The sequence below is a fragment of the Manacus vitellinus genome, unplaced genomic scaffold (assembly GCF_001715985.3).
Source record: "Manacus vitellinus isolate BGI_N305 unplaced genomic scaffold, ASM171598v3 scaffold_16_pilon, whole genome shotgun sequence".
Taxonomy (NCBI): domain Eukaryota; kingdom Metazoa; phylum Chordata; class Aves; order Passeriformes; family Pipridae; genus Manacus; species Manacus vitellinus.
The window spans coordinates 8078900-8149453 of record NW_021939189.1 but is presented as its reverse complement, the minus strand read 5'-3'; the positions used below and the strand labels follow the sequence as shown (position 1 = coordinate 8149453).

General features: G+C 46.2%; 3 protein-coding genes across 3 annotated transcripts in view; 1 reads left to right on the top strand and 2 right to left on the bottom strand.

Annotated features, from left to right (window-relative positions):
* Positions 1–14448, bottom strand: part of FANCI (FA complementation group I) — a 24254-nt gene extending 9806 nt beyond the window's left edge. The window contains 24 exon segments of the mRNA XM_018069687.3: positions 225–404; positions 669–833; positions 1231–1352; positions 1447–1629; positions 2425–2526; positions 3766–3834; positions 4930–5052; positions 5438–5552; positions 6451–6521; positions 7163–7293; positions 8180–8267; positions 8794–8974; positions 9797–9933; positions 10431–10523; positions 10763–10895; positions 11076–11161; positions 12038–12161; positions 12445–12486; positions 12926–12983; positions 13063–13219; positions 13488–13618; positions 14220–14292; positions 14373–14406; positions 14408–14448. Of these exon segments, the coding sequence (XP_017925176.2) occupies positions 225–404; positions 669–833; positions 1231–1352; positions 1447–1629; positions 2425–2526; positions 3766–3834; positions 4930–5052; positions 5438–5552; positions 6451–6521; positions 7163–7293; positions 8180–8267; positions 8794–8974; positions 9797–9933; positions 10431–10523; positions 10763–10895; positions 11076–11161; positions 12038–12161; positions 12445–12486; positions 12926–12983; positions 13063–13219; positions 13488–13618; positions 14220–14292; positions 14373–14406; positions 14408–14448 (2639 nt within the window).
* Positions 14449–17730: 3282 nt separating this feature from the next.
* Positions 17731–21952, top strand: RLBP1 (retinaldehyde binding protein 1). The gene is made up of 7 exons (XM_008925381.3): positions 17731–17774; positions 18041–18169; positions 18451–18652; positions 19741–19919; positions 20602–20760; positions 21407–21517; positions 21622–21952. The coding sequence occupies exons 1-7, from the start codon at positions 17763–17765 to the stop codon at positions 21778–21780; spliced, it is 951 nt and encodes a 316-aa protein (XP_008923629.1). The 5' UTR covers positions 17731–17762; the 3' UTR covers positions 21781–21952.
* A 2222-nt stretch (positions 21953–24174) lies between these two features.
* On the bottom strand, positions 24175–62287 carry ABHD2 (abhydrolase domain containing 2). The gene is made up of 11 exons (XM_018069685.2): positions 62083–62287; positions 52821–52909; positions 51770–51970; positions 42013–42188; positions 40922–41089; positions 37971–38154; positions 34326–34418; positions 32592–32702; positions 31344–31413; positions 30490–30574; positions 24175–29622 (listed from the first exon to the last, which is right to left on the bottom strand). Exons 3-11 carry the CDS (start codon positions 51961–51963, stop codon positions 29426–29428), a joined length of 1278 nt encoding a protein of 425 aa, XP_017925174.1. The 5' UTR covers positions 51964–51970; positions 52821–52909; positions 62083–62287; the 3' UTR covers positions 24175–29425.
* Positions 62288–70554: the final 8267 nt, after the last annotated feature.

Sequence of the window (70554 nt, the reverse complement as noted above, 5' to 3'; positions counted from 1 at the left end):
GGTTCTTCCAGGCCAAGTACCATTATTAGAGCTGTATCACTCACTCTGGCACAGAAACCGTAGTGCCTCCACCTGATTTCTCAGGAGCAAAGAAAGGCAATGACCTCAACCCAGGAACAATAACTGTTTGAAACGGTTATGGACTGCATTCTTCTTTCAAAACCCTGAGAATCAAAAATCCCCAAAATGCATTGCTGATGTCTCCACCTGCCACAGCGACTCACTGCGTGATTTTGCAGAGGTTCTGAAACATCTTCTCCAGATTTTGTCCGTCTGGTCCATCAGTTTGTCCCGTCTCCTCCAGCTGCTGCACCTTCTGCAGAGCTACACTGACAGCATAGCGCAGGAACTCTGTGCTGGAGCGCAGAACTGCCAGGCTCTCCTCATGGCTTTGGGCATTGTCCCTGAGGAACCAAGAGCACTGTCAGAGAATTGAAGATGCACAATAAAAGCTCGGGAATGGCCTACGAGATTCAAAATCCAAATATTTGGATTTACAAATATTTACAAATAAAATCATTGGCTGAGCTCAGGGTGGAAGGTGTGCTTTGGTAGCTTGTAGTGAACACTTGGAGGGCACGGTTCCACCAGCCTTTCCAAATACACTAACAGACATGGTTTGAATTGATGTCTGGCTCTGCTCCACAGAGGGCTGGACACTTTCTCACCTGAATAGAGCTGTGAGCAGAGTGGATACAAAACCCATGGACAGAAAGCTCCGTGCCGTTTTGTTGCCCAAGGCAGATTTGTTCTTTCCAGCTTTCTCCTTCAGGATTTCAGAGAGTTTGTTGTAACACGTAAACAGGCCTAGGACATCCTCAAACTTGTTTTTACTGCAATGAAGTAGTAGAAAGCATTAATAGAGAAAATGCAGTCTTGGAGTTTCCCATTTGAAGCTTCAGTTGCCAAATTAAACAATGACACTCCCTAAATGATGAAACAATGACATATGACATCTTCCCACCTCCCTAACAGTGTATACCTCATCCATTCCTCCTCGACCTGTTCTTCTACAAAATGTCAGATCCCATCTCCCACATCACATGACATTCAAAAGGAAAACACTCCCCAAGGCTCTGTGAGTGGCTATGCCACAAGGCACTCACACTCAGAAAACATCACTGATTCTGTCTTTGCACTACCACCCTGTGCCTGCAATGAGGCTGTACTCCAAAGAGATGGGTAAACAGTAGCACAGCTAGTGCTGGAGGGTAAGACTTGATGTTTTACCTGAAATTCCCAATGTTGAAATTGTACTCAATCAGAACCTCACAAATTCCCATCACCTGAATAGCATAGATGTTGTTTTTCACACCAACACCAGAAGACAGAGAAAAATCTGCTGATTTATCCTAAGAGGCAAAGGAAACAAGTGAAAAATCTTTTCAAAACCTGACAAGAGCTCAGCATCTTCTTCCACTGAGTCAAACTGAAAATTTGATTTACCAGTTCAAAGTCTTCCAACTCGCTCTTGATCATTCGTCGTGTGACAGATTCGAGCATCTCTTCAAAGTTTTGCTCAAATCCCACATCCTCCTCCTCCTCATCGTCATCCTCAGATCCTTGGCACAGATTCACAGTGCTCTTATACCAGGCGAGACAGTGCTGGATACAGCAGAGCAGATGAGCCTGAAGGAAACAGCCACAGTCGCACTCAGCCTGCAAGCTGGAGGTCACTGGTAGAGGTGGACGTGGGCCAGACTATTATAGTTGGATGCAAAGAGCTGTAGCTGCCTTCAGAGCTGCCCTGAGTCTCAAGAATATGCCTCATTCCTAGACTGAGATGGTCACTAATCCTACACAGAACTACCCAGCTCTAGCTTCAATGTTCTTGCCTAGATGAGATGTATAAACTGAACTCCCACTGCTCCCTCCACCCAGCTACCTCAGCTGCTGAAGGAGATGCCAAAGGGACTCTCACTCTAGCTGAAGACTCTGCTCCATTCCTGCATGTGCTACTGCAGCACAGCACACAAGCTTCCTTAGGGGAAAACAAAGTGATTAACTTGAATTTGTTCTCTTGGAAGTCCAACGAGTTGTTGAGGTCTCATCTCCAACAATTTCAAAGGAGCAAAACCAAAGGGCAGATTCTTCCCCCTGCTACACACACACTGCACAACCATTTTATGTGGAATTAAGTTGAAGGAGGGAAAAAACCCCCGCAGGGTGAACTCAACAGTGGATAACAGAACTACACTATTCCTACAGCATTTTTCACACAGGTCCCCATAACCACTGTGCTAGTGGAGCTCTAATAAATAGCCTGAGGCAGGGGTGAGATGCCCAGCTCTGTTGTCATTTAAAGAATCGCTCCAGGCTAGAAGAAGCTGAAGAAGCACCAGGTATTCAGCTCATGTAGCAGGACAACTAAAATGCTATGTAACAGACGAGCTTGCAGCTGTAGCCTGGCAATATAGCTCTTACCAGTGGTTCTTGCAGAAAGATTTGATCTCCTTGAGCCATAATACATCCTTCCAGTTTCAGCGGAGGCAGGAGGTCTGGCTGGGGCAAGTAATATTGCTTTATCTGTCACAGAAAACCAGAAATAAAAATAACTAGTTACTTGGTAACTGAGCCTCTTAGGATGTTTGAAAATAGAATACAATAGTGTTTGTACCCCACTTTAAAGAGCGAAAGCTGGCACTGCAATAATGGGACAGTACAAATATGTGAGCCACGTCATCTGCTCTACTGGTGATTAAAATCCCTTCTTGAGTTCCTCATGTACCTCTCAGCCAGGACATGTCACTGCCCTAAAATAATCTGACCACTTGCTGGTGTGTTGCCCCAACATGTAACACCACTTGCACTCCACCTGCAGTGCTACCCATCCTTTTAACAGTGAGGATCAACAGCTGCTGCTGCTGCCCTGAGCACCTGAGTGCCCTGTCCTGGCACTCACCTTCCTGGCCTAAAGGTGCAGACAGCTCTGGAGGCTACACTTGGCATGAAAACAAACCCATGAGACCACGTTTGCACCAATTCCTGGCTGTTTGGCACCACAGGAAAGAGATATGCTCTGAGTACCGATACAGAACCGAATAGGGAAAGTTATAGATGTATAATGACGCCATAAAATTTATACATTTACACCAGCTTCCTGTTAAGTCCCCTCTGCTACCCAAAAGCTGTCTTAGCTCAGTTCATGTTCCTTTCCCAGACCCTGTACTGTCATGGGAAAGCTGGAATTAGTCAGCATGAACTCTATGGATGATTAAAGGGAAGAAAATTACTTGTCTCAAAGAAAGCACAGCCTGTCCAATGGACTGGGGAAATGTGATTGTCTTGTTGCCATGAGCAACACTGCTGGGGGATGAGTTAATCCTCCCAGATCCTACATGGACTTGGGTATTCTCCCCATGGGAGGACAGCAGTAATAATTACTGTGTCAGCACACATCCTTAGGGAAGTATGGGAGGGTAACTGCTGTGCACTGCTAAGGAACAGGGAGAGCACAAAGCACTTCTCCAGGCTCACACTTCCCACATGACCTAAGAACTGAAGGGTTGGAAAGGGCTCCAAGAGATCCTTCCTCTTCCACCCTGTGACAGGTTATGAACCAGTCTCCAGACGTTTACCTAGTCTGCTCTTTCAACATAGCAGGGATTTGAACACCTCCTTAGGGCAGTGTTGCAGCACTTAAACATGTTTCCAGTGTATGGGAGAACTACTTTCCCCAACATTTAACCCGAATTGTTTGCTGTGCTGGTTGCAGTGCAGAATTCTTAGAGTTCCTTACAGCCCCACCACGGAGCAGTACTTTACCTGGGACAAGAGTGTTTCCATTATGGAGCTGGCCAGCTGGGAGTTCCTGCGAAGGACATCATAAAAACCCTGTAGACAGGAAGGAAGGACAAGTGGGCTGACACAACACAGAAAATGAACCACAGGCACAATAAGTTGGCGTCATAAGACAGCAATGACACTTTGGCACTGCAAGGAACCATGAGGAAGTAACAATGTGCTCAGTGTACAACTCCATACCTGGCAAAGCAAAGGCACCGCAGAAAGAAGGTATGAATCAGAAAGAGTATGAATTTCCTCACAGGGGCCCTCTCACAAGCTGTATCTCCCTAGCAGCGGTGGCATCAAGCCCAGAGTGACTTTCACTGCTATTTAACAGTAGCACTAGATCCAACTTCAAACTGTGAAATCCTGCTTCAAAGGCAAAACAAGCCAGTGGGGAAACTGTAGGAGGCAACAAATCCTGCAGACTGAGAACACTCAGTGGATGGATAAAGCAAGCACTCAAGTTTTCTAGCAACAGTGACAAACACATCTAAAACTTGCAGCTCACCAAAGGTCAATCCAACCAAGTCAAGAAGGAAACAAAATCTCTCTGACCTGGACTGTTTTTTTTCCTCAAGGTAGTACCCCACAGTTATATCATATATCACAGTTATACACACTCAAGAATGGCCCCTTATAACAGGCCACTTGTCACAGGAGATCTAAGGGACACTCAAGTTTTTCTAGACACTTGGAAAGGAAGAGGAGAAAAGACAGTTTGTGAGGAAGTTTCTCCATACTCTACAGTCAGGGTTTTCTTTGGAGCCCATAATTAACTCTCAACAGCTCCACATCTATCCAATGCCTTTATACCACTCCTCCTCACTGGGCATCAAACATACCCCCCTTTTCCCAGGCCACACCACACAGGAAGACAGACTTTGACGCATTTTTGCTCTTAAGCAATGCATGAGCTGAGGAAGATACATCAACATGTCCTTGGGTTTATAATAGTCCAAAATAAAAAGAAGCAGAAGGATTGAGAAAAAAACCCAGTCTTTGGTACACGTGTCCCAAGAAGAACATAACTGAGCTGATAGGCTGTTTTCCACAACAATGTGATCATTATTTACCTGTGGCTGCAGCAGAACCTGACTTCAGAAAAGCTGTTTAAAAGGAGACTGAAAAAACTACATTTACCTCATATAACATGAGTCGAACATCCGCTTGCTGGCTCAAACATCGCCTCAGGCTGCCCAGGATTTCAAGGCAAAAGGCCTCATTAGCTGCAGAATTATAGCAGGCATGAACATCTGCCTGGATCTGAGAGGGAATATTAGTCACATTATACTGGGTATATTCTCAGATATCACAACACAGAAGCAAGGTGATAAAAAGGTCTGGCCCCTGAACAATCACTGAAATAGTCCTTAGTGTGCTTCCAGGCTCCTTATCATCCTCACGGAGCAGTGGGGATGCTCCCCAGAATATTTTGTGCTGTAAGAGAATGACTCTGAACAGCAACATCCCTAGACCAGCTTCTCTTTGCACATTGCACTTCCCAAAGCTTTCCTTCCAGGACTAATCCTTACTGAAGTTTTATTTCCATTTTGGGGAAACAGTCCCCTCTTGAGTTTTTTCAAACAGTGCATGTCAGACACGAGACTGTCTCCTATGTTCACAGCAAGAACTGCAGAACAGCACTTACCTGAGTGGCACCGATGGCCTGGCTGCATTGGGAAGAGGACAAGCTGCCCAGAACCTTAAAATTCCTTAAGAGAAGCAAAAATCCAGCGACTGCAGCTTTACGAGCATCGAGCTGCCTGGGAATTGGGGCACGAAAGAGAAACATAAGGGAACATGGAGGCAAGAAGCTCAGAAGTAAATACAAGATCAACTCAGCAATGAAAAAAAGACCACAAATATGGAGTGACTGGGCCCAGTAGAACTGTATTTCCCCAAAGGGCAGCACAGTCCCAAACAGCCAAGAGCTTGGCAATTTGTTGGGAACTCCCTTGCTTTACACTCCCACAATATTCAATTCCCTTTCTGTCCTTGCAATGCTCACACTGAGGGAGAGCCCCAGGCCAAGACCCAAGTATTAAATGTCCCTTGAAAGCTGGAATGGGGGAGTCTTACAGACCTCAGAGTAGAAAAACTCCTAACAAAAACCTGGTGTTTTGCTTTGCTCACAGAAATCCCAGGTCTTTCCCAAGACCAAGTCCCTTGCCTTGAATTATAATCCTAAATTCTGAATTCTGTATTCATAAACAAGCAGCCACTGTCCAAGAAAATCCACGATCACAGCAGGATGGTTTGCTCAAAGCATTCCCAAGATAACAAGGCTGCTTCTCTACCATCGTGTAAGGGGTCAGAGGGAAGGTGGCAGCTCAGCATTCTGATCAGTGGTTCCTTCCAGACTCTCCCTAGCACCTGGATGTACTCAGCTGTGTAGACACATGTTGGAATTGGTTTTAATTTTGCCTGCTTATTTGGAGCTTCCAACAGCTTTCTGAATTTGCAAAGCCCATGCAGCTGGGGCTTGGTTCAGTAGAGCTGTGACTGTATTACAGTCCTAGGATAAAGGGATAGGAGATGTCACCATCTAGTTATGGAAGAACACAGTAAGAAGACACTTAGCCAAAACAAAAAAAATATTTCTGCTCCAAAGCCATAAATGAGTTGTAGAAATTTTTTCAAAGCATCCCCTTCCCAGCTTACCTGGAAAAAATAGCTTTTTGGAGAACAAGTATCAGGGAGTCCCTCACTGACATGCTGACTTTGAGCAGAGGCTGGAAAGGAAAATAACCTTTGGAGAGAAAAGCACTAAGGCATGCCAAGACCTTGGGGCATATGAGCTCATCTTCCTCAGGCCCATCTGGCCCTGCATTTCCAACACTGTCGTCAGTACAGTAGGAGACCCAAAATGTTTTAAAATAGAAAAGGAAACCCATAGAGCTGTAGCAGTGAGACATCTTAGCAGGTGAGTGAGGACACAGTGCAAGGTTTAGGAAAAGGAATGTTATCCCCAGGTTGGACAAAGCAGGTAAAAGTTTAACACCAGGGCAATATCTCTGCCCAGTGAAAGAGAAATACTGACATGGAGCTTGGAAGAAGAAAAATCAACACGACAGCTACAGCTGTTCAGCTAAACACTGTATACTTAGTTTTCTACAGGGTGCAGCATCTGGGCATCTTCCAGATGAAAGGTCAGCACGGAGCGGTTTCGGTCCCACGCCAGACCACACCATATGCTTTTTGCCAGAGGGCACATGCAAATCCATGCTTGAAGAACAGCTCTGTGCTACACCACAGCACAGGATGAAGGCTTATTTTATAAGGAGGGTTATCAGATCATGCATATAATTGTGGCCCAGAGCTGTTGCTGAAACTGAACTAGCAAGGATATTCACGGAGGAACGCAAAGCTTTACCTGCACTGCCCGGAGGAGCCCTTGCACTGTGTCGATGGGCAGAAAGGACAAGTTGTCAAAGGTCTCTGTGACTTTGGAGGATGAAGTCTGAAGCACAAGAGGAGCTGACACAACAATATTGGACAGCAACTCTGAAAAATAAAAGGACAAAAGGAGCAGCTGATGCCAAGGGGCCAGAAAAGTCTGAGCAAAAGATGTCTGTAGAGCTAAGAATTACAGAGTAATTGAAGACCTTCCATTACACAGAGAGGTCGTGACAGGATGAGCTTCAAAAACCTGAGCTCTGCTGCAGGCACCAAGTGTAAAACTCTCCCAGCCTGGCTGAAGGGCCTCACCCCACCAGAGGGCACTGAGGTGTAAGAGAAAAGGTTGCAGCAAAGATATCTCAGCAGCCCCAGTGGCTCCCAAGCACTTGCCCAAGGACAAGGAGGAAGGCACGGCTAGGAATGTGGAACAGGTTACTGACTGATGGTACAGTTTCTGTGCGTCAGCTGTTCCATGGCAACTGCCTGCAAACGTGTTTTTCACCTGTGATGAATGCAAGGTAATCTGATGCAGCTGATACCTCAGAAAGAGGAGAAGGAACAACAGATTTTCTTGGCTTCAGGTCATTTCAGCAGGAGCTTCAGAAACCAAACCACATCCTGGGCTGCACCAAAAGCAGCACAGCCAGCAGAGTGAGGGAGGTGATTCTGCCCCTTCACTCCACTCTGGTAAGACCCTCCTGGAAGTACTGTGTCCAGCTCTAGGGTCCTCAACACAAGAAGGACATAGATGAGTGGGTCCAGAGCAGGGGCACAAAAGTGCTTAGAGGGCTGGAGCACCTCTGCTATGGAGACAGGCTGAGAGAGTTGGGGTTGTTCAGCCTAGAGAAGAAAAGGCTCTGTGGAGACCTTGTTGCAGCCTTTTGGTACTCAAATGGGGCTTGTAACCCAACATTGATTCCCTAACATGTTCTGAGGAGCTATGTTGTGACTGCCCACAGAGCACGGCACATTTTTCTCCCTTTCCTGTTACCTATGAAGTGGGTGACAGGAGATGCTGCTTTTGTGAGCACTCTGTTCAGGACCTGCTCAAGAATTTCACTTCTGATGGGCTCATGAACCTGAAATGAGAAAGAACGATAAATAAAAGTCAAAACTACATAAAGATATTCCCATACCTCACAAGACAGGTAAGCTGGGATGGTCACCAGAAGTCCCTTTCAGATAAATCCACACAGATCAACTCAGATTTCACCCCAGGACAATCAGAACCAGCACACCAGAGAGGCACAGTCAAAACATAATGGGGCAAATCGTCTGTGGAACGCAAATTTATCAACTCAGTGAAGAAGAATGGGTTTCAATCCCACCTTGTCAGATTTTATTTGCACCTCTGATTTTCTCTACTTTCTCCCTAGTTTCTTGGAAACTGTAATAGGGATTACACAAGTACCATAGTAGCTGGAACAGAGTAGGATTAGGTCTTTATGAGGATGGCCTCTTCCAGCTGAAGAGGGCCAAATAGGAGACTAATGTTTGCAAAACACTCATGATGGATACAGCAGGCAAGGTTTTGACACCATTTACCAAGGCAGAATAAGAATAGAGCTCCCTCCCTGCTCAAAACCTCTCCAAAACATACACTACCTTAAATGTTTCCAGCAGGATACTTGCTCCCAGTTTGCAAGCCTGCTGGGCTGGCATTTTTGAAAGGCCATAACTGGTATCAGCAGCTTTTCCTCCAAAGGGCTTTTTTGGTTCATATGATTCCATTAGGCTGAAGCCAAGATCCACCAGGCCCTGAGTAACGTGGTCCCAGCCAAATGCACTGAAGAAAACATTAAATGGACCAGGGAAGAAACAACTTAGTCACAGGAAAGTTTAGATTAGAGCAGTCTGAGGTAAAAATCTTCTGCAGTCTGTCCAGGTTGCAAAGCAGCAGTGAGAGACACGTGATGACAGCAGGGAGGATGACATCCCTCACAACTCTGTGACTGTCTTTAGGCTGAGGGACAGGTGCTCAGCACAACACCTTCTGCAGTCCTAGTTCTCCATCAGACTTCCTTTCCAGTTCAAAGGCTTCCTTGCTATGGGGAATGATGTGCACTCAGGTCTGATCTGAATATAACAGTATGTCACAGTCAGGGTGCACAAGTATCCTACTGATCACAAGATCTTCAAGTTGGAGAGAAAGACAGAAGAGGAATGCCTCCCATCAAACTAAAGGACAACTGGTGACAGACCAGAGCTATCCCACAGCATGTTTAAAGGACTAACCATGTGGGAGATGAAAACAGAGAACATATCCCTCATGCCTTGACTGGAACACAAACTACAGCCAGCAGCATGACTCACACTCTAAGTGTTTCAGTAAGAAAAACAGATCAGGTCCTGATTAGTTTAGTCCTTTGTACCACCAGATTCTGAGATTTGAGGTAAAAGGAGCAGATTTGTACAGCTATATTTTGTTGCCTTTTTTTTTTCTTTAATTCGCCAACATAAAACTGGGATAAAAACTTTGGATTTTGATACTGATCCCTGCCAGCACATGGCATTTGGTATTTAGCATCCCAGAGTATTTTAGCAAGGCTGAAACTCTCCCCCCTCCCAAAGCCCATTGAATGTTCTGCAGCACGTGGCAACAACTCACCTATTTTTCACCACTTCCAGAATTACAGCGCTTACATCATATTGTTGAGGAAACAAATCCTGCAGAAACTTGGAGGCCTGAAGGAACTGCAGGTCCTTGCAGCTTCTTGTGATTGATGTTTTCAAGAAATCAAATATCTGGAACATAAAATCATTAAGTGTGAGGAAATGATCTTTGAAATGGGACGTGTATAGTCTTGGGTACATTCCAGTAAGAGCACTGGCCAGGGCACAAGTTCCAGTACTGCCTGCCAAAAATCTCAACTCACTTCTTTTTCAGGACAAATACACTAGCCTCATTAAGTGCTTCAAGGAGGGTAACCTGCTGCCAGATGCTTTTCATGTGGCCAACACAGAGCCAAAACATTAGAAAAGGAAGACTGCTTTTCTTCTCATCCTACAATACCAACCCTCAGGAATCACAACTCCGGAAAACTGTGATATTGCTCTGGGGTCTTTTCTAGTGTTCAGTAAAGTACAGCATACCGATGATCTAACTGCCTCCCCACGAGCACCCTGAAACCATTTTAAGCCTAATTCTGATGGGACCACTACCTAACCAGGCTTCCTTTCCTTTACAAGGAGTGCAGAGTGTATCCCCATGGAAGTTCTCTGCAAGTTCATGACCCACATACCTGCTCCTGCAGTCTGTGTTTTACAGCAACCGACAGCAGAAGAGCCACGCTGAAGGGACACAGGGCTCTACCAGGGTCCTTCTGCTGCTCAGTCTAGAAAACAGTAAGGAACAGTCAGAAAGCTTGTTATCTTCAACTGAAGTGTCCTGAAAGTTCAGGAAGCCATTGGGTACATGTCTCTTCAAACATATCACAACACTTGTTAAAGAGAACGTGACTGTGATCATAAAAATTATTACATCCCTTCTCCAGGTAACCAACTAAGTTTTAAAAACCTTGCTTCAACATCTTCAAGAATAGTACCAATAGAAAATGGCTCCATCCTGCCATACCTTCAGATGTCTGATTAGTTCCTCGCCCAGGTCCTGGTCCAGGTTGATGACAGAAACAATATGGAGAATAACAGTGCCTTCCACGTGGCGGAGCTGGTCCAAGGGCATTGTGGCTACCTCAAGGTCTGCTGACCTGTAAGTTTTATCAGAAAAAAAAACCAAGCCATCCAAAGCCATAAATCATTTCTTATGGATCCAGGAGGACGTATTTGTACAAGCTTTAACAATTCAAATTCAAGGAACCTTGGACAGGACCAGGGTGACTACAAATATCCGGGTAGTAAAGAAAGGGGATAACAGTGCAGGAACTTACTGTGGTACCCTCTGTTCTTCCTTCTGTCTCTTATCCAGCTGATTGAAAAAACTGATGATTCCTTCCAAAACAGTCTTCTTACTGCCCTGCAAGACAGAACATTACATTAAGCCATTGCAGGGCCTGCAGTATCCCAGAGAATTACACTCTATTCCCACACCTATCACAAATATCATGGTATCCTTCATTTCCCTCCATAAATTGCTGAGGCAGGGAAGGACTCCTGTGTGGCTCATTTTCAGATTTCCAGTTTGCATATTTCTTTTGACTGCACTTATTGAAGAGCTGGAAGAAACTCAAGCTTTCAGATGCTCTGATTGCCTTTTTTTTTTTGAAGTTGTTACTAATTAGAAAGGATCCTTTATGTTTTAATCAATTGAGAAGGCTTTCAAACTCCTAACTTTAAATCTAACAATACATTTTGGCTAGGGGACCCAAATGACCTCCTATAACACACATATAATTTGTCTTTGACTGGATCACAAATGAAGTAAGCAAAAGAGGCACATCACCCTGTCAAAGGGCAGAGATGTGCTCTGCTCTGGAGGAAGAGCACAGTAGATGACACATTCCCTGTACAAGTCAGACAACAGCCCAGAAGACAGTCACACTGCATGAGCTATTATTATAGTGTGAAGATCACAGAGAGTGAGCAAAACCACACTTGAGAACAATAAAAAACCCAATCCTCTCTGCTGTCTGCTAGGTCTCTGCTCATCCCTTATTTCCCAAAGGTTTCCTTCTTTTCCCACAAGGAAGATCAAGGTTCTTTCTTTCTCTGAGCAGTCAGCTTCTTCAGGCTAGAGGCAGTTAGAGAAAACCTACTGATGTCCCATTGTGTCCCTACAGCATGGTTTGGGAACAATCAGAATCCCTGTCCAAATCCAGCCTATAGATTAGTCTGGACATTTTTTTTCTGATGGTATAAGCTTAGAGGAAATCCAGCTCCCATGAACTTTTACCTTTGCAGAAAGCAGCAGCAGCTGATAAACCAGAGGGGGAATTTCCTGCAGGTCTAATTTGGAGAACATCCTAAGGACCTTTTCAACCACAAACTGCAGCTCCTCTCCTGATAGTGGAATATCCCTGTTGAATCAAAGATTCTTATTCATTACTATATTAATTTCCAAGGCTCACTCACACATGGAAAAAAACCACAATGCCATGCCCAGCCCTTGGGACATGCCTGCACAGCTGTGTTTTGTATCCACACGGATCTGGTGTGGATGTTCATCGACCAACCACCCATGGGGCTGTACCTGCTATGGTCAGACCTCCTATTCCTACTTGCCCCAGACTACATGTTAAATAGGACATGGACATGATCACAGCATAAGGCAGTGTTGATGTTGAAGGGAAAAATAATTACCTGAACATGTTGGCAAGATGTATTACACACTGAGGATCCCACCTGGTGAAACAAAGATATGTTAGAAGACTGAGAGCAAGCAGGATTATCATCTATCTCTTCCCTCCTACACAATTATTCAGTGTCACCATTTCCCTGTTACATTCTGATACTAAGATTAGAAGCCAGATTTCCACCAGAACTCATCAGCACCACCCTAACCACCCACATTTACAATGGTTCTGAACCACCCCAGCCCTTACAATAACAAATACCAAGAAACGAATAAAAACAAGCACTTCCTGAGACCAGTTCATGCAATGGTCTCACCAGATCTGGGAACAGGGTGCTCCCTTGCCTTCCCACTCAGAGAAGACACTGTCACAGAGGGCACAGATTCAAAGATGACAGAACAGGACACACAGCTCATAGTGGATGTCTTTTTCAAAACAATGAAACACAATGTTTGGCCACGTGACTAAGAGCTGGCAGATGTACTTACTTGCTGGAACAGAGAGTATTTATCAGCTGCTTCTTAAACTCTTCCCCATTCAGTTCACCTGAAAAACCAAAAGTCTTAGCAGCTGGCTCCAGAGGAAGGGAGGAGAAGGTGCAGGAGAAGTAGCTGATGGGGGTTACCTTTCCCATAAGCCAGGCTCTCCTTTGAACTGGCCAGTACAGTGAGAACAGTGGAAAACAGCTCCAAGGATTTCCCGTTAGAGAGGCTGCCGCCTTTAATAACATCAACAAACAGGTTGGCAAGCTCAGCCAATGCGTGGCCTGGCAGCTGGCGGGCCTGGGAGGACATGCAACAGGAAAGAGCCTGAGGCTGTGCACAGAATTCCACACATACATCCAAACTGTCACCAAAAACCAGCTGAAGATAACATTTCTCACAGTGAAATTCACACACAAAGCAAATTCCAACGCCAGCTAACTTAGTCCACGGAAGATTTGTGGAAAGGACACAACTCATTTTCCTCAGTGGCTTAGTGAAGTATCTCAATCCACATATGAAATGACACCCAGCAGAGCCCAGGAAAGCCAGCCTAAAGGAGCTTTACCTCCAGCATCAGCAGTCCTATGATTTCAGACACTTTGCCCAAATGTAGGTCTCCTGACTCCACTAGTGGGACACAGTGCTTGTAAACCTGGAGTCTCCTGAGAACACCACTTCGCTGAGAGCAGGGGGAGCCTTATAGCAAGCAAATAATAGAGAGGAAAGAATAGGAAAAAAAAGTTATGCAAGTAACAACATGTTGCTAAACTACAGGAAATCAGCAGGGATAAACTGTCACCTGACTGCAACTCCCTATTTTATCTATCTGACAAAACAAATAAATAAAAACAATAAAAAAACCCCCAAAATAATAATAAAAAAAGAAAACTGAGCACAGAAAATGAGAATCTCTTGGATAAAGTAGTTGAAGCACTCAACATTGTTATCACACCCTGTGGTTCACCCAACCTGATGCCAGACATCAGGAACCGTCAAAATGTCAGGAAGAACCAGCCTGGTAATCTGTTTTTCAGCTGGCCAGCTCAGTCTTACTCCAAGGTGTCTAAGTGCTCCCAAAATAAATCCCACTTATCACAAGCTCATTACAACTCTATTAGTCCAGTCTGCTATCTGCTATGTTTTTTCGGGTGTCTTGTTTCCCTGCGACAGCCCTGACGAGTGGGTTTTTACAACAAAAGTGACACTTCCATGTGCTGTTCAGCACGGGCTGCACCCACCTGTGTTGTGAGCAGCACTGGGGCCGCAGCCCCCTGAGAGCAGCTCAGCCATCACCCACCTTTGAAGATCCCTCTCAGCAGAGCCGCCGTCTCCCTGCCCTTCAGCGCCTGCCTGGTCACCATCTCTCCCAGCTGCAAGAGAAGGGGACGCTGTGAGCCGCCCCCCGCCCGCGGGCGCTGCCCGGGCGGCGCATCCCCCGCTCCCCGCGCACCTCGGCCTCGCCCAGGCTCTGCAGGGCCTCCTGCAGGGCTCTCCTCGGCCGCCAGCGACAGGATGCGCTGGGCCATGGGGACAAGGGGCCGCCCGGGACCCCCGGGCCGCGCCTCCGTCACCCCGAAATTCCCGCCCGGAAGCGCCCGCGCGTCACCCGGGAAACAGCTCCCGCCCCCGGCGCGCGCTTCCCTTCCCGCCCGGGCCGCCCTCGGGGCCGCGGGTTCGAGTCCCGCGGGGCGCGGTGTCGCAGGATGGGTCAGGTGCGAAGGGACCACAGTGGGGTCACCTGGCCCAACCCCCTGCTCAGGCTGGATGGTCCCAGGGCACATGGCACAGGATTGTGTCCAGACGGTTCTGGAACATCTCCAGCGAGGGAGACTCCACAACCTCTCTGGGCAATCTGTTCCCAGTGCACGGTCACTCGCACAGCAAAGTTCATGGAGTTGAAGAAGTATGGAGTTGGGTGCAGGTACGTGGGGTGCAGAGTGGGATGCTGGGTGACATGGGGTGCAGGCACATGAGATAGGCAGTTTGGGAGGGGGCACTGAGGTGCTTGGCACAAAGTGCCCATTCAGGGCCACCCTGCATCAGCGGCACCCGGCCCCGCGAGTGCCACCCACGTGGCGTGAGGATACATTTGAGTAAAAGCCCCTTAATTCCGGGGGGTGTGAGGGGTGGCCTTGGGCGTACCAGGAGGTTTAGCCCGCCTTTAAGCAGTGGGATTTAGCCAAAAGATCCGGTGCCAGCACATCGTGGGAGCTTTCGCAAGCCCCGTGCTCACGTGGAGTGGGAGCTGATACTGCCGAGCAAGGGGAGCGGGTTTGCCCTGGGCCAGGGCCCGTGGGGAGGGGGATAACCAGACCTGAGAGAGAGATCCCTCCAGGATAGGTCCCCATTGGGGCTGCCACCCCTTTCCTTGAGACCCCTTTTCCCAGGAGAAAGCACTCATTTAGTGATGCCAGGGGCTCTACATGTGCCTGCAAAACTACTTCATCTGTGATGAACATGATGAACAGGGTGCCCAGGTGGCCCAAGGATCACTCTGGTGCTCTCTGCCACCCCAATAGAGCACTGTTTGGTCTGTTTGGGAACCCCTACACTCACAGTGTCCCCCCACTGTGCACTGTCTTGCCCGCTGGGCTGCAGACAGAGGTCCAACGAGCTGTAGGAGGGAGCTGAGCCTTGCACCAGGGCTGGTGTTGAAAGGGGGCAGGAGGGTTGAGGGTCTCCTCTGAAGGGCAGTGCCCAGTGCCTCTGGCTGTTGTGCCTCTGGCCAAGGCAGCATTGCTCAGGGGTTTGGCACAAGTCCCAGTTTTCCATCAGCAGCACCCTCGCCTTTCATCTGGAGTCTCGTGCCTTCCTCCTCCTCCCTCCCTCACACTGGGGTCTCAGCTCTGTTTGCAGGACATCCCTGTGTGGAACCCAAATCCGTAAATCCCAGAGGCATTACAAAACATGCCTTGTGTAAGCCACTTCAGCCCTGCTCTGGTGCTTAGCCCTGCCCTGCCACCTCCCCAAAATCCGCATCGCTGTAAGAGTGCAGCTGAGCTCCTCTCCTGGGCTTGAGCACAGCTCTATCCTCACCACATCCTCACCCAGCTCCCACAATCCTGGACCCAAAGAGTTAAGGCTACAAGGGCTCTCCTGCTCTATGCAGCTTCAGCGTACTGGGGCGTCCCAGAAAAACTCATTTTGCCATCCCGCTGCAACCACATGCGGACTCACTGTGGTCCCTACCACTTCCCAGGGCTCCCCTCCCTCACAGGTCTGTGGCATCACGCTGGAAATGAAATGGGTTCCAGTTCCCAAAGCTCCAAGCACTTGAGGATGTTGTAAAAATTCTGGCCATGTTTTTTTTACTGTAAAAGCTGAAAGGGGCCCCATATGGATGCTGGTTTGGATGGCCTCACTGGGGAGGAGTTGGAGAGCCCCGGGACAGACCAGTCCCAGGAGCGTCCTCTGCCACAGTCCTGTCCCTGCAGTCAGACTGCCCACACAGCCAAATCCACAGCAGGACCTTTCCAGAGCTTTTGGGGCAGAAGCTGGGGAAGAGACCTGTCCTGCTTTCCCCGGGGAGCAGGCTGAGATGGCAGGCTGCCCACCACCTGCCTCTACCCCTGCCCCGCGCTAATGAGCGAGTTACACAACAAGGAGCTTTTATACTTTGTTAATCGGGTCCGGCATCCCAGCCCGCCTCTCCACGCATGCTCCCGCTGGCCGGCCGAGCCCCAGCTCCCTCCTTCCTTCTCCTCAGCTGCCTTTTGTAATGTTTTAATGGGTTTTTTTGCCTGGGTTGTGCTGACTTAATTACAAAGCTGCAGTGAGTTGATGCCTTGTGACGGTCTAATCCCAACCCGGTGACTCTACAAAGCTTTCGCCCGGCTTTCTCACTGCTCCACTCTGGCCTCACCATCCCTGCGTCCACCTCGGCCCTGTGCACTGACCTTCTGTGGACAGTTCAGCTTTTCCTCTCCCTGGTGAGTATCCAGAACTCTTTCCACCAGGAAGGACTGCATTGAAGACTGTCATCCAGCCCTCACTTAACCTGGTACCTCTAGCGCTTGGATTGGTTTTACTGCCTGGAAAAAAGGGATGCCTGTCCCTTCCCCAGGAGTTGGAGGGAAAGAGAATGCTCTTGGGAGATGGTTGAGCCAAATGCTGGAGCCAAGCATCCCTCGCACAGCCTGAGCTCAGAGCTGGTCCTACAGCCCAGCACAGGCTGGGGGAGATGCTGGAGATAGGATGAAGGCAGTTTTCCTTCTCCTCCCGAGGGATGGGAACAAGGTGTTTCACCAAGACTGCGTTGGCAAGATGCCGAGAGGCTCATGGTCCAGCCTTGCAGCTGGTGGTGGGCTCTGGGCTGGAGCGGTTGGACTTGAGGGTGTGGGAAACTCTTTGGGGATAATTATTTATTTTGGGGATATTATTTATTTTGGTAGTAGAAACAAAAGGCAATAAAAGGATGAGTTGGCTGCCTGAACAAAGCTGGGTGCTCACCTCTGCTTGTGTGAAGGTGGTCTGAGACAGAACACTGCTGTGTGAGCTCAGGCTGTTGGGGGTTCCCATGAGATGTCCCCAGCCTCCAGAGGAAAGGCAGAGTGAGAAAAACATATGAAGGTATCAGATGATCAATGCACATATTTTCAAGCTGCTTTTTCAAACATCTGTGGTGTTTCTCCAGGCTGCTCAGTCTCTGCAGGCAGGCAGAGATACAGACAGTAGGTGATGGAGCTGAGGAGGGTTGGGGCACCCATCTCTACCCCTGTCTGAGCAAGAGGGGCAGGGGATGGGGCATAGGAGCACTGCAGAGATCGTTAGGATCACCAGCACTGCTGATTCCTCCTTCCCTCTCACAGTGTCCTGCAGCTGACAGAGGACAGAGGACAACATGTCTGCAGTTGTGAGTACTGCCCCCACACCACCCCATCCTTTAGGCTCTCAGCATCCCCTCCTTGCAGTGCTGGGATGGGGTTAACCCTGTGCACCCCCTGCCCCCTCAGCTGCTCTCAGCCTGCAGTGGGGAGCCTGGGCAGCACACAGTCCATCCCCATCCCATTGCATCTTCTTGGGTCATGCATGGAGGCTCTCCCTGCCCCAGGACACTTGCAGTGGGGCAGGGAGCTGGGGGCTGGCTGGGGAGACCCCACATGCTCTCCTCACCCCCAGACGGGCACGTTCCGGATCGTCTCGGAGGAGGAGCAGGCCCTGCGCACCAAGCTGGAGCGCCTCACCACCAAGGACCATGGCCCCGTCTTTGGGAAGTGCGAGAAGATCCCCCCACACACCCTGCAGAAGGTGAGGGTGGCTGTAGGGAGTGGGGGGGCAGTTGCAGCCCAAGGCTCCTGCTCCTTCTCAGGGGCCAGAGGAGACCCTTGACCAGCTCTTACATTTGGGGATGCGCTAACCCCAAAGCGACTCCAAGTAGGGGACTTGGGTGAGCCTGCCCTCCCTGTGCTGAGATGCCGCAAGGAGCTTGACTGTCCTCCCTTGTTTTTTGGGTGCCTAAATGACCTCCAGGGTGTTTCAGAACCTGTGTGGGGCATCACTGAGCTGGGTGCCCTCTCTGCTCCCCTCAGGCGAAGGATGAGCTGAACGAGACGGAGGAGCAGAGGGGGGTGGCGGTGAAGGCGCTGCGGGACCTGGTGCAGGAGCAGGCGAGCGGCGACGACGTTTGCAAGGCGGTGGCCGAGAAGGTGCAGGGGAAGGACGACTCCTTCCTGCTCCGCTTCATCCGCGCCCGCAAGTTCGATGTCCACAGGGCCTATGAGCTGCTGAAAGGTGGGGAGGGGTCCAGGGCTGTGATGTTGGGTGAGGGTGGGGTATGTCCACCAGCAGCCCCCCAGCTCTGTGCTGGTGCCTCCCAGGCCCCCAATCTGGGCTGGGCTGGCAGAGCAGGACCCTGGCACGGAAAGGGGATGAAGAGAGAGGATAAATAGAAAAAGACAGGGCTGGAGGGGCTCAGAAAGAGCTGGGATGGGGAAAGGAATAAGTGAGGGTGATGCCAGGTATCCTGCAACGCCAGGGCAATGCCATTCCTTGCCAATTTACCAAACAATGGAAAAAAAAATGCATTTGGTGGTGTCAGGATGTTTCATTTGTGCAGAAAACCCAGATGGTTTGGGCTGCATCCCCTTGAGATCCCTATGCCCTATACATGCCCTATACTCACCCCTCTGTACCCCTGTGAGGAGCCAGTCCGACACCCCACGATGCTTCTATGTGCAGTTCCTTGGGTAGTTTAGCATCCCTGGGACACCTCAAAGGCTGGGGGCAGGCTGGAGGGCTTGGGGCACCCCCTCGTCCATAGGGATGGATGGAGTGACCCATAGGGGTGGAGGAGAAGCGGGAGGGCAGCCTGGAGGCTGGCTGCCGACTGGGACCTGCCTGGCTCCAGCTCTGCTCTTCTTTGTGTCAGCTTGGGAGATAATGAGTTGTAATTATCAGTGCTGGCTCCCAAACCAGCTGTTTTGTTTGCCTGCATTTTCCCAGGACGAAATTCCTTATTTCGTGCCTGCAGAGTACCAAGAGAGGGGAGCTGGGGGATGTCACCCAAACAGAGAGGAAGGAGAGAAGGGAAATGGGGGGAAAAATTACTTTATCTGCTTGTTGAGGTGTTGAAGAGAAGGCAGGTATGGGAAGCTCCCAGCAAGGGGAGGATAACACCGGGCATGCTGGGGCTGGTCTGCTGCTGAGCTTCTTTCCCCCCCTTTGCTGGAGGAGTCCTGACCCATGTGGACCCCAGGCAGAGCTCTGGGGGTCAGGACTGACATCTCACTGTTGCCAGTCCATCCTATCTGTGGCAGCTCCCCCAGCTGCCTGAGGCTGGGCAAGCAGCCCTTGTCCTCTCAATTTCTGCCTCTCCCCAGGCTACGTGAACTTCCGCCAGCAGTACCCCGAGCTCTTTGAGAACCTGAGCCCCGAGGCCGTGCGCAGCACCATCGAGGCCGGGTATCCCGGCATCCTGGCCAGCAGGGACAAGCATGGGCGGGTGGTGATGCTTTTCAACATCGAGAACTGGGATTATGAGGAGATCACCTTCGATGAGGTCAGTTCACCTCAGACACCGCTCCCAGAGCAGGGTGGGGTCCCGCCCCAGGACTGTTCCTGCTGGCAGGTCTGAGCACAGCATCCTTACACACACACGCATGTCCACACACACATCCAGGTTGAAGCCAATCTGTAGCCCTCTGAATTTATCCTTTGAGGAAGCCTGGGAGAGCATGGCCCATCCGAAAGTGTTCCCCTTCCTTCCCCTCCAGTGCAGTGCAAGGTGCGGACCAATGTACACCATTCGGGGTGTACATCCCCCAGCCCAGGTAACATGGGGTGAAGAAAGGCACCACACCATTAAAACAAGGTCCTTTAGAAAGGAGGCATGTACAGGGCAGAGGAGGAAGCTGAGGGCACAGAAAGGGCTTCTTGGCAAAGAGGTCTCCAGGCACGTAACTCACAGCTTCTCTCAGCTCTGTTTTCTGCTTAGCTCTGAATTTGGTTGCAACATATCATTGATCCAGATCTGAGATGCTCCTGCCTTGAAAGGGAATATGGTGGTGGCTGAGCATCCCCTGAAATGCCCTCCCTCCTCTGAAGTCCTGGGGCTGGCTGTGACAAGCAGACCCTGCCTAACACTCTATGGGACTCTTCCTGGGAACCTCCTGATTCCTACAGCAGGTTCCTATTAGAGACGAGACCTCATACAAGACCCCACTGTCTCTCCTCTCCATTAGATCCTTCGTGCCTATTGTATTATCTTGGAGAAGCTGCTGGAAAACGAAGAGACCCAGATCAATGGGTTCTGCATTGTTGAGAACTTCAAGGGCTTCACCATGCAGCAGGCATCAGGGATCAAACCCTCTGAGCTCAAGAAGATGGTGGACATGCTGCAGGTGAGGTGGCCAAGTCTGCGCCCAGCAGCGGCAGAGAGGGCCCTGGTGGAGCAGAGAGCTTAGGGAAGGGAGGCAGGAGGGTTTGGGATTGCCACCACAATGGCACAATGAGAAGGCATCATGGAGAGGCTGTTTCCCATCACCCCCTCCTTGCCTTGCCTTGCCAGCTAATTGGCTTAATCCTTGCAAAATGGATCCTAATTTTCCCACCCCATCTCCCTGCCCTCTCAAAAGTCTGACCAGAAGTAGTACCATCACTTGCAACATCCTATGGCACAGCCTGGAGGTCTTTCCTCACCAACCTCTCAGCCCAGCCCTACCCAGGCTGGATGGAGACTTACAGGCACTTCAGGATTTCTGTCCTTGGACCAGAGGCCAAAGACTCAGCTCTCCCCAGGGAAGGAGGACAGCAGAGATGTGATCCTTCTCAGGGAGTGGGAGCAATGAGATATCTAGGAGGCTCTTCAGCTTCCTGGTGCTCCTGGGACTGGGATGGCTGATCCTCTGGGTCAGAACACAAAGGGGCCATCAAACAGAGAAGGGGAGATTGGGCAAGGAGAGCTGTGGCAATGCTGGGGTGACCACTGCTGCCTGCCCAGATCTGGGCATCATCTGTAACCATCTATGTCTCGGTTTGGGATCCTAGGACTCCTTCCCAGCACGGTTCAAGGCCGTCCACTTCATCCACCAGCCTTGGTACTTCACCACCACCTACAACGTGGTCAAACCATTCCTGAAGAGCAAACTGCTGGAGAGGGTGAGTGTGGGAAAGGGACCTGGAGGCACATCTCTGGGTGAAACAGAGCAGTTGGGAAGAATGGCTCCAGTCTCCTGCTGAGAGTCACTCCCATCTCCCTCCAGGTCTTTGTGCACGGGGAGGAGCTGGAGTCCTTCTACCAGGAGATCGATGCTGACATCTTGCCAGCAGACTTTGGTGGCAACCTGCCCAAGTACGACGGCAAAGCAACTGCAGAGAAGCTCTTTGGGCCCCGCATCGAGTCTGAAGACACAGCTCTCTAAAGCAGGGGCCTGCTCCCCCTGCCCTGTACAGTAGCATCAGAGGTGGCCCCCTAACCCCAGCCACCTCCTTTCTGTAGCATTGGTCGAGTGACTGCTCGTGACGAGGCGCTCTGGGCGCGTTGCTCCACGCCTGTCCCTCCCCTCCCCGCTCCAGGCAGCGGGGCTGCCCGGCAGCTCTGTCCCTCCCGGGCCCTTCCCTTGGGAGCCAGCAGAGAAAGGAGGCCACCAGCCCCCTCCCACAGCACTCCCTGGAGCTGTGGGGGGAGGACAGGAGAGTGTCTGCTCTGGGAAGGGAGGGCTACAGCGAGGGAGAAATAAAGTGTTTAACAACAGAGCTCTGGGGTCCCTCGTGGTAAGGAACAGGGACGCAGCTTTTGGGGCACTGGCTGTGTTGGTGGTTTTAAAGAGGCCAGGAGCATCAGTGTTTCGTAGGAGACCCCTGTCCCTCATCATTGACTACCCTTTGGCACAAGGATCAAGGAGCTGTCTGTCTCCATCCCCCCTGCATCCCAGATCAAGTCCCACCCCTGCCTGAGCAATGACCCCCAATTCTTAGTCACCTGCCCTAACCAGGAAGGAGAAAACAGCCCAAAAGATGCAAAGAAAAACCCAATTGGGGCAGAGCTGGCTCTGCCTAATTCCTACTCAGCCAGGCAGGCAGGGAGGAGGAATGGAGGCTGCAGCAGCCAGAGACTAGGAGATGGATTTCAAGCACAGAATAATGAAAGACAACCAGAATGTATGCTCCTAAATCCTTCAAAAGCTGTTTCTCCTAGCACTGCATTGTGAGAGGGAGCTTAGTCAGGGAAGCTCAACCAAAAGCCAGGGTGGAGGGCAGAGGAGGGTCCCGGCCCAGTAAACAAGCTGTGCCTGATGCTAATTTGACCTTGCTAATGTGGAGTCAGCAGAACCTGGGTGGGGAAGAGGGAGGCAGAAGTAGCTGTCCAGGCAAGGCAGTCTGTTCTGGTCCATGAACCAGGCACCTCCTCCAAGGAGCTGATCAGATACCCATTTCTAGACCACCTTCCCCCTTGGTCAGCAGCAGGGCTTGGGAGAGGAGCAAGTTACTCATCTTTGCCTGGGTTACCTCATCCCAGTCCTGCAGTGTGCTCTGTCCCCCCTCCCATCTTCATCTTTCATCAGCCAGAGCAGCCTTCCCCCCCAAAGCTGGCCGAGGTGGAGGGCACTGACAAGAGCCACATTCATCAGGGCACTGGCTCAGGCTCAAACCAAACAGGACGTGGGCTCTGAAGCCACAGGGAAGATGGGGCCTGTTTGGCCAGAGGCCACTGGGGTTAAATCTGTTTGCTCCAGCCCCAACAGCATGGTGAGGCCATGCATGGCAAGTCCCAGCCTGAGGCTGTGCCAACCTTGTGCAAGAGGCCAGAGGGAGAGCAAAAGGCACCTCTTGGCTTCATTTGGCTCCTTATTGCATCTGGAGCCATCCCAAGGAAACCACGTGTGACAACTCTGCAACCATCAGGCCAGTGCAAACACAACAGCACAGCTTGCCTGGGAGTCAGAGCAATTGCAGCTTGTGAAAACAGGAAAAGGAAACAAAAAACAAACAACCCAACAAAACCATACAGACAGAAGCACCACACTGCTGCCTCTGGGACTTGGAAAGTGACAGATTTTGTGAGGTCCCTGTGGCTGCTCACCACTGCTGGGACAGATTGTCAGCCAGTAGCTTGCTTTGACAGGGAGACAGAACAGCAGTGCAAACAGAGCAGGGAGCAGTGACTCTGACCAAGCCAGGAAGCAGGTTTAAAGCAGAACTAACAGCTAAATCTCAATGGCCAGTAAACTAGAGATGAAGCCCAAAGCAATTCCCACAAAGTAATTCCCATTACAGGGGAAGAGCAGCAACAGTGCTGTCCCAACCTTGCTGCCCCAAGGACTCACAAGTCCAAGCTACCCTCCACCTCTATCTCACTTGGTCTGTAGATAATGAACCACACATCAGTGAGCTCTTAAGTGTCAGGTGAGTAGTGCTTTTGTATACTCTGGGCTCAAAGGTGTCACTGTCCTGGCAGGAGGTGCTGTTGTTTTTTCTGCCAGCAGCTGAAAGGTTAGGAAATCCACTCCCTGTCAGGCAGGGTAAAATAACAGATGTTCTCCACTGGCAAAAATAACCCTTCTTCACTATTTTCAGGGCAGGCATGCAGTTTAAGCTGATGCCATGCCCATTCTCCACCAGAATGGCAAAGACCCCCTCTTGTCCAGAAGACAAAAGGCAACTGGGAAAGGCTCAAGCAGCACTAGTGCTTGCATTATGTAATGCAAGGGAGAAAGGGGGAGAAGATAAACTCACCCCTCCAGCCAGCTCCCCACACTGGGCCTCAGGGAAGACTGAGAGCCTCTGCCAACATATATAACTTCACACACAGTCACTAGATGTAGCACTGACTTCAATAAGTCCTTTATTTTTAAATAAAGAAATCCCACCAAATCAAAGATAACAAAATTACATTTTGTTTTGCAGTGACTTCCATTTTACACCACACAAGAACAAAAATTAATGAAAAAAATCAAAGACATTGTTTTATATATATTTATATATAATTTTAAAGGTAAACATCAGCAGATATAGAAAAATTGCATTGCTAGTTGCAAATCATCTCCCCTGAAGCTCTCAGCTCCAGAGAATTTGACTCAGAACATGGCAGCAGGGAGGGTGTCTCAATATACAAGTTTCTTCAGGGCAGCATTTAGAGATGGTTGCAGAATATAATTTTGCCAAATTGAAAATGTTTTTGTAGTCAACTGCTCACCAAGAACATTAGAAGTCACTCTGCCTGTTCTAATACAGCTGCACAAGCAAAACAAGAGCACAGGTCTCCTCTTCCCAAGCTCTTCACACACCTCTTTGGCCTGGAAGTTTCAGAGAAAAGAGGTTATGCTTTCTCAAGAAGAACATCTAGTGATTTGTCACTAGGAATTATGGTCAAGCTGTCACATAACATGAGAAAATATGCTTCTTTGGAAAGCTGTTGACTTGGGCTAAGCAGTAGGGTTTGGTTGTATCAAATACAAGTGGGTTTTGTTTGGCTTTTTGTTTATTTTAATGACTTCCCAGTTGTCAGGAGCCATGAGAAGGGTCAACATCCCAGTAGAACTATAGTGGAGATCCTAGAAGAAAGTTCTGTGTCTCATCTCTAGTCATGAAAGAGCTTTGACTACAATGCAATGTCATTCAGACAAAAGCAAAAAGGCTTTGTGCCACCTTGTACAGATGTTCAGGAGAACCCTAAGAACCCTTCCACACCACAGCATGGAAAGCAGACAAAGTCCAGGCCTGTGTAAAGCCTACTCCCAGTGAGAAGAGGGGACAGTTATAGGGCTCCCCCATCTTGGGCTGGTGCTGCTCTGAGGAAGTCTAAGCTTGGAGAAAACTCAAAGTCCTCACACCAAGAAGGGCTCTTTGCTTTTCACCTAGAAGCCATGAAGGAGACACTGCTTTGAGTCACTGTGGCTCCAGGACTTTCCCAATGAACAGACCCACCTAAGGAATAAGGACACAAGGAGTATGGCTCAAGCCAGAAACAAGATGCTCTTTACAACAAATGACTTCTACATGCAGCAGAAGGCTCAAGCCTTCTCTGGTCTCACAAAAAAAAAAAAAATTAAAAAAAAAAATTGAAGAGTTTCAATAAGCTCCAGACAAGCATAGTATTTCCAGGAAAAGCTGGAAGCAATCCAGGTGACTAAACTGTTTGGCAATTAAATCCTGAAGAAGTTACTCTCTGCTCTTTCTTTTCAGATGTAGTCACTTAATCTACCTCCAGCTATGCTGCTGGAGTGTTAATAGACACAAGAACTTTGGGATTGTAAGACAAACAAATCGCATACCAAGCAAAGCAAACCTTGCTTCTATGACTCAGTTCCAACTGCTAGAGGAGCAGAGAGCTGCAAATGATCCACTGCTTATATACATCGTTATTTTATGCCTTGAAATAGACTGTAGCTAATTGTAGGCTGCCCGCAAAGGTCCTTTAAGTCAGCACACACTTGTACAGTGTACACAAGGATGTGCCTTGATACCTAGTGTCTAAAAATTCATTTACCAAAAAGCAAAGCCCCAAAAGCTCTGACAGAGCTGTTACTGAAGTCTCTAGATATGCTGATGTGAAGGGAGGAGGAGAAAAAGGGCAAGGCACCACGTGTCAAAGGGCTGTGGGTCTAGGAACTTGTGGCAGACCCAGGACAGATGACACACAGAATAGCTTGGCTAAATTCAGTACTGGAGTTAATAGTTCCCAATATTTTTACTAAATATCCTCCCTTTGTAACCTGTATCTTCACAAACAGGAACTGCAGAAAAACACTCAGGAAAAAGACCATAGGGAAGTTCAAGTGTTTGCCTTTACAGTGCAACTACAACACTGCCAGTCCCATCTGAAAACACCTCCCTTTAGAAGCTAACAAAGGTACCACTAAAAAGGTGGTTCAGTAAGAGCAAGCTTGAGCTTCTTACCTATCATGTTCAGATCTCTCCAGAAAAATGGCAAAGGTGATGGTTGGACCAGCCTAACCATCAAAGAATAATAATTCTGCAACCTGCTGACTGATTGAGAAGGTCTTTAGGGTTTATGTTCAAATGCTACTTACATCCAGTGATGGGAAAGGTGTGTATACCATGAGACTATCTGTGGAGGAACTCTCCTAATGCTTTTTCTAATCCCAGTTTGAAACTAAGCAGAGCACATGTCAGATTTGTCATGCTGTGATCTTGAACTGCTCTATCAGACCATACTGCAATGATCTACAGGTGCACACCACAGCAGCTTCATGTGTCTTGAAGAGAGATGAAAGACAACCTCACCTTTAAGACTGAAAAATTCAGACTGCACTTAAGTTTGTGTTCACTGGGCAAATGAAGACCACCCGCCCACATAACAAGACTAGTACGGCCTTATTTTGGGAAGTAAGAGTATTTCAGAGGAGGACTGGCCAAAGTCCCATGTGTCTAGGGGCACTGGCACCAGATATCAGTTGTCAGTCATTGCTGGTAGCGAGATTTAATAGACAATTTTAAGATCTTCAGATAATATGCACTGCAGCTTAATTTTCTCCTCTCCCAGTTCCCCAAGATTTGACCCTGCATGTATGACCACAAATCTTGCTTTGAAAGAAGCATCAAGTTGGCTGAGACAGAGAGAATAGGTTTTTTTCCACTGCTTCCACACATAGGCTTAATAAGCTGAACTTCAGGCTCCAGAAACCTTTGCATGAACAAGCTACGACAAAAGCTCTTCTTCCTCAAAGAGGCCAGAATCAGTCAAGTCATAAGCCATTTGAACAGTTTTAGATGCAAGTGCAAAAACAGGGCAAAGGAGCAAGACAGTGACCCATATTACTTCTTGAGAGTTTCAAGAAGTGCACAGCACTGGCACTTCTGAATTATGAGGGCTTGGATTGTGGGACAGGAAGAAGTATTCCTCAGAAAGACCTTCTAACTTGAAAGAAAAATCTGTTTCATTAGACAAAGTTACAGCTCCTGCTGCTTTGAGAACTGCCCAGTTGCTCACCTCATTTTAGGAGACTGAGACACCTAAATTTATACTGTATCTATTTGATGTGTACAAGTGTTGTTTACACTCCACTTTGCTGAAGCGAGAAGATATTTAAGTCATAACCAATGAATATTGCATGAACACTACTTAAGCAAAAAACTGAAATGTCTTTTATGACATATTTTGGTGATGCAGTATGAACAAGAGGATAACACAGAGACAAGATATCCATCAGCTAAGAATATCCTTGCTAACTGATGCCCTAAAATAGTTCTTAAGGAACAGCCACAAGCATGGTCAAGTCTTGCTGTAGCTTTACTTGGTTTCATTTTTCTTTGAAGGAAAAAGGAAACCTGGATTTACTAACAAGGGGAATGTGCAGATATCCACAGTTCATTGTAACAGGCCAAGGTGTCTGGCCTAAGGCAAATGAAAGAAACTTCCTGATATGACAATGCACCTTTGCTACAATAGTTAATTATTGCTTTATTAAACCAAAAATCCACCTCTCCACCCTACTGAAGTTCAGGGACAGGGCAGTCCAGAAGGCTTGTTCCCCTGTATTATCAGACTGAAGTCCTGCTGCTTGTTTCACCCTTAAGTTATAAATTAAAGTGCCTGGAACACAGACCAAGGCTGAAGCAATAAAGTGCTGATGTGGGAATTGTGACAGGAAAAGAATTTCACTGACACTGTGATAAAGAAATCCTGAAGATGGATTAATGAAACTACAATATTGACAGAACAAACAGAAAAAAAGATTTTTTTTTTACCACAAAGTTTCAGTCTCCAGATTGTCTTGGGACAACTTTCCTTCCAGGAGATAGACTAGAGTCTTTAATAATCATCTTGGCACAGACCATAACAACCACTTGAAGGAAAAGCACAAGTGAGTAGGCATCTTTTCTGCAACCAGCTTTCACACCTCACTTTGCACATTAAAACTAGAAGGGGATGTCTGAGTGTGGAAAAGAAATTCAAGTGAGACAGAGCCCAGTGTCTTACTGGAGCCAGTAATCCTATAGCATTATACAGCTATAGAAGTAGTCAGCCATGCAAAGATGTCATTTCAGTTGCACAGAGCTAGACACATCCTGCTCCCCATCAACTGTAAGGTAAGTCATGTCTGAAAACCATTGAATGCTCTGAAAGTTAAGGGGAAGAACTTTGATATTATTTGCCATGACATAAGGTGAATAAATCTAAAGAGATACATCCCACCCCCCTGCCAATTAATCCCTAAGAGTCCATAGCTCTCCATGAAATATTCTTTCAAACAGATCAATCTCACAGAAAAATCCTGCAGATTTTTGATCACGGGTTTCCATTTGGAAGCCAGAGCCAGCCCTGGGTCAAACAAAGAATCCAGTACTGAAAAGATGACTGCATTTAAAGAGAGGCAAAAATGACAAAGTGACTGGATCAGGTCCTGAAGTGAGAAAATGTCTACACATAGAAACATTAACTGGCATTACCAGGCTGCAGCTCTTCTCTACTTGGAGTCCCAGTATAAAGCCACCCCAAACCACAGACAGCTGAAGCATAGAAAATTGAATATTTTTAAAGTGATTCACTTGTGCAAGTGCATTCCTAGGAACTACAAGGTTTCCCTTGAGATGGTGCAAAGCTGAAACTCCACTTGCAGTCAAGCATCTATTTTTCCAAGCCACATTTTAGTGGCTTACAGACTGAACATTTACTGGCTTGTGGCTTGGTACAGGTATTTTTCCAGCACCAGAACAGGGGACAGAACCATAGTTACCTGGTCATTTATACTTAAACAAATGCTGCAGATCAACTTTCTGACCAGCAGGTGAAGAGATTTCGACATTTGAAACTTCTGTTATATTAAAGCAAGCAATCTTTAGCTCAGTAGCCCTGTAACAAGCCACAGTCAGCAACTTAATTCTTCAAGCAGAGGAGTAAGTTACAAACCCAAGTGACTATACACCCAGAAGTGCTCTGACCAGATGTTAACCTCTGCTTTAACTCCACTTTGGAAGAAAATATTGTGATCAAACCCCAGCCATAGGATATCAAGGAGAATGGAAACCTGAAGCAGCAGGTGAGGGAACAAGATGTTCCCAAAGGGGGAGATATATTGAAGTGATCCAGAGTCTTTGGGTCAATTACTCCTGGGCAGACATGGCCTGCTCTGCATCCGAGCAGTGAGGCTTTGTCTTCTCCCACTGGCAGATGGCATTGGCATACTGCACCACGAGCTTATCCATCCAGGTAAGAGGTTCTGGGAACAGTACAGACCCCTCAAAGAATCCCAGGTGGCCTCCATGAAGGGGCAGCACATGCATGACATTTTCTTTTTTCTCTGTAAAACAAAAGGAGACAAAGTTCCAGAAGGTTAACATCTTTGAGCTGAGAATGAAACCATCTTAAGTTGACAGCACAAGGCTGCCCAAGAAATGCTGCTGGCCAGGCCCTTACAGCAATAGCTGTATTGCTCTAAGAATGCACCATCTTTAACAAATGAACATCTTTAACTCACATCCACTGGAACTAGGACTGTTGCACCATGTCAAGCTGCACTAAACTCTGACAGTGTCTCAGCCATTTTGTTTCATAGATACTGAAAAAAACCCTGTGCTTGCTCCTGTGGATAGATTCTCTGCTCACAGCCTTCAACCAGGAAAAGAATGGAGCCTGCTTCCTTCCCTGCCCACCCACTATTTGTGTGATGAAGCAGCAGCAGCTCCCCCTTCTGAGCTAATACAGATAATTTTCCTTTTTCCTTGTCTGAAGATAGCTCAACTCCTTTCAAGGGAGAGATCTCAGTCCAGTGCCAAGTGACACAGCCATTCACACACTCTCCCTCTTCCATCAAAGGGGGGTGTTTATCTGTGCTTCTTCCAGATTGTCACTAATACCCACCTTTCTATTAAATCCCAGTGAGGAATGAAGACATGAGGAATCATTTTTCCATCCAAGAATATAACCTGGATGTCACCTGCTGGCTATCAACACAAGCCAAAACAGCAGAGTGGACTAAAGTTCTTGCCTGCTCAAGGTTAGCCTTGCTAGTTCTAGCAACTGGTGGTTTAAAGAGGCTTAGCACACCTCCCACAGCATTAGAGACATAGGGAGGAAGTCCAGATGCTTTGAAATGGTGAATCATGATGCAATAAGCAAGCTGCAGGTGCACAAATATGCACAGCTGGAGGAGACTGCTTCAGCATACCTGAAAGAGCTCTTGGAATCGATAGAAGACTCTCATGGACAAGAGGGTCATCAGCAGCATTAACCAACAGAAGAGGAACATAGATCTGTATCAAAAATATGGCATAAAAGGAAAAAACCAAAAGTAAGGGGTTCATATTTGAATGTCAATCTACCAACTGTAAAAGTATCTTCATTTAATTCAATTAAGACTACTTATTGCAGAGTTAATTTATTGTTTCCCCCCAGCTCAATTTTAAGAAAGAGGCCAGGGTGTATCAGAGCAAACACAGATCAAGTTCCCATTCTCAGAACCCAAATAGTTACACCCTTTTTTTCCTCTGCTTTGCACATCAGGCAGCTAGTGCCAGCTCTGTTATGGACACCTTGGTTGAAGTCCAGGAAACTCCCTTGGAACATCTCCATCCTTTGGTTCAGCAGAAAAAGGAAGAATTAATCCCAGTTCCACTTCTGCAAAACTCTGCTCTATTAAGCATCTGCCTGCCAGATAGTGTCCCAAGTCTCTTCCACAGCCATCTAGTAAACCTTTCTTCCTGGAAACTGCAGGCTCTATGCCACCACCCATTTCCCACCTTGTCATGATGTACTCAGAGCAGCTCAGCTGAACACATGGCCTTATCCAGATCACTTGGGTGCTACCACCTGCCAGAATTATGACCTGGTTAGAGCTCAGAGCATTTACCCCCAGTATTAGAGGTAGCAAGAACTGAAATCCCACTCCAATATACTGTGCCTGATTATTTCTGAAAATCCTAGCTAAGACAGCTGGGTCAGGTATCAACAACAGAAGCCACAGAGTATTTTCTCTCCAGTAGGAAAATGAATGTACAAGAGCAGTCTATTGCAAGAGTTTACCATGTGCAAGTACTGCAGGCAACTTTCCTTTTCATAGTATTCCTTCAGTGAGCTGTAGCCATGGAACTTCCTGAAATAGAGCAGATTGTCATTGCAATCATCTGCTTCTAGTACCCATGTGACTGTTACTTTCAAGTGAGGACATATACGCAGAAACAGGAATGATGCCTCAATTTTCAAAGAATTTAATACCCAGTGTCTTTGCAAAACCCACCTTTGGCATTACATGCCTTTATGCTTTCTGTGCTTACTCAGACATTGTGAGAGCATGGGCAAGTTAAAAATACAAGTTGAAAACTAGCAGGCTTCAGGGCATTTCTTTTATAGTATCCCACTTCACTTAACTGTACATGTAGAAGAAAGAAAAAGTTATGATCTTGTTCATCTTTTCCTGAAAGCCTTTTCAAATACAACCTCACCACAGCTTATGAAGCTCAAACATACTTGATAAGCCCCTCAGAATTCAGTAAACCTATACTCAAGTGCCTTGTTTTTATCTAAGAGACAACATAGCTGGTATGTTGGGCCAAACAAGTAGGGAGATTTTCCTCTCAGGGAATAGTTTTTTTTTTTAATAAGCAGCCAACAATACTCCAAATTTGCCAGAAGTGTTATAGCTGAGACCTATATATAAGTTTACAGCTTCATTTTGCAAAGGTGCATTGCCTGACACAGAACATGCTGTGGTATGGACACTGCCACTTAAGGTGCTGTGGTGTTGTTAAGGACACAGGCAATAACAGGCTACTGCTTAATAAAGCAGAGAACTTAATTTAGGTGTTAGTATGACAACTAAGTTGTATTATTTCAACTAACCCTCATAGGTATTGAGAAAGCAGCAGTGTTTTTTGGGGAGAAGGTTCTTCACAAGATTCAAAGAGAGCTAAGGAAATCCATGAGCTGTTCTGAGATGCTTTTCACATTCCACTGTTTTTTGGTTGTTTTTTTTGTTTGTTTGTTTGTTGCTAGAGCTCACCAGCAGAGCAGGTTATTCCTACATTTTAAAGGCTGCAGGTTCAGGTGTTACTGATAAACACCTCCTCGATTATTTTAAAGAAGCTGTGACTGTCAATAGTAAGGTTTTTCCTGCTAAGTTTTCTTCAGAGTGGAGGTAAGTAAGAATTTGAAGTTGAGCTCACTGTATATCAGCAGATTCCTACAGGCACAGCAAGGGGCATGCAAGAGCAACACTGGGAAGAGTAGGTACTTTCAGAATTCTATAGAGGAGCGGAGAATTGTCCCTCATACCTCATCACATTATCATCAATCTGCATCAGGGATGTTGCTGTATAGAGCTTGCTCAGATCAGCATCTGACAGGCTTTGTGGCTTCTTCATGTTATCTCCAAAAAGAACTTGCCTGAAAGAGTAACATCAAGAATTACATCCACACAACAAAAGGGCAGCAGGACCTGTTTCAGGGACAAGTGAGTCTGCCAAATCTGACAAGACTAGAAGTGGGCTACATATACATGAGGTTTTCTTGGGAACTAGAACAGAATATTTGTCCACTTCCCCCTGCAGCATGACATAACAGAAACCCTAGCAGCTTCCTCAGAGAAAAATGTTGTCCTGATAAACTGAAAAACTGCATGATGGGGCCTCTAAAAACAATCTTCCCAGAACAGAGAGTACTAAAGGTATTTGCAATAGAGGCTGCATATTAGAGGGAGGGTTCTTTGGCTTCAGACCAATCCTGTGTGTGGTTTGGGTGAGAGCATGAGCAGTCCTGGGCACAGCATCTCCTCCACCATCTGGCCCTAAAGCCCCCCAGCACAGACATCAGCCTAGCTCACACAACAGAAATTACTTGGGGCATTACCTTAGCAGAAAGCTATTTACTATGGACACTTGTCATAACTAATTATTGCCCCCAGGAGAGAATGTTTCTTTACCAGAACAAACTTCTCCCCGAACAAACAGAAAAAAAAAGACACAAGTTGGAAAGGGATTTTTATTCCCTTTCAGAGGCAGCTGCAGGGCAGAGCTAGGTTTGATTTGGTGGAGCTGCCTAAGAGCACAAGTGATTATGGAAAAAGTTTACTTAACATACTTGCCTTCAAGCCAGCACTGGCTTTTTCTGGGTTACAAATTTAAGTACCTTTTAATGGGAGCTTACCTAACTTCAGATGTTAAATTTGGTCAAGTTGTCTAAATATTTGTAAATCTGGAATGAATTATGTGGATCATCCTACATCAGCTGCCCTAACTTCTACAAGTGTTTCATACTGCCCAAGAGTGTAAACAAAGAACCAAAAGTTTGAAGTAACACATGCTCTTAATTCAGTGGATCTTAGATATTCCTCTCCTTTTCTCTCCAGTCAGGCACGGATGAGGTACTTTCTTGCCCTAGAAAGTACCATCCAGAGAACTTTTAGTGAGAGAAAACAACAACATTGAGTATGTCATCTGTTTAGTACACACATTCCTTTGTTATGTGAGAGACACGGATCGCAACAGCAGCACTTGCACTCCAGGAACAGCAACAGTAAGTATTTTGCTGGCTACAGGCTTTTTCTAGAGGAACAGCTAGAAGCCAGAGCTACAGGTTTGACTATTTGCTTATTTGATAAGCAGCAGCTCCATACAGTAGATCTTGAAGATTAGTCCTACCTCAGGTAGGTGGCAGAACAAGAGGCTCCTTGAATAGGGAATTCTTTGGCTAGAAGTGAAACAGATGCAGAATACTCGACTTTGAAGTCTAATTGCAATGTTCTCCTGTGCATGTCTTGTTTATTCATTGAGTAAGCTTTCAGAGAAGACAGAAGGACAACAAAGCCTTTCTTTCAACAAGAGGACCAAAGCTTATTTGTATGTTTTACAGTACACTAATGAGGTTGACACAGGCTCCCCTTCTCTGTTGGTTCATCTAAAGACCAATCAAAGAACTTTCAGGAGTCCTGTTTTAAAGGACCGGGAAGATAAATCCAGTATAGCAATTGACCCAATCGATACCATCAGTGTAAGTGATGCACTGCAGTACCTGTGAGAAAGGATGATCTTTTTCATGTTGTCTGCCATGAGGAAGTTATAAAATCTTCTACAATGATCCCACTGCATGAAGGTTTCCTGTGCCCTAGAAAAAAAACACAGTGCAGAACAAACAAAGCTGTTAATGGAGATCTCGAAAGATCAGATTAATACACTGTTAACATCTCATGGCAGCTTCGAGGCTATGTAAACAAACCTCCAGGCCTTCCCCGCCACAGCTTAACCTTTTCCAGGAAACGACTTCCACTTTGATGAAGTTTGTAACTATCAGAAAACAGATCTGCAGTCTCATCTTGCACAACAAAATTAGAAGTTTTGATAAGAGCATTTAAGAGCCATCAATCAAGATCCAAAACACTGACAAAGTATCCCTTTGCAGAAGTTGAATGTAATTTACATTATGGCACTACCAAGGAAAGGGCCAAAACCCATTGCTGAACAGCGTTGCCTATTGTGCATATAGCTCTGCAGAGGAAATAATTTGTGCAGATGTTTCCAATATGTAGAGACACAGCTTCATTGGCAGGAACTGTAAGAATAAATACTAGTTGCAGCTGCAAGTATCATCTGAATTGTCTTTACCTTTTCTCAAAGCAGAATAGCACTTCACAGCTTATCTGTTGTTAAAACAGAATTAAAGCCATCCACAGTTCTGTGAGCTCTGCCAGATACCAGCACTCCTTTGCTATGCAGGGTCATGGGCAGGTTAGAGCTTTAGTCTTTGCAGGGTTTGCTGTTACTGAGGAAACACACTATCATTTACCCAGCGACTGAAGAATGCTGGGAGCAGTTTCAGCTACTGAAGCACTTTACCACTTAAACATTAACATACTATAAGAACTGCAGCAGATTTAGCATGACCTCCCAAGCCATAACCAGCAAATCCCCTACCAGAGTAAGAGCAAGCTGTTCTCTTGTAGTTAGCAATGCCTGAGCACAGAATTTCTTTTAAAAAAAAAACAACAAACCAACAAACAGACCACCAAACCTTCCAAAATCTTTTTGTTTAGCCAGATTATACCTACCACATTTATGCCAGGGCAGGGGAATGAAGGAAGATAGGACAATGCGCATTTCTTTCCTCACAAAAGATTTTCCAAACCTACTAAGTTATTACAAGATGTTTGATGTTAAAGCTACTACATTTCCCTGCAGTGTACAGCAGTGCTCCCAACATGAAGAGCTTGTAAGCATTGGAAAAAAGAAAAACAACAAAAAAAAACACACCACAGGCAGCTTCCCATATTTTGAGGGTTGCCCAGGTTTTAAAGCTGAGGTCTCTCCCCACAGCCTGTAGCTATGGAGATGATGCATTCCACAAGATCAAGAAGCAGAATCAAGCCTGTGCAGGCAGAGATTAAGGAATAAGGAGACCTGTCCCTGTTTAGCCTCAGGGAGCACATTCCCCAGATTCTGTTAATTCATTAAACTAAGAGTCTCATTCTTCTGGCAAATCCTAGTATTGCTCTTGCTCTGGAAATGCTTTCTTTCCTATTTGAGATCCCTTGCTCACCACCATTTTTTTTCCTTCACTTCCTAAAGTTATTTGGGGGATAAAGGCTGGACAAATCAATATTAAAAAATGGAATTGTAAACTAACTAGTCACATCTATCAGGGTATTCCACTTCCATGTAGCCCAGAAGGCTGAAGCCAGCTATTTTAATCTACCTGACCAAGCCTAGGAAGGCTAAGGCTTTAACCACTTACATGGAGGTGCTTTGTACCTCCTATCCTCCCACTTCTATAACCAGGGCACAAGGCCTTCTCTCTCCTGTCTTTCGCTCAGTAGATGTTGCTTTCCCCTAATTCTTCAGCTAATTAGCACTTAAAGCAGCAGCAGATATTAGGTAGGGAGACAAGACCTGAAAAGACTTCCTGCTGGCTAACCAGTAATAGAGAGCAGATGTTTTGTGACAGGAGGTTTGCTAGGAAGTGTTTACCCAGCAGGTGGAGGCAAGAGCTCAGTAATCCACACAACCCACCCAACACTTGCATTAAACTCAGGGAAAAAAAAAAAGCCAGTTGTTTTTCCACACAAATATCCAAGAGGAGTATTGTTAATCAGGTTGTCATTGCCCTGTAAGCATCACAGCATTACTCTAAACATAATTTTGGAGACCAGAAATACAGTATTGCGTAATTGAACAAGATGAAGCAAGTGGACCTCAGCCAGATGTTATTCCTGCAAACCCTGTCTGATGGCTGCAATTAAGGAGCTGGCTTCAAAAGGATGTTGTGTACTCTATGCCAGAACCCCAGGACAGCTAAGAACATTTTACTTGAAACAAAGCAGAACAGCTGTTCCTGCAGCATCTGTTCAGATTTTAAGGGTGTGAACTAGCAGGAGATTATATATATTTTAGCAGTATCACATCTGACCTCAAAAGGGACTAGGTATGCTGGAATATTACATGTATATTAAACTTATACTCTCATCTTAATGCTTCCAGAAAAGTTTTTTATTTTTACCTCTAAGAGCCTAATTCATAAAAGGCATCTTCAGACTGCTGAATATCAAACTGGTCCCTGTACAGGCAGAGCATCAGCAGCATCGAGAGTTCCAGCTACCCTGACTGGGCTGTGAGGCCAAATTCCATAGCAAGCTCCTCACAGGTCTGCCATAGATTTCACCATTTTTATCAGTCCTAAGTAACATGAACCAAGTACCTGAGTCTCAACAGCCCCTCTTCCCTTGTAAATAACCTCGTGGCTCAAAAACTGCAGTTAAATTACTGTAAAGTCAGATACATCTTAGTAGTTGTCCAAGTGTACAGAAAGTAAAAACTGAAAACAGCTGCTTAGCCAGTTACACTGGCTTCATTAACTGTGCATACATGGAGTAAAAAAGCACATTAGTTGAGGCACCAGTTTTCAAGCAGCAGCACTGTGCCTGGACCCTCCATCAGTACAGGCAAGTGGAGCCACCACAGCTCCTGAAGTGCCACAGCCTTGGCTTCCATGGTGGGGGAGACATGTTAAAATTTTCAGCAGACTCCAGGGCTATAAAAGCCTTCTCCTCCTCAACTTCCCACTTCTAGAACAGCTGCAAGTGCCCCTCCATCTCATCAGCCCACAGCACTGTTTCAGTGACACACACTAAGAGGGCAGCATGGACTGACGGTCTATGTGCTGTGTCTCTTTCCAGTCTCCCCGGGTAAAAGCCTCCAGATGGAACTAAACACTGAAGCCAAACAAGCTATTAGGAACCACGGGATACTTTTCAGAGTGATGAGACAGTGTAAACTATTGCTTGCAAACCTGGCATCAGCTCAGCAGCTGGTCACACTGCCCAGCCTGCCTGGTTAATTACACCAGGACTGCACGGGGGACGCCTCCTCTAGGGACACTGTAGCAATGAGACAGCATCACAAGCACAGCCCAGAAGCTGTCAGCATGTACCTGGCCAGGTACAGAAAACCTGTTTGCATTGCTGACAAGAAGCTTAAGTCTTTCCAATCAACAAAGCTTTAGCTACTCCTTCAGGAGGGTGGCATCCTGCACACTGCAGCCTGTCATGCCAGGTCAATACAAGAGAAACAACTGTCTTCACTTTGCCCTTCCACATGTACCCTGCCAAGGATCTGCCCCCACCTGCACTCCCAGAAGAGACCAGCATGGAGAAGCCTCCAGACCCACCTCAGTGCACTGTACCCCTGGCACACGCTGACACAGCACAGGACTCTCTCCTGGTTGGCCTGGCTCTCTCCCAGGTATTTGCACACTATGTTTCCACCCAGGCTGAAGCCCACGACAACCAGCTGGGTCTGAGGGTAGGTCTTCTTGATGTAATTCACCATGGCACCAAATTCCCAGGTGCAACCTAAAAAAAAAAAAAAAAAGGACAAAGTTAAAGAGTCATCTTCTTACATACTTAAATTCCCGCTTGAAGCTTCAGTTGCGTGCTTTGAGTTCAGCTTCTTACCCTTTCTGACTTTTCAATAGCCTTAAGGTTTTAAGAGCTCTGATTCACACATGTGTTCATACATCTGTTAAAGTCCTGGGGAGCTTAGCTCATGCTCAGTTCTGAGAGAGTGCCAAAGTAAGATGAAATTTATGCACTTAAAAATCACGGAAACAGCTGATGTGACAATTGTAACTCTTCTAAAACAGCCTAAAATGCAGAGTCCAGCAACTCCAGGCTTGACATTACAATGGAAGAGTACCACACCTCATTACCTTCCTGAGGCAGTTTGCCACTTCTGAAGTGGGCTGTCTGGAAAGCAGTTCCCTCCTTTGCTTTTCACAAGACTGTCACGGGTCCCCAAATCCCTACTGATGTGGGAAGGGGATGTGGTTTGTCAGGAAGAGCTCTCAGCAGACTCCTGCAGAGCCTGATTAAGCAGGATTCCCTCTGGAATCAGGGGGAAGGGTTTCAGCAGAGACAGACAGCCCTTTGCTACCACCAAAGAAGTAAAGATACTGCAGCTTTCTAAAGGACACATGGGTATCCTCACATCAAGGGAAGAGTCAGGTGTCTCTATATAGATCTATTCTGCTCTCAGCAAGCACCCATTTGGATCCCACAGGCTACTGGGACCAAGGGGTCCAGTTTCTGGCATCCTCCAATTGTTTGACAGACTTGAAGACCTCCACACCTGCAACATTTGAGTACTTTCAGCTATTTCTCCTGCCTTTGAGTATGGGAAAAGGAAACAGAGAAGCTGCTAAACTGATGGCATTAGTACACTGGTATCAACTATCTATGCACGTTGTTAACTTCCTCATTGGATTAAGACTGCAAACCACAGAAGGCATCACATGAATAACAGAAATAAAACTGCAGATGTTTCTTGCTGTTTAGAGTCAGAAATTCAGCTCTACCCTGTGGAATTTGTCCAGGATAAATTCTGAGAGTTGGGATTCTACCCTGTACCAACCCAGCTGTAGCATCCTAGACATCACTCTGGCTTTATCTACCTCAAGAGTAGACTCTGAACACCAGGGTTTGTATTTGTTTCAGTGGAACAGGAAGCTCCTGGCTGAGCAATCTAGCAGGGCTTGGGCACTCCCTTGTGAACAGTCTTAATGAGCAATTTTCCTCAAGACAACAAAAGCTGCCTTGCTCTGGTTTCCTCTGGAAGAAGCCAGAAGTCAAAACACTTTAGTGGCTGACCTTCATGATTTCAGGGCAGCTCAGAAATCCAAAGCTAGAATAGCAACAGGTCAAGCTTGATGATTCAGTGAATCCCAAATTTAGGCTGGAGGATTCAGCGAATCCCATATTCAGGCTACTTGCTCCTCAACAAATATGTCTGGAATACAGCAAAGCTAGAAGGACACTGTGTTATTTGGGTTGGAGGCAGAGTAAAGCCTGCTCTTTACTTAACAAGCAACTCTGCCAAGTGATTTACTCCGTTACTCAAAGGAAGTGCTATGCATTCCTTGCCTTTTCCAAGGTTATAAAAGACTCAGACAGGTATGCCTCAACAGATGCACTAGAGAGTAACTCCCTAAGGCCTAAAGCAAGCTCTCAACTTTTGTCAAAAAAAGCAAATGCTTTAATGAGGACAAGCTTAGTTTTGAAGACATGGTAGGTTTGCAGCCACTAACAGCCTAGGGCCTCAGTACAAATGAAGGTACTTCATATTCCTGAAGTGAATTTTCCAAAGAGGAGTAGATTTAATAACTCTAAAACAAGCAACAAAGCATTACAGCCTATTTGCCTGCCAGACTCAGAATCTCAAAGCACAATATTTCTATTTTGGCAATTTAACCACTCGAGATAACTATTCTAACTGTTAATCCAAACTCTAAGCAGTATCTGTCGCAGTCATCTTAAAACCTAGCACAAGTCTGGTAAACCCACAATTGACTCCTGACAGTGTTCCTATATATATTTACAGTAAAGAGGGACACAAAGGCTCAGGAGAGCTCAGGAACAAGCAGACTAGGTCACAGGCAAAAAGGCCACATTCTACAAAGATCCCATGACTCATTAATAGGGCAGTTGAGACTAGCTGGAGTCACCCTTAACGCTGTTCCAAATCCTTTACTTCTTCTCATTGCTAGCTCAAGGAAGACATCTTACTCAAGGTGAGAGCCCAAAATCATGGCAGTTAAGCACTACCACTTCTGTAGCTTTGCTGTCATACTCTAGAACTGTTGCTGTTTCTTTGCACTGTGTTACAGGCAGGGCTAATCCTCCTAGGATAGAAATGTATTTTCTGGATGAAGTGGTACAAACTCCTCTCGGGTCACATTTTACAAAGCCTCAGAAGTAGCGTTTATCCTTTAGAGACAGATTTGTTTCACATTCCACTAAACCGGCAATTTCAGCATCTCTAAAATCATTTGAGCAGGCTTGTGGTAGACCTATGAGTTCTTTTCCAGAAGTTTTCAAAAACATGCCTCCTTGATTAAAACACGTGTAAGAGCTGGCAGAAGAGCCAAGAAAAAGTGAATTCAGTATTATTAGCCTCTTCTCCTCCTCCTCCTCCCATGTAAGCTCAGTTTAGTTCCTAGGAAACAGTAAGAAACTATTACCCTCATTTGGGTGCAGCAGTTGTGTTATCCTGAAGGAGGCTGATCAATGCCTAGAAATTCCATAAGCTTGAAAATAAGTGCCCCAGGTGCCATGAAATACCTACCGTATGTGAACATTCGCGGAGAAGTGAGCTCGATGTTTGGTAAGGCTCCCAGGTGGTTCAGGACAGCACATCTGTACCCATTTTTTTGGGCATAGTCGACAAAGGTGCGGATATACTGCTTCTCACTGTGGTTGGCAATCCCCGGGCAGATCACCATCGTGACATCCTCTGTGCACAGAGAGAGGGGAGGAAGTTAAGTAAATGTCACTTCATGCAAATGAAGAGGCTCAGAAGGTTTCCATTCCAGATCCGTGGGAAACCATCTACCACAAGCAAGCTAAAATTCCTACTAGTCTGCCAAAAATCCTGTGCAGGACAGGAGACCAGCAGCTCCAGCGCTGCAGATGTGAAAAAGTAATTCATGTTGTGGGAGATGAACAGCTTTTAACTTCAGGGAAAGCTGTGCAAACAGTTCTACAGACACTGCCTAGAGACCAAGAGTATATTCTTCCCTTTGATGGACATTTTTGACATTACACATGTTCTGCCTTCTGACAGCCTGCTGTGACCGCGCTGTGTGTGGAAGCTGTGGAGCCCAGTGCTCATTCATGCACCAAGTAGACTGGTTATGCTATTTTCCCCTCATTTCCCATCCAGAGCTGGGTGTAATACAGATCTTTGAAATGAAGCTTTGCTAAGCACAGACATGCTGATCAGCTGACATTAACCATCATCTACTTTGTGGCTAATCTAATGATATTTGATCTGCTGACACTGCTCACTACTTTAACAAGATATCATTTCATCAATGAAGAAAGTAATTGTTGTAATTCAAGTAACCACAGTAAATTACATTCAGGATTAGCATATGCTCTTCAAATTAGCTATCACTCTCATGTGCAAAGCTCCAACATTACCAGCTCTAGCCACTGAATTTTTGCCTCATTAGAGAAGCATTGTTCAGATTCTCTTCAGCTACAAAGATAACAGTAACTGTTCTAGTGCAGCATTGTACCACGAGGATCTCAACACTGACAATTAAAAAAAGAAATCTGCTTTTTCTGAAGGCCAAATGGGAGTCATGGGCTCTATCTTCATCCGTCTCCCAGAGCACAGAATCAAGGTTAGCAGCCAGCAGCTGTTTGACTGACCTCCAATGCAGTGCTCAGACTGTGGCTCAAAGAGATCAAACGTGGCTGTCGCTCCATCTGGCATCGTGAGGTACTTGCGAAGTCCATATGGATGTGGTGATCTCACTCTCCCCATTTTCCCATAAAGGGCAGTCTGGATGTGTCCACTCTTTCCCCAGATCAGGGGTGGAATGTACCTGAAAGGCAGTAATTTAATTGCTTACCCTTGCTGTGTTAATGATCCTTTAAGAACAGATAAGCACTCCCATAACAAATCTCTCACCAGTTACCAAATATAGTAACAGATATGGAATTGTTTTTGCTATGACTGAACTGGCAGCAGTGATCTTTGCAGCCTTACACAAGAGGAGAGACCAAAATGCTCTCAAAGCTAAAAAACCAGCATCGATAGCAGCAGCAGCAGCCAAAACCCTGACATTCCTCTAGATTGAGATGTTATAGGCACAAATGCTCCTCAATAAATACACAGAGGCCTTGTGCCTCAGTGAGACTGGGACTCCATGTTGCCAGCCAACCAAAGTGACCTCTAGAACTGTAAAGTGTTGTAAATCTGTTTTAATTGAAACACTGAAGCCTTCTGGGTTGAGCCACATGACCTTGTGTAAGCACTTGCCCGTACAAGCTAGTAGCAGAAATGACAGGATCCACAGCAAGTTTTAGAAAACTGAAAGACTTGCTGGTTGGGACCATTTTACACAGAACTGCTTTACTAAGTTAAGCAAAGAGCACGGGACAGGTTGATTTTGCCTCTCAGAATTAGGTAAATTTGGGACAATTTTAAGAGACCCATTCAGAACTGGCCAAACTTTGCTGAATTATAAATCCCTCTCAATCAGAGGAGTGAGTCTACCAACTATTTTTGTTCATCAAGGGTATATTAAAGCTAGGTGACAAAGTAGATTGTCTTTTCCTGGCTTACTGGCCCTCAAAATAGATATGTGAGAAACATAGCTATATGCTGGAAAGCATTGAAGGCTTAGTTATCAGGTTTTTTTAGTACAAGCAGAGCTGCAAGTGGTGTAACAGGAAACATACTGTGCCCTACACCACCACCATGTGGGAAAGTCACCTGGCCACTCAGCAAAGGAGACTGAGCTGATGCCTTGAAAAAGACAGTTCTATCAGCTCTGAACAGGAAAGCATGAATGATTTATTGTTTAGAACAGCAGTCCCAGGGGACACGCTTCCAATCAAGAAACTGTGGTCTCTGCTACACGGAACAGGGTATCCAGAAGAAGCTTTAGAGCTGCTGACACCACCCTGGATCCTGAGAGATTAGCAACTCCCTCCCTGTTGTGTTTAGGGCTTCCTCTGGTTATTCCCTTTGAATTCTTGAGACCACATGAAGCAGAGATCATGTTCTTCCCTGTTCACAGAAAACTAGCATCTCAGGACTCAAATTTACTACTTAAGCCCATAATCCACAGTGTGACTGAAACCTTACCTCTGTGCTCTGACACTACCTACTCACACAGCTGGACCTTCCCCATGCCAGCTCCTATGTGCCATATCCGCAACTCCCTCTTCCCCCGCACACTCCTTAAAAAGACTTCCTACAAAATAAGAACTATTTAGGCTTGTTTAGCAAGATAAGAGTAGCAGTATGCTCCTTCTCCCTGTTCTCTTCCCTCATCTATGAGGGAGACTTCTTACAGTCAAAGCAACACAGCAGTTCACTGTAGTTTTGCTCAAATTTTTGCAAGTGCACTTCCCAAAGAAACCCAAAATAGATTCCTGTAGAAGCAGCTGCCACTTCAATAAAGGTGAGCATCAGCTGGCAGCTTTTGCAGCAGCCTCGTAAATTGGCCCTCAGTGCATCTTGGATTTGATCACTCAACTATAAAGCTTTTCAAAGGATCCATACAAGGCCAATAGCACTACCCCTCTTCTGTCAGCCCAGCACCTCTGCACTGGGTCTTGCCAGGTACCACGTGCAGCTGTGCAGATTCCTAATGATAGGGACTGTACAGGCTCATCCTCTGAAATAGCTGGTAGAGGTAGAAAGTAGTCAGTGGATCCATTCTCACGATTCAGAGTAGACATCCATTGGAATAATGCAGTCAAACTGAGCCAGACTGCACAAGAACCACAGATGGTTCTGCTCAAGTCACAAACAGCTCAGTGAAGAGGCTTTGAACACAACTATTATGCCAGATACACTGGCAGAGACACTGCTCTTCTAACATCAGGAAAAACAGTGGCTTCACCCCAGTCATTCCCTTTACCACCAGTTCAGGTCAGCAGCCATACTCCACACTACACTGTGCTTGACTGCAGTTGTATTTTTTCCCCACAGACACCCTTTACAGATGGGGTTTGTTGGCAGCTTTTGAGGGGAGCTGACAAATACAACCTATAATAAGAATTTGTAGCTCTTCTAGAAGAGACTCAGATGTCAACATTGTTTTATGGTTTCCAATTTTGGGTTAAGCATATGCATTAGAAAGTTTTGGCAATTCTGCTTCCATACAGTGCTTTTCAAATCAACATTTATCCCAAAATCTTACCCCGTGAGGCTAACAGGGAAGCAATACCTTCAGCTACAGCAGCTAAGCTATACAGCTGCCACTGATTACTGCTACCATCTTGATAGAAAAAGAAATATAAGCCAAAAATCAAGGATCTCTGCCAGCAAAAAACCTTTCCTCATGTTTAATCTACAGTTCAGTTTCCAGCTATAGGTTACAGTCATCCATTGGAAGAGATGCAGCAGCAGATACCACAGGGTGTTCCTAGAGAGGAAATTAGAAGAGTCTTCAAAGACTCACCACTACTGACAGAGTTTAAGACAAAAGGCTTCAAGCATACTACTTACCAGTCTGCCTCCACAGAGGGTTCCTCTTGGGAAAGAGGCCCCCAAACCTGATTTTGAATAACCCATCTGCAATAACTCAAACCTTTATGCTACTTTTACGGGCAAACAGCACATGCAGTTTCATTGATACATTCTTCATTTAAGGCAGGAATCCCTGTGAGTCTCCATAATGGACAAATGATACCTACAGTTTCCACATCTTCCTCAAAGCTTAAGCTCTGTGAAGCCCTATGGACAAGGGAACACTCACTGTTGCTCCTTTCAGAGTGAACAAGTGTTTGAGCATCCTATGGACCAAGTAAAATGTTCGGCTTATCTTTTATTATGCTAACTCCAGTCAGCTGCTTAAGCATCACACTGCCTGCAGCAAAGATGCCTTGTGTTAGTCATTCTGCATGAAAATGCACTCTCAAATAAATATTTAAAGGTCAAGACTCAGCATGAGTAATGTGCATAGTACTCTGATGCAGTTTTGTTACTCCAATTTAGTAATACTTAAGCATGTTTTAAAGTGTATTTCTACAGTTTGCACTTTATTTTAAAGCAGTTAAAGCTCTGAAATACATCCAAACATTCAAGCAGCAGCTGATCTCACCAATAGTTTTGTTTAGGTCCATCAACCTTTAAGGGACAGGCTTGTTGTGAGGCAAAACACATCAGTTAAGTATCCAGGCTCCAGGAGACTGAACACCAGGGAGATTGAACAGGGAGGGGGAAAGAAGTTGCCTAGATCGTACAGATCTTGCATTATCAGAGAAAAACTAAGACTGATTAAAATTTACCTTACCAGATTGATGCAAAAACAAGCAGCTATTAAAAAAATATTACTTTTGTTTACCAAGACAAGATGCCAATCTAACTACTGCAAAACCTAATAAATGCTTGACAGTGATTCCTCTCTATCACTGAATTCAGGTAAAGTCTGTCCTCAATTAAGGACAAGATCCTTATAATCTATAGCAGAATCAGACATGATCTGTCTATCATGCTCTCTGTTGCCCCTCCATTTTAGGAATGGATAAATCTATTTTTGAAATCTTCCTATAAGTGACTTCTATGCCTTTCAGTGAGATGAAGTCTACAAGAACTTCCAAGACCAAGTACTGAACCTGATAGTGCAAGACTGTACAGGATTGAGGGATTGGACATCTTTTTATACAGGGTTTGTGTGGACTTTCAGCTTGCATTTACTAAAATCATTCAAAGAGGAAAGCACAGAAAGAACTCTTCAGCCACGAAGGTGCACAATACCACACTGGTGAGGGAAAAGATTTGCCAGGAATTGTGCAAAAGCCTTCACCCCTCTGAAAGATAAAATTTATTTAAGCCTATTATGTGAGAAACAGTTCCAAAGACATTCCCATATTCAACCCAGCTGAAAAAACCCAGTGCTGTTAGCAATAGCTAGCACAGACTGTTCTGTAGTGAAGCCAACGTTCCTCATGGCAAACAGCTGAAAAAGATGCTCCTCCAAAACAACACCCTGCAGACAAGAAGAGCATGTACTCAGGGTATCCTTCTTGTGGCTTACCTTAACAAAACAAGCTCAACAGGATGCAACACAACCATGCAGGCTGAGCAACTAAGTAGTATTCAGTCTAAGGCACATTTGAGCATTGCCCTTCAGAATTTATGCTAAAACTATCACTACAGCTAAATTTAACCATGTCTTTCAAACAAGGGCCCTTCACTCAAAAGCAGTTGGCTTCCCTCCAGCATTGATAATCAGCAGAAACAGAGAAAGCCTTCAAAGACTTCAACTCCTCTATGTCTGCTATAAACCAAAGTGGTTTTGAAAAGCAGTGTATTGTAGAGATTATTACCCCAGCACAGCAAACTTCCCTGTATGGAGATGACTCACTATGTATTCCTCAGTATCCTGTTCCAGTGAAGCTGCTCACAGATGTACAAGAGCCCAGGCCCAAACAGTGCCTATAAGCAGCATTTTCACTGTTCTGCAATAGTGGCTTATGGCGACAGAAGCTGAGCAGACAGCTGGGTGGTGAACAGCACTCAGGAAGACCTCCTGCCAAGACCTCCACACAAGGACAAGAATAATGTACCACAGTAACACAGAGAAGCATGTACTGATAAAATCCAAAGGAAAAGTTGCATTGTGCTAGAAATAGATATTTTTATGTCTGTGAAACAAAAATGGTTTCCCAGTTTGCTCCAGACCCAAAGGCTTTTAACTGACTCATTTTCCTGTTTTGATTTGGTTGCAATAGACAGCAGGGACTCTGGGTAAAGATAAATATTTGAAGCAGTTATGTCTTCCAGTAACCAGCCCTATAACTTCCAGTAAGAGGATTCTGCAACAGAAGGCAGACACGAGAACAGGGCTGGGGATGCAAGTTACTTATTATGGAAGCTGACTTATATGGCACGAGAGTACAGAGTTCAGTTACATAAATCTGCTCACAAATGCTAATGTTTTAGCACCAAATTTGCATTTCAACTGTGCAGCACAGCCCCCCATCTTGATAGGTGGCTGCACACAACAGTGCCCAACAGCAAGAGAATTCCTAGGTTTTCCATAAATATTTCTCCTAGCATTTTAATATTTAAAACAATTCCAACGTGTGATTGTTGATTAAGTTTAGTGGCTCTCAGGCAGTAGATTATAATTTTAGAGCATGTACATCGCTCAGTATGCAGGAATTTAGGAAAGCAGCAGCTGTATAAGCAGCTCACACAAAGCACATAAAAACCGTGCTATTTTTATTAGCAAGCATCAGCATTCAGGTCCTCAAAGATCTGAAGTGGAAGTTCAGCAACAGGCTTATTTCTGGAGCATTACTTCATTTCATCCGAGGAGATTAACACTTTAAACTTTAACTCTTAAATGGCCTTTGATGTCCTGTAGTACCTTGGATATTGATGGTGAGAAAACAGAGCCTACAATTTGTCCATGTCAGGACACCCTGAGAACTGCTGCCAGCATTACAGCAGGTGACAGATTATTTTTTTCCCCCTTTATTGAGCAGTTTGGAAGTATTTAAAGAATGCTTTACAAAATCAAACTTACTTTGAACCTTGTCCTTTACTTGATGCGAGGGAATGCAATTTGAATTCTGATCAAGAAAACTCATCTAGAAGTCTGCAGGGTTCAACCCCCTACCACAAATATATAGAAAGCAGCTTTTTCTGCATCAGCTCATCTAGGCTGCTCAGTATGATGAAAACAGAGCAAATATGTAACAAAAAAAATTTAAGCAGCTTAAGGAGCTTCCATGTCCCCTGAGCTTAACAACTGGAGTAGAAGTGTTTGCTGCCCATAGAAACTGTATGAAGTTAAAACTATTTAAAAGAACAGACTGGCCTCCTTGGCTAAACCACCTCCTTCACCATTTAGGCAGTTTTTACTTAGTAAAGTGCCCAACACACCCCTCCCTCAACCTTCACTGACTACAAAGAAGTATTTTAGTGGAAACAAGGCATGAGGATTACAGCACTTACAGTCTTCCTTCAGAGGGTGAAGGCTTTTTGATGATAAGAACTGGAGAACAAGGCTGCTGCCAATGCCACAGCACCCAGCAAGAACTCAAAACCCCAAGGCTGCTTCTCTCCCCAAGGTTAACACTTCGACTTACCAATAGGGAGCTGCCATTCTCCTCTACCTCTCAGCATGTTCACCTGCCAAAGCTTCAGGGGTAACACTGTTGTTCTAGTTTATTATTCTCCTGGAAGTGTTCCTCCCAGGGTAAAACACTAAGGAGTTGACAGGAATCAAACACTGCTTGCTATTAGGAGGAAGAAAAGAACACTGAAAAGCTTGAAGACAGCTTTTCTGACTACTTGTCTCCTTGCATCCAGGAGAAACGCAGTGACAGTGCAAAGGAGTCTTCTAGTACCAGGCAGCCTACTTATCCAGTATAGGTTAGTGTGCAAACAAAGGATAAGAAGGATCTAGGCTGGATCTTTGACAGTGTTTACTAACAGGCTTGACAGTCATTTGCTTCAATCTTTGAGGAGCTTGCCTTTATTGATGATAAAAAGTGTGCAGACAGCAAGGATAATTATTTTCGATAGGGATGACACGTGCCACATCTCTACAGAAATAAAGATACATACACTTGATGATAGAATAAATTGTAAACAGCCAAAAAAAGTCTAGTCTACTACAGCAAGCACTGGCCAAATTTATCTTCATGAATCAAAGAGCCAACGCTGCATTTCTATGGGAGTAAGAGCAGATGAAGGACTTTCTGCACCCATTTGAAAGACAGGAAAAGGAGACAGCTGCAGCCAGGGATTAGGCCCAAGGGCTCGAGAGCACCAATAGTTGGGCTGATTTGCAAGAGCTTCCATGCAAGCAGCAGCAATTTGAATGGAAAAGGGGTCTGATTGTACTACTCCACTTGGCAAGCCAAAGTACAAAGCTGGACAGAGCAGAGGAAGGGAGACAGAGGTAAGAAAACACGAGTTCTAAGAAGACATTCTTTTGCTTACCAGTGTTTGCTAGATAAGTAGAAAGCTTCTAGCAATTTAGAGAACTGTAAAAAGCAGTACTAACATCAGTGAGTACAAGGTACCTGGCATGCAGCCATCTCAGGCAGTTTTACAATTCAAAGTTCCTAAATTATTCATCTACCACCACTTGGCTTACTGAACAACACCACAGTTACAATGGGTAAGTTCATAGGTGAGGATGGTGCCACAAAGGGAAAATAAAGTCCAAAAGTGTTTTCTCCAAGTACTTTTGAACACCTGCACAGATAGAATAACTTTGCTTATTTCTGCTTTCTCCCTGCCACCCTGTTTTTCCCAGCAGTACCCTCACCCCTTCCTCCCTGAAGTGTAAGGGAGCTGAACAAACCAGGTCTGAAAGCCAGTTCACAGCTGTGAACATTCTTCTGTAGAGAAGAATTGGTCATATAACAGATCTGACAACAAACCCAGTACTGATATAACAAAAGGGATTGCTGGGCTACTTATTTTGCTTTCATGGTAGAATTTGAAAAGAGCTGCTTAATCAGCTTTCCTAACACTCTGAATAATTAGCAAGTAATCAAAGCCTTGCAAGATTTTTCAGTGGAGTATGGCACAAGCTGTTTTCACACAGCTTTTTGCTAATTAGTCCTGCAAACTATTTCATGCATAATTGCAGGAATTTAAATATATTTGTTCCACTTTAGTCCCCAGGTGACTTTCATGCCTAAAGACAGGATTTCTTTGATTTTTTTTTAATTTCTGTATTGAAAAAAGTCCATGATAACATCAATAGTAAGAAAAAAACCCACATATACATCATCTTAAAGCTGTCTGTCCTATAAGTCCTTTCAATCCCCAACAGCAATTATATTCCTGTCTTCCTTAACAGAGGTACAGTGGTAAGAGGACTGAACAACTACCTATTGACACGTTGTTCTGACTTGTTTCAGCTGAGTTTGCTTCCTGGGGTAATGGAAACCTTTCAGGTAGTATTCTACCCAAGAACCATGTATTGGAGATCACTGTTGCAGCTTTCAGAGAAGTTGGCAAGCCTGAGTTCAGCTGATCCAGAGAAAACAACCCAAAACTGCACACTATTAACACAACACCAGGGTTCTGCAAGCAGCTCTTCACACCTGCAATTAATGCACAACAGATGTCTAAAAATTGCAGTACATGTTCTGCATTTTCACTCTTTAGGGTATGGTTTGTTCTCCAACTGAAAGTCAAAAACATGGCTGTAATACAGTAGTGCTAAGAGCCTGTGCTGTGAGAAGAGCTGAAATAGGGGTAATATGGACTCTGAATTAGCTTCCAATCCATTTCCAAAGATTAGCTGATACTAATATGCCTTCAAGACTGGTAATCAGCACACCTTCATGCTTTCTCCTTCAGTGACTATGTCAATCTGGACTGCTACACTGAGATGGCAAGTGTCTAAGGTACCAAGTAACTTGAACCTCCTTAATGTATTTTTTAGGTATGTAATTGTTTTGCAGTTGAGGCAGTGGACATAATCAAGAATCCAAACACACACTACTACCGAACCTGGAGTGCATCACAGAACCCTCTTTGGGTTCCAATTTAAAAACAGATAATGCTTTGTTTCCTCTAAAAGTTTACAGACCTCACGGTCTCATATCTTACACCTTATGTAATCAAGGCACCCAACACAGCACTGCTAAAAGCCTCTCATCTCCCCTAGAATGACTATCCTTAAGTCAGTTTGACTTTTGAGATCCAAAAGGAAAGTTCATGCAGCTGCACTGAGCACTTACTAGATAATTGATGTATTTAGGGCTTCTAAATAGGACTTGCAAGTTTTCAAAGTGATTGCAGAAGATAAATACTGTAATCAAAGTCCTTGTCCCTCCAAATGCTCATGAAATTGTACTAAATGCTTCCTATTATTGGTGAAGGTTACTGGTGAAGATAAAAGCTGCTGCACTGATTCTGAAAGTCCTAGAATGGAGGGTCAAGGATCAGCCTGCTCAAATACACAGCTGACATAAGGTCAATCTGAAGTGAATGCAACAGCCTTAGAGCTGGTCAGTATGTCATCACTTTATTAAACTAGTTATGATGTGCTCTACCCAGTAATACATTTAATTAGTTTTCAATCAACTTAAGGCACTTCAAATACGAGTAGGCACTTTAAAACTAATAGCCACCCCTGTGTTCATTATAAGCACACTGACACAGCATAAAAACCATTTCCTCCCTGTGACCCCCAACAGATTTCCTCTCTAAGAGAAAGGAGTACAAGAACACGAACAAGTGCTGACTGAATCCGTGGAGAGCCCTGCACAACAAGGGTTGGCCCTAACTCCAGCTACCTGGGACACTAGCAATAATGAAATGCTTGACTTGGAACAGGTTTATTTTATCAAGATTGCACCCTGCACCAATTTATTTGCACCCAGGTTTAAGAAACACACTAGGCAGAAGAAGAGGTAAGTGCAGCTCTTATTCCTATAATACAGGTCAACATGGAAAAAATGTACTTACTCTTTGGTCAGAAGTGGGCATGATTTGAGTAGAAAGCGGGCCAAGGCAGAGTCCTGGTAAATGAGTTCAGGAGGGGCAGTTGGGCTTTTTAAATTCAAGCAGCGAACAATAACATACAGCACAGCAGCAACTGCAGCCAGCTTCACCCCATCAAACACTGCTGGCAGCTCAGAGGTTTCCAATATTGCACTCATTTTGAGCCTGGAGATTAAAAAAAAAAAATAAATAAAAGCTTTTAGAAATATACCTTTGGATGTATCAACTGTCATGTAAAATACACAACTGTGCTAACCAACTAAATTTGTTAGTCAACACTGCTAAGAAATCCTAGCATATCAACTCAGACTAGCAACTTTCAAGATGAAGGGAAATTTATTTGGTACTGGTCTAAGCACCCTGACCAACAGAAGAAATAGAAACTGGGTGATCAGCTGGGAAGGAGATTGATTCCTAATCAGTGCTGCATTACAATTGCACCAGTGTCTCAGGTGTCAAGCCCTGGTCTGCAGCCAGTCAATGCATTCAGGATCTTGCACAAGACTACCCACAGCTCAAACAGAAGCCAGGTGAAAAGTCAGTCTATAAAGACACCTTAGCAGCTTTGGATGTGTGTTTCCTCACAAATGTACAAGACAGACTTGAAAATGAGAACCTGAAAGAACTACTGTGTTAGTTCCTCAGCCTGAGTTTTACAATTCCATGAGAATACTGGTACTAAATCCTGCCTCTGTTTAAGGTGGTCACTTTATGTACTGGCAATTTCAGCATTTCTTTTAGTTCACTGCAGTTCTGCAGCCGAAGGACTAGATTAATATATAGTTTTTCAAGGGCTTCAGAGTAAAGGAACAGAGGTAGGGAAAAGAACTAAAAAAAAAAAAAAAAAAATACATCCTTCTGGCTTGAAATCAAGTTCTTAAACTGATCCAGCTTTCTTTGAACACACAGTTCAAATAGCTGGCTGCAGTTGTTGAAGGGGTAGGTTTTTCCCTCAGTCTTTCCTCAGTCATATGGGTAACCCAAGTAAGATATCAACCAACAAGCCAAGTCTTACCAATTTCAGTTTTTCCTCAAGCTAGAAAAAAAACTGCCAGTCCTCAGTAGACTTGTCACCTTCTGGATCCACGTGCTACAGGAGTTACCCTGTGAAGGGAAGAAAAGCAAACTGATTATTACTGATAAAGCTGCATCTCTCAGCTGGAGATAAACACGAATTTATACAAAAGTCCCACCACAGACATTGCTAGTGATTTGTGTAGTCAGTCATAACCACTTCAACTCTGATCCATCTGCATCAGAAATCTCTTGCCCGTGAACAGATTCCAGACTAGATCACTTGCCTACAGCATATTAATGCATCTGCAGTATGTAAATACACATTCATGAGCAGAGACAGACCCCATCTCTGCAAGACAGTGCAGCACTGTACCAAATTAGAAGAACTATCCTAATCCCTTTGTATTTAAAAGACCAGAATTAACAGGATGCTGTTTTACTCAACTTCCTGCAATATCTACACTGTTACTGAAGTGTGAAGCCAGACTGAAAGAAGTTTCCTGCTACTTTTATTCAGGCTTAGCAAGGCATCTCACTCCTACAGATGGAAGCTTGTAAACAGTCTCTGCTTGTTCCCACACTTGCTTTTTGAGATGTTACAACATATCACACTTCAAGACCGTGAGAGCCACAGGAGGCTCAGACACAGCCACCTAATTAATACTAGTGCACATGCAAGAAGGCTTGTTACAAGAATTTGATGATGCCAATAAAGGACAGAGCTTTCAGTCTGTGACCATAAAAGCGTAAGTGATATTTACAATTAGAATTGGCTTCCTACAGGCACAACAAATCGATGGGGAATCAGAGCTTCCAGGAAAAGCTCCAGAACTGTCTGCTCCCTACCACAGCTGCTGCTTCCAAATGGAAAACATACCACCAGGACAGATCATATCAAAGCTTTATTCTTCCTAGCAGGAATGAAGAGCATCAGAAGTACTTTCTGTACTCAGTGCAGCTACACCAAAATCCCTTGGAAGAAAACACAAATGACATCAGCTATTGATTAACAGTGTGCTGAAAAGCTGCAAGTTTCTGCCACCATAACCATATGCATCACAGAACAGAAGGTGAGGAAAGAAGAGACATTTAATTTTGGACAGCTCTGAAGCTTTTATTTTCCAATTCTGAGCTTCACAGTAGAAGGGAGTAGAGTGGGCCACAAAAAGACATCTTCTACTCAGAAGATTACATTGGCATCACATATCTCAATGAAGAGTTCAAGTAAAATGTTCAGCTGTATCATGTCCATACTTAGTATATTTTCACCAACCCCACCATCAGTTGTGTAGGAGACAACAGGCAAACTACAGAAATGGCTTCCCCAGAGAAGGCACAAGTGGCAGAAGAGCAGACCAAGTTCCTGAACTCCAGGACAACCAGGTGCTTGAGCAAGTCTTCCACAGCTGAAACTCCCTGGAGTTCTGTTAACATATTCCTTTTATTGTTTTATTTAAAAAATTGAGACACTAATACAAGACTTATCCCAGACCTTCCTGCCACCTGGATTTTAAGATAGTTTGTCATTTACAGCTTTCACCTTAGTGAATTTGTTAAAAATAAACCTGGGCACAATTAGTCATTAGGATTTTGTACTAGTGATTCAGTGTAACTGATCCAGCTAAGCCCTATCTCCCTGAGAGTGCTCTCTCCCATATCATCTTCAGATTACAAACACACCACGTCTTTTCTGATACTTTTAGATCTCATTTTAGCCTGTCACTCCCTTAAAACAGCTTGATATTACTTACAGAAAAATCAGCTGTTGGTAGGCAGGATTATGCTTTGACACTTGTGAACTAGTACTTTTCCATTTTAAGACAGTCTAAACACACATTCACTGAATTTACACACCTCAAACATGTGCTAAAGGATCATGTACTTGTCAGGATCTTCACCCAAAAGCTCAGATCAGTCTGTAGATGTAACACAAAGCTGGCACTGCTGCTGCAGTTGCACAGGTATCTGCAGTGATTATTTAAGCAATGGATCTAAGTCCATGAAGATTAGATTGGTAAACTCCAAGCCCTATGGATCCAGCTGTGGCACTTCAGGTACCTCCTCTACAGTCTGGTATTTCTGAAGTCCTAAACAGACCCATCTCAGCCAGGGCAGATTTGCAGGGGCTGAGTCAAGGCACTCTGCTCTAAAATTTCAAGGGTTTAGCCTAATAAAATGAATTTGAGCTCTGCCTCTAATCACATAGGACAAATGCCTCCCTCTTTACCAGCTGGGATAAGGTCACCTTGCTTCTGTTTTGTTAAACCCTTTTTGCATTGACCCAATAAACTTGTCTGTTTACGAAAAAGGACAGATAACCACAGTGTTGAGCCAGACAAATTTTAATCTAGAATATCCTCTAACAGGGTCAGCACTAATTTAAATGGACAAACATTTGGTCCTTTCTGTATGCAGAACACTGGATTCACTTCTGGCAGGTTAGACAAAACTAGCAAGAGGCAGTAAGTGTACCACTGGAAGCAATCAAGCCTGCCTGTACATCCATCACAGGGTTTGAGATCCACATTGAGGAACACAAAGAATTTGAAACTCTTGGCCCCAGGGATGTTATTTTGAAGAACCTTAATTAATATTTTTTTTTAAGAATCACAGGCATGACAGCCTCCAAGACCTACAGCCCTTTTAAGTAATGTTCTTAAGTCCCAATTGTGACTGAGAGCTAAGTTTAAAATCAATCACTGGAAAGCAAGTGCTGAATTTGTGGTCTTTTCATTTCCCCTTTCATCACAAAAAGCTGAAAATCATGTTGCAGGAAACATTTCAGCGCTATTTGCTAGAGTGCAATTCACCTGTACAAGTACAATGAGAAAAAAAACCCCCATGTCTCCCCTTTCCAGACAGGAACAGAAACAAGTACAACAAAAGCCAGGAGAGCTACAGCAAATTCCTTACTATCCTTTTAAAGACACTAAGTTTTGGAAAAGCCATCAAAATATTTACTTGTATAGTAAGTGAATACACAACTGTCAACAAATCCAGGACTTGTACACGTTTCAGTTACAGGCTTCCTGTGGAAAGGAAACTCTTCCAGGGACAGAAGTCACTTCATGCTGTGACTCAATGCAGCACAATCAGGATTTGTTAACTACCAAGCATTACAGCTCCTCCACCCATGGAAGCAGAGTCTGACTGTGCATACTGGAAAGCCAACATTAAAAAAAAGCAAAGACATTAAAGGAAGCCATTCCCACAGGGTCCTTCCTTCAGGCCTTTTAATGAGCCACTGAAAGCCTCATTTCACTAGAAACGCTTCTGGCTAAAGCAAAGATGCAGCTACATGGAACAGACACGAGCAAAGGCCTCTTTGAAAGGGACTCCACTAGCAAGATATTTTATGCTCCATTACATTGACTGAAGAATCTTGAAGGAATGCCATTTCCAGCAATGGCAGCTCAGTACAAAAGCCTCATAGCTGCCCTCCCACCAGTCAGCACTCTGGCTCACTGGTGCTCTCATTGCTCAGCTGGACACCAAAGTGAAGCATGCCTGGCCAACACTGAAAGTCTTTAAAAATCCCCTTTCTTATGCTTTTACAGCTTCCACCAAGTAGTGTGATACTCTCTTACCCACAAAGATTCAGAAGAGTCAAAGAAGTTGCTTCTGACAGACTAAGCAGACAGACTTTGTTAACTAATGCACCACACATTTCTTGGACTGGTTTAATATATTTTTAGTGTCCACTTGGGGAATAAAACTCAAAGTAAGTACGTTAGACAAGAGAAAAGCAAACTCACTCTACTTTAAGAGTTGTTCCTAGGCAGATCAGAAGTAAGTTTTTTTTTACCACCTCTTTGAAGGGCAAAGAAGGATGGCTGTTTCACTGAAATTAGTTCTTTGGGAAATGTTTCTAGGAAATTAATTGTCTTTAATATCAACCAAACCTAATGCCTCTTCTGAAAGATACACTGCAAAACCAGAAATTACAGGCCTGTCACTGCCAGGTAAGATATTCAGAACCGTGTTATGGAGAAGGGAACTTTATTTAAGCAAGGTTTGAAAGCCAGAGCAGTGCATAGTTTTTTAAATAAAGGCAAGTTTTATGCATATTACTCAAATCTCACTCCAGGAAGCATACAGAAATGTCACATTACTGAGCATTCAAGGGTTTCAATGCAGAGGAAGATATTTTGAGACCATCCAGATGAAGATGAATATACCTTGGAAAGGCTCTGAAGCATGTGTCCTCATGGGAAAGGCTGCCAGACTTTTTGTAAAGCACTGGAGGGCAGTCTGAAGGCACACAATCCACACAACTATAGGAACCTGTTCAAGAGTAATCATGAAGAAAGCCTCAAGCTTTATTGCCCAGTCCCATATCCTACCTTTTACCCAGCACTTGTATAAAAAAAATGATTTCCTTTCGAGGGAAAAGTGTCAAGTCTAAACTGCTACTCTGTTTCAAGAAAATTAAATAGATACAAGTATTTTAGGACCACACCAGCACCATACCTCATCAGCTTAAGCACACAAAGCAAGTCACAACACCACTTATCTTGAGACTGGCATGTACCCAGCCCAAGCTTATCCAGAGCAAAACCTCCCATAACCTTTGGCGGTGGCTTAAAGAAAAACATGTGAAACAAGTGCTGAGATCATCTTGATGCATCACTCGGTACTTCTGGCCATTTCAAAGAGCCAACTAAGTCTCAGACCTCAGAGCACAGAGGGTATAATTAAGAATTAGCTGAGCACTTCAAGAACTTAAGCTTAGGGTTAGATGTGGCCACGAGAGATAAAGCGAAGTCCTCAGGAGTCCAGCAAAGCCCCCCATGGTTTTGTTGTCCTATATCTGACAGATTTTATCTCCAAACACAGAGGGCACACTGACATGTCCCCTCACAAGGATGGTTAAAAAAACCACTACTTGGACAGCACATGGAAGTCCTTGGTGCAAATCCCTCCACCTCGTGCCAGAGCCTGCACCCAGGCCAGGATTTGGCCGGCTGGCAAGTACAGACACCAGCAAGTATTGTTTACACCCTGTTCCAAAAAGAATTTCTTGGCTGGTGCCTTCACTGGAATTTGACCTTTTCATGAATTACAATACTTGGCTCATACTAAGTTTAGAGGTACTGTGAGGTTACAGGGATAAAGTTCCCAGCACAAGGCACCATCAGAGCAGAAAGACAGGTGTGTTTAACTGGAGCTTTTTCCTTCTTGACTTTGAGGAATCCTACATCTTCAGAGCAGAAATCAACCACCTAAGAAGGCTGGGTGTATATCCCAAGGCAACTCGCCTAAGAAGCACCTGAGAATAATTCTACAGCCAACAGGGCCGAAGGCTCTTTAGGTCCTTCAGGTCTCCAAAAAGGGCAATTTACGGTCAAATGAGCCTTGAATTTCACTTCCTTCCAACTACAGGAACTGCCTTTGTTTCTTTACAATATCATTTTAGCTGATCAAAAATAGTTCAACTGCCCCACAGGCAGCTTTTGTGTATTGCCCAAAGAGGTTGCTATGTAGACTCCGTGTATGTTGCCTTATCTGGTTCCTCTGTCTCAGACGGATTGAAAACCACTGCATTAGCTTTTATTGCACACACCTGATGAACATGATTAAACTAACACAGAACAAGGCTCTGACTTCACAGAAATCGATTAATTGCAGTAGTCAAATAACTATGTTTGCTTAGATAACATAAGCCTTTCCTTTATGATAAGATACAGGATACTTGGGACCATCACACCCTGACCACTGCCTTATGGAACTACAGGGCAAAGCTTCAGCTTCTTGTACAAGAGGTCAAGCTTACTTCTACATACAGAGAGAAATACTGGGTAACACCTTTCCACAGCCTTACAGCATTAGCTGCTTATCACACAACCCTGTGCCAGCGAGCAGCATCAAGCTCAAGGGAAGAAGTGGAGTAAACAGGCTGTAGAGAACCTGGCAATCCATGCTCAGTAGTTGAGGGAATGATCCCAGCATCAAGCCATAGAGCTGGGAGAGCTAATAAAAACTACATTACAGACCAACATCCCCAAGGAGTCTGCTCTATTCCCTCACTATATTTTGAAGCACAGCATCATATTGTTAAAGCCTCATTTACCCTCCAACTCCAACCCCTCCATCCCCAGTTGCAGAGCTCAGCTGTTCATACTGGAGGAGCAGCTCAAAGTCCAAGCACATCACAGCTGTTTGCTCAGCCACAGGGTGCACAGACAAGCAAGTAGGGAACATGCTCCACACCAGACCAGCTGCAGAGCAAGGAAAGACCACCTATCCCAAAGCACAACACAGGTAAGAGAACTTTATTCAAGACTGGTCCAGTTCAAGTAGTCTGAAAACACCTATATCTGAACATGATCCAAAGCTGAGGTGCCACTTGACTGAGGCCTTCAAACACCTTATTTTTTTTCCCCAGTGAGCAGCTCCTCTCCACCGGGGAACAGAAGATTTGCAGAGTCATTCTCTCAGAGTCTGTCCATGACTGATAGAAGGCTCACACTAGAGAAGTCCAATTCATGTAATAACATTGAAAACGAAGCAATAACATTTCAGGACAGAAGAATTACATACAAAGAGACAGGACCTGACCAACACACAATTACCACCACTGCTACATTGCCCTCTCTCCTGCTGAATTCCAAGTGAGAGGCTAGAGATATTATAGGCATACATCTTATGACATTTTGTCCTTACCTCTTACAAGGACGTTCACTGTAAGTGACTGTGCATCTGCTTATTTCACTTAGTGCAACCTTTCATAGTCACATATGCCCAACCTTCACAGAACTGGGTGCTCCAGTTAAGGGACAGCCAGGCTTGAACACCTTCAGCGTAACCTTTCTGGAACCTGCAGCTCTATGCAAAAGCATCTTTGAAGATTTAAGTTTAGAAGCAGGACAAATTATTGAAGAGTGACCCTCTCAACAGCAGTCTTTTGTCCCCTTTTGAGGAGTCTGTACTACGCTTTTTGAGGACGGAATGTCCTGAATAGGGCTGTATCTCAGTTACTTGAAATTAATACGTAAGACATTTTGGAATGGTCTTTGCAAGGGCTCAGTCCATATTAGTAGAAGAAGTTGTCACTCTCATTTATTTTAGTCAGATCAAACCCACGATGAAAGGAAACAAGTATTTCTCAACAGAAGAGTAAGTGTGAGGCAACCGCACTTCTTGGTCAACCCAGAGGTACAGATAAAAATCTGTACCCTGGCAAGTGTGACACCTCCTTCCACCGCCAGTTACCTCTAACAGAGCACAGGCACAAAGGTGCTTCAAGCATATGGTTTGTACAGAACTGCTTTGCAAAGCATTTTCAATTATTGCTGCCTGATATCAGCAAAGCGAGGTTGGCAGTCAGAGACAATCTTTATTATTAAGTCAACTGATACAGCTGAAGAAAAGACAAGCCCTTGGGCGTACAAGCCTTCCCAGAGCCAGAAGAGGCCGAGTTAGCTGCCTGACTGGGTTAGCATCACTGCCACCCACATATGTTGGGCAAGCGGGACTTTGCTTCTCCACAAGAAGGACAATGTGCCCTTGCACACGGAAATTAAATCAACTGTTTGGTACTGCAGTCAGTCAGCTGAGTTTGATCAGTTGTTTAACTGTATATAAATTTAAACTCTGCAAGATATTTAGGCTGAAGAAGGGCAAATATTTGCACAGAAGATCAATTGTTCTATAGCACCGTAAGAATAGCAATTCAGAGCTATAACACCTCATGAAACACTGTTTCAGAGAAACTCAAAAGCAAAGATGAAGACTCCAATAAACTAGCAAAACTGTGGTTATTTAGGCTTTTGCTGGAAAGTCCAAACCACCAGTTTCAGGCTATACCTTGCAATAGGAATTATAAGCACCCAGCTTATTATAAGATCCCAGCACTTAAACCCCTACCAGAGACTTTGCTAAACCCTGTTCTTTGTTAACTTATTCCAAGTTCTGGTACTGCCAGAGCCGGCAGTGTGAAAGTAGAGATGAGGAGGCAAGAGATACAGAGCAAAAAAAGGGAATAACAGGACAATGTGAATCCAGCAGCACCCAGGCCATTTCCACTATTGAACGAGGTTAAACTACAGAAGGTTTGAATCACTGCTCTAAAGCCACCATTTCCTGTTGTGCACCAAATCACACCTAGAAGTACAATTGGAACTTAGTAGATTCGGACAACATGTGTCAAGGACAGAGGATGTTATTCAGCCATCTTTCTTTCCCAGTGCCACATCCCAGAACAACTATTTCAACGTGTTAATCTCTGTGTTTTCCCATGACAAGTTTAATAAAGCAGATTTATGAAACACTAAGAGCTTAAGCTGCTATTCATTCCCTGAATAGAAAAATATAGCTTTTACAAGAGTAGAATAAATTAATTTTCAAGTTTAACTTCTTCAGAAACAGTTGTGCACGATGGAAGGACTTATCCCCAAACTCCCCATCTTCTCCACCCCTAAAAACAATAGTTTGGCACAATCTTAGATCAGCCCCATCTTCTGTGCAGCTAATTCACTCAGTAACACAGAGGACCTCCTGTGCAAAATCAACTGTTTTTAAGAATAAGGCAAGAGAATAGAAGAACCCAAACATTAGCTCTGATTTCCCTTTTAATAACCTTACTGTTCTTACTCTTGACTTTGAGACCAAAATAAGCCATGCCTCAAATAAGAACAGCTGCACGTCCACTGATCCAAGAGACAGGAGAATCCATTGAAACTCCTCTTGTGAAATGAGAACTAAGCAAGCACCTAAGAGAGGACAGAGACAAACCAAGAAAAGATAACACAACAACCAGAGACGAGTTGTCAATAACAAAACTCCCTGTAGAGGAAATAAATGTTATCGAAGGAAGCCTGAAGATGAGATATCACAAATGCAAACAGCTGAACTGAGTGTCTTAAGAACACCATATCAGCAGGGACTAGAACATGTCAACCTGAGCAATATCACAAACGTGGCTGAGTGTGATAAATAAGGCCTGTAAGATGAATATACTGTACCAGTTAGCTGACTAACAAGCCACTAACATTTGTCACAGAATGAGGCACCAGTGCTGTGGAAGCCAAGCAGCAACCTGCAAGAGGCAGACAGGAATCTTTAGTGCTTGCCAGGCCACTGACAATTGTACATCAACAATAAGAGGAAGCTGTTATGAATTCTCTGAGGAGACCTGCATGAAAATGCAGAATGCAATCCCTCCAGCCATAACTGTGTGAATAAAGCTACTGCTGACAAACCTCTCCAAAGAAGTTAAGTGTCAGGTGAGGGATTTCATCAGCTGTAACAGATGCACCTACCCACCGTGAGCTGGAGGAAGTCACAAGTTACACGCGAAGGTGCAGAAAGGAGCAATCCCATCACACAGGCTGACAAGCAGGTACATAGTATCTAACAAAAGGGAGTCTGAAGCTGATGCGAGATGCTCCTTGCGGGGTCAGGACCTTGGAGCACCAGAGAAGAAGCCGTTTGGGAGAACAGTGTGACTTGGCAGCCGGAGGCACAGCTGCCCTGGCTCTAACCCACACGAGGGCCACCCTCTGCTCTGCACTGAGCTCCCGATAGCATCCCACCCCGGCCTTCCCTCCCTGCGAGCACAGGGATGTGCAGCTCCCGGCCCAGCTTCACATCCCCAGGGAGGGCAGGGGGCGGCTGTCACCGTACCGCCAGTCCCAGAGCTTCCAGCCCTGGGGAGAACCCAACGCCGAGGGACACCCCACCTCCGCCCCGGGCAATAGACACGCGAGGACAACGCACGGCGGCTGGGCAGGGCGAGACCCGGCCGCGGGGCAGCCCCCTGCGGCCACGCACCGCCGGGAGAAGAACGGGAGGGAGACCGGCCAACTCCCGCAGCCCATGGGAAGGTTTGCTCCCCGCCGTTCACTGCAGGCCTGCCGGGCTCACAGCCCCTCCACTCCTCCCGCCGCCGGGCTCCCGGCCCGTCTGGGCGTGGCCGCCGCCCGCCGCCTTTTAGCAGCCGCCTCGCGGCCTCCGATTGGCCCCGGCCCGTGTCGCTTCCGCGTAGGACCGCGGGGCGGACTTGGTCGAGGAAAGCGGAAAGCTGAGGGCGGGTAGGGCGCGCCGCCAGCGGGAGGAGCGGGGTGCCACTGGCTGGAGAAGGGCTCGGCGGGCCGGGAGCGTCCGTGGTATCATTGGCTTCGAGGCGCCATGCTCAGTCAAGGCGCGGAGAGCGGTTGATTGGCGGCCAGAGGGGTTTGCACGGGGGCGGGGCTGCCCGTGCCGGAGGGGGGCCGGGAGCGTCGGCGCCATGACAGAGTCTGAGAGAGCCACAGCTCCATCCTCAGCCTCGCCGCTCCCTGCCGCCGGAGCCAACGCCCGTGGTGCAGGGGAGGCTGCGTGGGGAGCGGCTCCAGATGAGGGACACGTTCACCCCTCAGTGATGCGGAGCTCCGTAGTCCTGAGGGCCAAAGCCCCGTCTAGGCTACTTATGAGCTGGTGCTGGATGCTGGTCATGTAATAACGTGTTGCAACTAAAAGTCATTCAGGAACAATACTTTAGGGCCTTAAAAATGGTGTCAGGGCCTTCACCACGCTGGGTTTGGTTGCCATGGGCCCACAGGCCACCTGTGTGTGGCAAACACCGGGACCACCCTTGGGCTGTGCCAGCGGCAGGGAAGGGCTTTCCCTGGTCCCTCAGAGGCACAGGAATGCCCAGCGTCCTCCTCACAAGTGGGGGGTGTGACAGGGACAGCGAAATCCACTTGAAGGTGGATGGACCCCACCATGGCAGGGAGGCACTGGAGGGAAACAAATTATAAGATAACAAACTGTCCATAGTGTGATGTTTATAAACCTGCTTTTCTTGTGTTATCCCAAAAGAGCCATGCATTACGTTGCTGGTAACATCAACTGTTCCGAGCTGTGCTCATGGTTGCTTTATATAACTGGGTGGAAAAATCCTTCCTCTCATTTCAGACATTTTGGTTCCTCTGTTTACTGGGAGTTGGAGCTTCCTACGTAGAGAAAGCTCTCAAGGAACAAGTCACATTTTCCAGGGCGCTGTGCATGTGGAGAGATGAGTAACTGCTGTAGCCTGAGTCACAGGGAAGGGGAGAGAGGGAACTGCTGGAGTGACGGTGGCAGAACAAACAGCGGCATCCTCTCCTCCTCGATTACTCCAGTTGTGATCCTGCACCACTCAGTCAAACAGCAGTATTCCTTATCATTTAATTAACCTTGCGGGATTGCCCAGGGTTTATGGTTGCTAAATTTGTCAGCAACTCAGCTGGGCTGAGGTTTGGTGTGTCTCAAGGCAGCTGAGTTATGCTTGTGATCAGGCTACCAGATAGGCTCAGCAGATAAACATCCGGTATCAGGCTTAACTAAGTATTTCAGGAATGTGTTTGAGTTTGATTACACAAAATTGCAGTCCAATTGACTCCGGGTGTACCTTAGCTCCTTCGCCATCTGATCCAGGCAGGAAAAAACAGATCCAGGCAGGAAAACATGCCACAGACCAGAGCTGAGCCTCTGGGTAAGGCTTTTATTTTAAATCCTTGAGGCTGTTGGAGATTTCTCTGACCTGAGAGAAGCTCAGCTGTTAGAAGACAGCTTTGTTATGGACCCTGCCACAAAGCAGAGCAAACCAAACTCTCAGCTGCCCGCTTCTTGCTGAGGAGAAATGAAACGTAGGATGGTCTTTTACACCAGGGTTGCTCAGATGCACCAGTGAGGAATGAGAGCCAAGAACTGGAGGGGACTTAACACTGGAGAGGTGGCAGCACAAATTCCCAGGTGGCTGTGGCAGCAGTAGCCAAAATCCTGAGTTTTGTTTATTGCAGTAAGAAGGGAAGTGATGGAAAAGGTACCGTGTCTCCAGGAAGGGGAAGAAGAATCGGTGTGAATCATTGGCATTTCACTCTGAGTGACCTTGGGGGGTTCCAGCTGTACCTTGTGGTGTGGGAGCAGGGGTATCTGGGAGGGAGCAAGAGCATTTTGGGAATACAAAGGGCTTGTGAAGGGAGCTGCCCTCTCTCAGAGCGTGCAGGGAGTTGCTCTGGCCGGCCCGCTCCATAGGGCTGGTGCTGGGAACAGCAGCGTTACCGTAGGTGGAGTGCTCCGGCCCTGAGCCAGCAGAGAGGCTGTGCCACTCACAGCAAACAGCTCATGCTCAGGAAATGCCATCTGAGCAGGAGCCTGAACCATCCCAAAAGGAAGGGTGCTGGGAAGGGCCGAGCTTCATTCCCAGTCTTGTGGGAAGGATTTGGCAGCACCAGCCCAGCAGATGTTTCTACCTGATGTTAGTGCAGGGAAGTGGGATGGGGGTGTCCATGAACACCCTAATGCTCTAGAGACAGGAGTATCCTTCTCTGAGTAGTGTGGATACTGTCAAAGGGGCCAAATGTGTGTACAGGGAACTGCAGGCACGGGGAAAAATGCAGCTTTGCCTTGTGCTTTGGGCAGGCAATTACCTCTGTACAGAGGCCAAAAAAAGACTGATGATAATTCCACCTTTTTAAACGCAGCAATTGGAAAGGTACCAGGCAGAGAGAACTCCACGTGCTGCTGAGCCAGCCTGAAGACACCCCCGTGCAACACCGTGGTGACAGTCACCTTTTGTTCTTCACATCCCTCTCACTTTTTGGCTGTTGCTGCCACAAGGAACTCAAACTCTTTTTCTGCTTCGTTTCCCCTGGCCCAGCTTTTCTCCTGCTCAGCAAACCCCCCGTGTGCTGAAGGACTCCCGTGGACTTTGCACCCCCGAGGGAACCTTTTTGCTGGAGGAAACATCAGGGTGTTCATCTCTGCCAGTGGTGTAGCAGAGAGAAAAAAGGAAAACATCTCTTAGGCAGGGCTTGATTGCCAGCTGAAAATAAGCAAAGTGCCTGTCAGTGACATGTGAGCACAAAAAAAGCTTTGCAGATGGAAATAAAGGCAATGCTTTTTTCCTCTTCTCCCGCTCTGCCTTCCCTGCAGTGCCAGCGAGGCTTTGGCTCGTGGGCTGCAGAGCCGTGCTGTTCCGGAGCCTGTTGGATCTGGAGGCACAGTGCTCTTTGCACTCTTACGTGTTTTCTGAAAATGGTGTCTAAAAGCGTAATGGGCACTTTGCAGAGCTCTAAATAGCCCAGCCTCTGTCCTGAGGAGCTGGCAACGCACGGAGGCAAGTGCCTGGGATGGGAGAACGGCTGCATCATACAAACCAGTCAGGGAGGTGGCACGTGGCCCACCTGCTCAGTATTTTTCCATCACATTCTCATTCAGCTGCTCCTTTCCAACTTCCAGCTCTGTCACGCTCCTCAAAAGCTTCTACTCTGGGTTTATTTAGCATGGTATTTATTTCCTAATTATAGAACTGAAGTGACTGACCTCAGTCAGCCCTGCTGGTTACTGCTGTCCACCTTTTTGTCCCCTGTAGACCACAGGGTCTGGTCTCTAATGGCTGAAAGCCATTGCTAGAGACTTTTTGACTCCTTTTTTGTTTTTCTACCAAACCCAAGAGGGCTCTGACTGCTAACACAGGGAGCTTCACTAATCATCTCAGAGCAGATGGGCTATTGCATTCCCAAATTCTTTAGGCTGAAAGAGAAATGCCACTTAGCTGAGCACTTTACCAGGCTGCGCTCCGCTGCTCTGTCCACAAATTCCAAATAGCCAGCTCACAGCTTTTACCCCACATCCAGCCACAGCTGCTGGATGGAGAAAAAGGTTTTGAAAATCACTCCCCAGCAACAGCAGTGCTGCTGGTCCTGCTTCTGGATGCTCCATGGCACTTGAATCCTGCCTGGCTCCACAAGCAGTCTCGGTGCTCTAGGAGAAGAATCCATCTGTATTTCCCTCAGATGAATCTGTGCCACAACACCCCTGAATTTTCCAGGGGGTCTGGTTAGGTAAAATTCCTACCTTCTTCACCAAAAGCTGCCAGGCTGAGCAGACCTGTCCCCGCAGCCACTTCTTATGCCACCTCTTATTTGCTCTCACCCACTTCCGCCCCTTTATCACACATTTTGGTGAAGCGAGACACAGCTGCAGGAGCCAAGTGGTGCTTTGGTGTGGCACCTGTTCCTAAAGCCACTGGCACAAGCAGAGGGGTTCCGTGCAGGGTAGGTGGCATCAGAGCAGCAGGTGTCTGGCAGGCCTGGAGAGCAGGGAGAGGAGGCATCTCTGGTGGAAAGCAGGATGGACTTGAACAAATTGATGTAGTAGAACCAGAAGGATGTATGAGTTTCTCCTGGAGTGTTTCCAAGATGTCATGCTGAATAAAGGAAGCCATTGGTCTTCTGTTTAATCCCAAGTGGTCTGTCTGACATTTGCCATTATACTGTGTTCCTGAGGTTGGAGTTTGGAAAGACTATGATTATCCTGCCTCAGAAAGCTGGTGAGGGAGACTGCTAAAACCATAGTTATTTATTTTTCAGTGGCTGCTTGTGAAATATTTTCTCTGGAAAATTTTCCATGGAAGTAGTGGTGCCTGAGGAGAATGAAGGGTTGCAATCCTGCAAACTGAAATGCTCAGTGAAGTGAACAATAGGATTATCAACCCCTTGTAAAAATCCAAATTTTAGTATTGCCTGAGGAATGGGGAAGGACCTCTTCCTAGAGAGCAATATTTATGGAAATAAAATGAGCGGAGGCGGAAGCTACTGCCTTGTGCCAAAATAGTGGGAATCTGGAAAGGTCTGGGAGGGAGGGAACAGACAACTGTCTTTGGAGGAGGGTGAGTACAAAGGAAATGGTTGCAGTTGTGATTTGGGAGAATGAGTGATGGTGTTAGGGAGCAGAGAACCAGAGCTCTGTTTCCTGGAGGTGTAGAAGGAAAATGGGGATGAGAGGAAACAGGCTTGATGCTGGTGCAGGGAGGTGGTTTGTGGGTAAGGCTGGTGGGAACCACAGGAGAATGTTTTGTGGGGTGGACGGGTGGGCAGGAGGCAGCAAGGAAAAGTGCAGTGGCTGGCATGAAAGGCTAATCTAGAACATCCCTGTCTGCTTGATGCTTTCCTGGAGATGCATTGGCAGTCACAGCCAAATGGGGAAGGCCTGCTGCCATATCCAAAGGCGTGCTGGGGGTGACTACCCTTTTCCATGCACAGGGACCTGGCAGGCTGTGGATCAGCCTCCCAAGAAAACACAGCAACTGCAGAGCTACTGCAGTCACTGATTCCACACCACTCAGTGACCTCAGCCGGCTTTGCAGGAGCAGCACTTCCCCTTGGAAAACCCTGCCTGTACCAGCACCAAGTTAAAGTATTGCATGGGCTAGAGGAAGTAACCAGCGCTGCTGACGCTGTGTAATGATCCCGTCTCCGGGCTGACACCACCTGAACTCACTGCAGGCTCCACCTGGCAAAGCTGATGTCTCAACCTTTGGGAAATGACGTCTGAGTTATCACACGTCAGACCAGAGTTATGATCCTGATCCCTGGAGTTCCCATGAAATCTATCCTTGGATATGGTGCTGCAGGAGGATTTTGCCGGAGTTACACAGGGCTGGCCATGTAGGGAGCGTGGGAGGATGCAGGATGCGTGGCTGAGTGATGATGGTGGAGGTCGTTCCTGCTTCCAGCTCAGGGAAGAGCTACCGCCCCGGCGGAGGCTAGAGGGTGCTGTGCTGCAGGGAATGGGCGTCCTCCTCCCTCCCTGCTCAGCACCCCTTCAAAGCCAGGTAAAAATTTGCGGGAAACGCTGCCTCTGAGCTGAGTTGAAGACCAAGGTTCTGGTTATAGTTACTAACAACCTCCAAGGCTTTTTCAGACTATAATAGTTCATTAGTTCATTATTTAGCACCCAAAAAGGTGACATACAGAAAGGGTGGCTTTTCTCTGATGGGTGAAAAAGGAAAAAGGGGACAGAGACAGGAGTGGGGGAAAAGAGTGAGAAAATGAGGAACAGATCAGAAAATAAGGAAGCTGAGTGGAACAAAAGCAGAGGATAAAGAAAGAAAATAGAAGATGAAACCAAAGCAGAGGATCACATCAGCTACTGTGTCCAATTAAGGGCTTCAGATCTACTGAATGATGAAAGAGAGATTTGCTTGGGAGAAAAATAAAGGAGCACTTCTTGCTTACGGCGGCTGAGGCTGCAAAGCCCTCGGCTGCTGGGGAGGATCAGCTCCTGTTTACCCAGCTGAGGTGTGGCTGATCCTGAGCCCCACAAAGAGCAGGGCTGAGGGGAGACAGGATAGACACGGGAGACAGGGCTGTGTTTGTACAGCAGCTGACAGGCAGCTGCAAGACCAGGCAAAAACACAGCACGCTCCTGAACAAGCAGCTCTGTGAGCAGATCGCGGCTCCCTGGAAAGCCTGCCAGCTCACCACAGGCAGGAGGAGCGAACGTGCCTCCTGCATGGGGCTGCACGTGCTCTGCAAAACACAGCCCTGCCACCGTGGGGCTGCGGTTGTGGGGTCACTGTCCTCACAGCTGGCAGAGCTGCTCTCTCTGCCCGCCTGCAGCAGGTGAGGCAAGTGTGCTTACCTTCCCAGGTGTTGGAGAAGACAGCCTACCAAAACTGGGAAGGCGCAGGCAGACAAGGGAGGAGGAAGACTGCAAAGGAGCCCCATTTCACAGCTAAAGGGATTGCACCTCCCTCTGGGCCACGGGGAGGTTCTGGTGTTCTTTCGGGTGCACAGTGCGTGCAGCACCGTGTCCGTGCAGTCGCCTCGCTCACAGAAATGAGCCACATCAGGTCTTGATGTAGGTGACCTCCCTCCTGTTTTCCACTTCGAGCTTGAGGTGGGGTAGCAAGGACTGGAAGGGAGCATCCTAAACTGGACATGGGTTACCACACAAGCCCCTAATAATTGCCCTGGTCCCACCGCACACAGCAAAGGAAGTGCTGGGGCTGCATCCATAGGTCCCTGGGGCACATCTCCAGGAGGCACAAACAAACCTGGCCCAGAACATGGACCAGAGGGAATGCCCCAGGAGGATGCGGAGCTCTGTTGAAGAGCTAAGAGGGGCTGTGAAACTCACGTGTTTTCACTCTCTGTGTCTACTTTGGATGTCTGCAGCAAGAGCCACTGTTTTTACTGCTGGGGTTGTCAGGGCAGCAGCCCATTGCCAGCTGGGGGCATGTAGGGACTCAGTACTGGAGCTGGAGCTACTTAACTCTCTAAGGACACTGGGAGAATGCAGAATAGGTGGGATTTGCATCTAGTATCAACTGGGCTGTGGGACAGGAAAAGGACATGAGAGGGAACAGTGAAATGTGAAAATGCCTGGAGGGGGGTGGATGACAGAAGGCAGATGGGTTCATGCTCTAATAAAGGCTCTGTCAGAGGCTGGACAAAGTAATTGGTGTGATGGGAGATCCCACTGAGAAGGAGGGGTGATTGCAGAGGACATATGGGGTATGACTAACACAATGGATGTATTAAAAACACTTTAGTATAAGCCTCCTGGCAGGGAGGGAGAATCACATGGGACTTTACAAGGGTCTGATACAAAACTAAGATCTAGGTAACCTCCTTCAGAGGAAATTTGTGAAGCAGCTAGGGGATGGGTGGATACCTCTGCCCCTCAGGACACTCTTGTTCCTGCTAAGGAGGTCGTCACCACTCTGCCTGGTGTGTATGGAAACGGTATGGAGACATCTGTGGATGTGCAGAGCTATCAGCTGGCTCCTTGCCTGGGAGCTGTTGTCACTGCTGAGAAGGGAGGTAGCACAGCCCCAGGCAGATCTCTTGGGGACAGCACAGCTGCCCTGGCAGTCCCGTGGTGTCCACTGCTCCGGCCTCGTGTCCCCTTGGGTGCGTGCTGCCCCTGGGACTGGCTACGTGCACTTCTCCAGGGTCTGGACGCCCTGTCCAGGCAAGAGC

Excerpts from the sequence above, each read along its gene's own strand:
- RLBP1 (XM_008925381.3), top strand. Across the intron at positions 18,170-18,450 it reads CCCCACACACCCTGCAGAAG|GCGAAGGATGAGCTGAACGA; the intron begins GTGAGGGTGGCT and ends TGCTCCCCTCAG. Across the intron at positions 19,920-20,601 it reads AGGAGATCACCTTCGATGAG|ATCCTTCGTGCCTATTGTAT; the intron begins GTCAGTTCACCT and ends CCTCTCCATTAG.
- ABHD2 (XM_018069685.2), bottom strand. The coding sequence starts at position 51,963 with ATGAGTGCAATATTGGAAACCTCTGAGCTGCCAGCAGTGTTTGATGGG. Across the intron at positions 32,703-34,325 it reads AAGATCATCCTTTCTCACAG|GCAAGTTCTTTTTGGAGATA; the intron begins GTACTGCAGTGC and ends TTACTCTTTCAG. Across the intron at positions 30,575-31,343 it reads GCCTGCAGTACTTGCACATG|ATCTATGTTCCTCTTCTGTT; the intron begins GTAAACTCTTGC and ends TTTTTGATACAG.